The sequence below is a fragment of the Psammomys obesus genome, unplaced genomic scaffold (genome assembly GCF_907164565.1).
Source record: "Psammomys obesus unplaced genomic scaffold, mPsaObe1.curated_primary_1811, whole genome shotgun sequence".
Taxonomy (NCBI): domain Eukaryota; kingdom Metazoa; phylum Chordata; class Mammalia; order Rodentia; family Muridae; genus Psammomys; species Psammomys obesus.
The window spans coordinates 1,354,083-1,425,330 of NW_026593286.1; the positions used below are offsets into that span (position 1 = coordinate 1,354,083).

General features: G+C 46.9%; 1 protein-coding gene across 1 annotated transcript; it reads left to right on the forward strand.

The window, feature by feature from the left end:
* The first annotated feature begins 6,992 nt into the window (after positions 1–6,992).
* Ndufa10 (NADH:ubiquinone oxidoreductase subunit A10) lies at positions 6,993–39,715 on the forward strand. The gene is made up of 10 exons (XM_055616846.1): positions 6,993–7,139; positions 9,520–9,688; positions 10,370–10,585; positions 12,359–12,445; positions 15,297–15,418; positions 17,773–17,852; positions 18,606–18,660; positions 20,442–20,527; positions 27,859–27,967; positions 39,306–39,715. Exons 1-10 carry the CDS (start codon positions 7,065–7,067, stop codon positions 39,372–39,374), a joined length of 1,068 nt encoding a protein of 355 aa, XP_055472821.1. The 5' UTR covers positions 6,993–7,064; the 3' UTR covers positions 39,375–39,715.
* The last annotated feature ends 31,533 nt before the right edge of the window (positions 39,716–71,248 follow it).

Sequence of the window (71,248 nt, forward strand, 5' to 3'; positions counted from 1 at the left end):
TTTCATGTTCTGCTCTAGCTCAGCAGTGTGTCTGGTGTCTCCTGTCTTTGCATGTGGTAATCCATGCATTGTTTCTCAGTAGTATTTACATTACATTGGCATGCGGTTCTGTGTTTTGCTACTGGCTGGCAATATTACAGATACTGTCTGGGATATGTAATGCTGCAACTTGCAATCCAGGCAGTATTTTTATTTTTACTGCTATCTTTGTAGTTTGGTGAGCTACACTACCTATCTATCTAGGCTAGACCTAGGTACGCATAAAGGCTGTATGTGCCTGGTGCTGCTGCAATACAAGGTAAGTGGATGGTCAGGTTTAGCAGAAGCCGCAAAGTCTTTCAAACAGTATGTACCAGTTTTCCTCCCATTGGTAGTGTAGGAGAATCCCCGTGCTGCCATGCCCTGGCCAACATGTAGTGTTGTTTGTATGTTCCAAGTCAGCCTTTCATCTGGGCTACAAACGTGACTTAAACCTTCGTTTTCCAAACACAAATGGTGTCCTGCTGACATCAACAGAACTGTCTCTGTTCTTTTGGATATGACCTCTTTGATGATCTTTCCACAGCTTCTGCCCATTTTCATATGGGGTTTCTTTCTACACAGGCTTTTTCCATCATCTGAGCCCTCTGATGCAAAATTTCTTCCAGTTAGTTACATGCCGTGTCCTTGTGGCTCTTACAATAAGAAAAATTCTTTATTTAATGTCTAGCGTGTACATTTCCTCTTATAGAGGTTTTCCATTTAAGAAATACTTGCCTCTCCTAAGTTCATGGAAATGTTCTCATGTCACATTCTAGATGATTTGTCTTTTTAAATGTTTAAATCTGTAATCCAGCTGAAATTGAAACCATTTTCCAAAAAGACTGGAAATTGGTCTAGCACTCACCACTGTTTGGTAGGTCATGCTCTTCTCTAGGTAGCATCGCCCTTTCATAAACCAAGTCACTGAAATCATATGGACCCTTTTGCTTGGACCATGCCTGCTCTTTTTTTCTATCCGTTATCTGGAGCCAGACAGACCCAACACTCTATCAGAAGCTCAGATGAAGGGCAAAAAGAAGTTGGTTCTGTGTCCTTGTCCAGGAGTGGACTTAGCAAGGCTGGTTTAGGGCTCAAGCCAGTGCCTCAAAGAAATCAAGTCTGTGGTTTCTCGGAAACCAACTCTTCTCCCTGAGCTGAACTTATCCATCCTAAAACAGCTGTGTCTAAAGGCTCCTGTGTTCTCTTGCCAACATGGTCTGATTTAGGTCTCTGTTGACCTTAGCCATGTGCCTCCTGGTATATAAGATGCTGTACTTCTTAATAAACTTGCTTAAGTTATCAGCTAATGTAAGACCTCCCGGTTCAGGTCCAGCCTCCTCTCTCTCTCTCTCTCTCTCTCTCTCTCTCTCTCTCTCTCTCTCTCTCTCCCTTACCCTCCCCTCCCTCTCATTCCCTCCTGTCTCTCTCCTCCTCCCACCTCTCTCCCTCCCTCTTGCCCCTGGCACCTCTCACTCAGGACCCTGTCACTGAAGAAGAACCTAGCCCAGGCCAACCTGTTTCTTCCTGAACCAGTTACAGGGTTTTTTGGAATTTAGCCTTCCATGTACCATGAGGTCCACTAACATATCCTCCATGTGCTTCTAGTCTAGGTGACCTTTGTTTGTCTTAGGGCTTAGTGAAAGGAGGAGTTACACAACTTAGAACCTGCTTGTCAGCATCAACAAAAGATAAGCTTGCAGGTTCTTATTTGTGGGATTGTGTTGATTCTACAGATTAATTTTGAGACAATTTTTATCTTCACAATTTTTAGGGTTTTTTTAATCAGAAAATAATGAGCACCTTGAGAAGGCCTGGCTAAATATTCAATTTCTTGCTAAACAGAACAGGCCTAAGAGTTGCAGGAAAAACCACAGAATAGGGATACCAATCAGAAACAGCCAAAACATCTGGCCTGAGGAAGATAAGGTTTTTAAACTACCTGTTTGAAAAAGCACCTAAGTCCTGACCAGAGTCGCATAGTCTCTAGGGGAACCAGGCAATCTCAATCAAGGTTACATAGCCACAGTAAGAATTCCACTTTCTGGCTTTAAAAGGGGCATGCAAGGTTCCCTTGGGTCTGCCACCATATTGTGAAGGTGGTGGCCCCCGCATGCTGGGCTTTTGCAGAATAAATGCCCTTTGTTGCTTGCATGCTACTCAAGTCTGGGGTTGTTCTTTCGGTGTCTTCTGGACCCTAACAACCTCTCTTCTGGTATAATTTCAATTTCTTAAAGCTACACTGTAGCTTTGGTTGGCAGTCCTTCTTTCCAGGGCTTGAATTTCTAAATATTATAATACAAAAAGTATCTCTTAAGTTTAAATTTTAAAGTTCTGTTACTTTATATATATATATAAAGTACACAATATAATTTCAACTTTCTTTTAGAGATAATGGTAGATTTTCAGAAAGCTGCAAAGAAATATGCCAGGCAGTGCCATGTGTCCCTTGCCTGGTCTTCCTACTAATGCCATCTTGCATGTGTAAGGTGCAGCTCAGTGACAGGACATTGACTTTGGCATATCCTCCAGAACTTGTTCGAGTTCCATCAGTTAGCAGATTTGTGTCACAGAATGTGCACATTTGTGATGACTGTGGACATGAAGTAGTCAAGGGGCAGAGCATCTCCATGACCGGAGGAAGGTATTTGGTGTTGCTGACTTGCAGCCACACCCCACACTGCAGTCTCAAGAAGCCCCGAACATCTTCCCGGGATTTTATTTCAATACATAATACAAATGGAACCATACCAATTGGCCTTTGGAATGTGCCACTCTGCCCAGTCCTGGATTATTTCTAAGGTGAATTTAAGGAAGCTTGTAAGGAAGTTTGGGTTTCTTTGTACACTCAGTTATGTTATGTAATTTTCTTTAGTCTGAGTGTGGGTTTTTAGTTGGGCTTTAGTTTGTCCACAGCTGTTAACTGTGGGGCACGGCCTTTGACAGCCAGTAACGGCCTGCCCATTAAAACATCCTTTGTGGAGGTTTTAGTGGGAACTCCATTAAACCTATAGATTGGCTTGGGAAGATTTTACAATGCATGTTTCTTCCAATCCAATAGAGAGAGAAAAAGAGAGAGAGAATTTATACATATATGTGTGTGTGAGTATGCCTCTCCATTTTCCAGGTCTTTGATTTCTTACATCAGTGTTTTAAACATTGCAGCCTATAGATGTGTTATATTTAAACTCAAGGATTACAGTTTACTCAGACCAAGGATAAACTGAACCCCATCTACTATTCATCTCTGACTTATATGCTGTTAGCCTAAAGAATACTGTGTGATTCTGTGTGGCTTTTTATATTGCACAGCCTGGCTGAACTTATTCATTCTAGGGGCTTTTCGGTCATCTCCTTTGGGCTCTTTGAGTACAAATGATGTCATCTACAAACAGTTTCATTTTTGTTTTTCCTATATGTATTCTGTTTATATCTTTTGCACTTATTACACAGCTAGGGGTGCCATTGTTTTGCTGAGTAAGTGTGGGGAAAGGAGAAAGCCTTTCTATTCAAAAGGCAAATCCCATTCTTTTCTATTCACATGATGTTAGTCTTAGGGTTTTATGGGCACGCTTTGAAGCAGTTGCCCTATAGTTTTTGTTGAAGCACATGTGTTCTTCATTACAAATAAATATTGAGTTTTGTCAAAACGCTTTTCCTGCAGTAGGCAATCTGATCACATATATTTCTTTTGCTTTAACTTGTTTTTACATTGGTAGATTTTAAAACATCAGATGGCTTTGCATCCTTCACATCACATTTGCTTATGGTGTACTACTCCCTTTAGATGTTGTTGGATTCCATTTGCTAATGATTTCTTGAAGACTTCTGTGTATAAGTTCATAAGGGATATTGATCTATCGAGGGCTTAAATTGTTGTACTGTCTTTAGCAATCATGGCAGCGTAACTTGTGGTGGTAGGCATTATCCCTTCTGTTTTCTAGAGGAGGCTGTGCATATTTAGTATTATATATTTATGTAAGTAAAATTCCTCAGTGAAAATGTGCTTCTCTTTTGGTTAAGTGAGTTAAGTTACACATTCAATTTCTTCAACATGGAAGGCTTAGGTATGACTTTTTCATGTTAATGACTCCAAAAGGTGTTGTAGTTTACACAGGCTACTTCATGCATGTATGTAATATACTGTGAACATCCCACACACCTCACTACTCCTTTCTCACCTCTGACATCTCACATCACTCCCTTTGTTCCCCAGTTCCCTTCGATGTTTATATCATTCACGCATGATTTTATCTACCTATGAACTCTAGGACCCACAAATAGCAAAACACAGTAAGACAGTTGCCTTTATGGCTTTTTGTTTACTATGATAATCTCCAGTTGCATTTCCCCCTCCCCCCCAAATAACATAATTTCAAGACTCTATGGATAGGAAAACTTCACTTGCATGCCCAGCACTTTCGCTTCTTTCCTCTGGCTGGACACTTAGGTTGGCTCCATAACTTAGCTATTGTGAGCAGTGTTGCAACAAACAGTGAGCTGCAAGTGTTTTTGTGGCATGTTGACTTGGACGTTTTGGGTGAGCACCTGGGTGTGGTATAGCTTGGTCATATGGTAGCTCTATTTCTGGTTTTTGAAGAACCATCACACTGATTTCCATACAGGCTGGCTTAGTATACATTAATGCCAGCAGTATACTGTATATATAAAGATTCTTTTTTGTTGTTTTTGGTTCACATCTTCACCAGAATTTGTTGTTATTCATTTTCTTTATGACTGCCATTCTGACTGGGGTGAGGTGGAATCTCAATGTGCTTTTCATTGTATTTCTTTGATCACTAATGATGTTTTAAAATTTTTCATGTTTATTGGCCATCGGTGTTTCATCATTTGAGAACTCTCTGCTCATTTCACTGGCCCATTTATTGAATGGACTGTTTGGTGTTTGGTGAGTTCTTTGTGTATTTTAGACATCAATCATATAATAGGTATGTAGCAAACAAAGACTTTTCTCTCATTTTGTAGGCTATCACTTCTCTTGATTGTTTCTCTTGCTGTGCAGAAGGTTTTTAGTTTCATGAAATCGCTGTTTTATGATTGTTTTTCCTTTGCTTTTCTTTCACCTTCCAAAGGGCATCTTTAAAAGAATCCCATTATTATTTGCTTATGTTTGGGGACTATCATTTTTGCAGTATTGTTAGTGGTGAGTCTAGGTGTTACAGTATACAGATAAATGTACAACAACCTGCTGTAGGGCTGATTCACTACAGCTGGACCAAACATTACTTTCATTTAGGTTCTTCTTGACCACCCCCATTTTCCAAATGTGATTATTCTGAGTAATTTCTATATATACATGAGGTATTGCAGTATGATGACACAGTTTTGTTTCAGCCACCAAATATGATTATAAAACCCATTCACTGAGGGATAGATATGAAACTTCCATTCTCCATTCTCTTATTCTGTCTTTCTGAGGGAGTCTCCAGCCTTCTATTGTCATTTGGAAAGCTTCCCTCACCCAACTATTCTAAAAAAAAAGGCCTTGCTGGAGATGAGAACTGTCATCCAAGTAGATCTGTTCTTCCTCTGAATGTCTGTGGATTTCCTCCAACAGCCCCAGGAGAGCCTCAGCCCATATCAAGAAACCCACTGGTTACACGAATCCAGGGAAAATAAGATGGGTGGAAATACTACCCAGGTCATTTTGCTGAAGACTATATTATCTTAGCATTAAGATGAGACAAAAAGAGCTGCTAACTAAAAATCATTGGCCATTATCCTTCCTGAACATGTGAAGGATTCTTAAAAGCTCAAGTACAACTCATTACTATAATGACATATAAAATCAAATGGGGATGTGTAATCCAGGGATTCAAGGCTCATGCAACAATCAGTCTTCAAAAATATCTCACAGTTAACTCGTAACCAAAAGTCTCAGCAAACCTGGGGCAGATGAACCCCCTACAGACTAAGTAGCACCACGAAGACCTGCAAGCTAATAACGTACACCATTTTTCACTGTGCCCCCAGCAGAAGCTGTCAAACACACAGACCTTATCTTAGGACGTGAGGTAAGTGTCTTATGGTCAGGATGCAAAAGGAATGTGGAGAAGATTCTCCCTCCCATCCCCAGTATACCGGAAAGGACGCTGGACTTTCTAAAAATCCAGAAATGCAGGGGAGGCTTTGTGTCACCCACATGGAGGTGGTCCGAGAACAGCCCAGCCCGGGACTCCCCGCTGTTTTGAGGATCCTTTCCCTGTCAGCACTTCCGGGCTTCCTCGGAGTCTTCTTCCTTAGCCTCAGAGAGTCTTGAAGCTGAAGACCTTTCCAGGAGGTGATTGTAAAGTCAGTAACTGTGGAAGTGAGACAGGGGCCTCTGCCCTGGAGATCACTGAGGTGGCTTCAAGCACTTAAAAGAGCTCAGAACGTGGTTGAAAGCGGGTCACACTCACAAAGCCCAGGCTGGGACAGGTGACCCCATAGAAACCCACATAGGAATGGGCTCTCCTCAGCGTCCAGGAGGGCAGGGAGAGGATCCTCCCTACAGAACCCAGACTGGGAGTGAGTGACATCCACAGAACCCAGGAGGTAGGTCCTCTCCTCAGAGCTAGGGCGTGCAGGAGGGAGGTGGGTTCTCACCACAAAATCTGGGGAGCGAGCGGGTCCACTCCACAGAATTCGCAGAATACCCGGAGCGAGGGGGTCGCACTTTCGTCACACATCTCAAGGCATCTGCGAAAACCCCAGGTCAAAGCTGGCCTCTTCTGTGCACTCCGCAAGGCTCAGGAGGGTCTTCTCGCCCTTTGCTGTACACTTAGTTCAACTGTCCAGCAGCCAGCCGCGACGGCCGCCCCAAATGGTCTAACCCTCAAACTCGGGCTACGGCTGTCTAGACCTAAGCCCCGCCCCTCCCTTACGGCCCCGCCCCTGTTCCAACCCGGTGCACCGCGCGGAGAATTATTTTCCACAGGCGCCGCGAACGCCTCCGCCGTGACGTCATTGCAGCGCGTCGTAGACAGGATAGGACCCCGTCGCGGTCGCGTCCCCCTGGTCCTTGAGCCGTCGCGGACGGTGGAGCTATGGCCTTGAGGCTGCTGAGACTTGTCCCGGCGTCGGCGCCCTTGCGCAGCCTCGCGTCCGGAGCCCAGCGCGTGGTGAGCAGCGAGCGGCTAGTCTCGCTGGGGTCCCGGCCTGTCGGCCCTGAGCTCTGACACCCCGCCATTTGTTGGTCAGATCCTGGAGCTACGAGCTCCTGAGGCCTCCACTCAAAACTCCCGGTGCAGCGATGAGGCGGGACTCGCTGTCCTGGCTGCACTTGGGGAACCGGGATGCTAGAGCTCTGGAGCCTGGGCCCGCGCGCTCATCCGTTCAGTAATTGGTGAAGTTGCTTTGTCGAATGCCCTGTAAACTCCGGGGTGACGTGATGTGGAGCAGCAGCAGAGATTGTGGTAGATTGGGGAGGGTTAAGACTTCCTAAGGTGCATGCAGAATAGTGGGTGATACTACGTGCCTAGCGGACCCTGGCTGGGAACAGAACATGTTTTATGACGGCATCACAACTTCTTTGCTTTCTGGTAGCTAGGACTACGTAGATGTTAGATTGTAAAGAGGCTGACCTTCATCCTAAGGATCTTTATTTTGAACAGAGGAGTGGAGAAATGGGGTGTATGTGAATGGGAGCCTGAATCAGTACTATCAGCCTAAACCCCATCAGGACCTCACCAACTAGAGCATACAGCATAGTCACAATGCACTTTTGACTGACCCGTAGAGGCTACACTCATTTCTCTGTCCCTTCATCACCCTTTTGTATGTTGGAAGTTCAGTCACATTCTGTGTTCCATCCTAATTAAGTTTTGCATGCATTGAGTTCATTCCTTGTGCTGTGAAGTTCTGTCGTTTACACAATAGAAAATGTAGCTCAGTGTTTACAATACCACACAGAGTAGTTCTAAAAAAATAAAAATCAGCCCTAAAAACAAAATCCATTGTGCTTAATATTCATTTCTTTTCCACCCTCAACTCATGACAGCCACTACACTTTTGATTTGTCACACATGATATTACCTGTCACATTGCTTTCTTTGTTTACACTTATTTTCACAGTTACAATTCACTTGTGTGGCTGGACAGGTAGCTTAGTGGTTAAGAGTATTTGTTGCTCTTTAACACACACACACACACACACACACAATAAATCTAGATAACAAATCTTAAACCAGATGTCATGGTGCACACCTTTAATTCCAGTATGACACAGGCAGATCTATGAATTCTAGGACAGCCTGGTCTATACAGGGAGTTCCGGGCCAGGCAGGGCTTCACAGTGAAACTCTTAAAACCAAACCCCCAAAACAGCAAGGAGAGAGATTCGCTCATGTCTTTATGGCTTGTTTAGTCCTTTCAATTGGTGGGTGATAATCCATAGTTCGGATATACTGTCATTCATCCATTACCTATTGAAGGTCCTTCTTGGTACTTTCCTCTTCAAGGCAGTTGTGAAAAAAAAAAAAAGCTTCTTTAAGTATGTATGTAAATTTCTTGTGGGAATGTGTTTCCTATAATTGGGTGATGTGTTTGCTGGGTCATTAGTGAGACTAATTTTATAACCATCTGTCTTCCACCGACTGTTCCATCTGTACTCCTTAGCTGGGCAGAGCGCCCTGCTGCTGTATGCTGTCTTTCTGGTACTGGCAGCCTTTTGCACTTATGAGCATCCTGTGAGCACGTGTAGTGCATTTCCTGTTCCTCGTGGGAGCGTCTTGGGCGCTTACTTGTTGTCCGCATTATCTTTATGAGATCAAATTCTAAAATTACTCCTTAATTTTAGAATTTGCTGCCTTTTCAATTGTTCTCCTTTTAATTATGTATCCTCTACTGTCCCCAGTTAATGATCTTTATTTGGGGAGAGTGGACTATTTTAGCTTTAGTTCGGTGAGTAGACTGGAAGACTGCTGATGAGGATGTCCCTTGCCTTGTTGATGTGAGAATGACATGTGCATCGGTGCAGCAAGAGAGGGAGGTGATGCCTCTTCCACAGAGCCTGGGTTTCTGTAGGTGATTATGGTATTGAAGGAAGGCAAAGAGAATGCTTATATTGCTCTATATAGACAGTTCCTGCTGTTCAGGGCATCATACTTGGGTATTAGAGTATGTAAACTCTACTTTGGCTTAAGTCTTCTAGCTTTCTCACCTTACAGTGTTTACTCAGTGGGTAGGTAATTAGGAACAGTCTGAAGACAGAAGCCAAAATCAGAAGGTGCTTTTATTGTGTCAGGTACCCCTCCCTTTAGCCATTTGTCCCTCCATCTTTCTGTCCCTCTCGTCATCCATCCAGTGCTCATTAACATAGCAAGCATCCTTGCTGCTGGCCCTGTTCTGAGACCTAAGAAGGTAAATAGTCATCTCTCAGAGAGCTGGTGCTGAGGAAGAAGGGAGTCAGATCATCATACAAGAGGGACCTCTTAGTATTTTACTTAATAGCCGCTAATGCCTGCAATAACCAGAGTGGTTATGTAATATCGTGTTTTTTAGGGGCAAATTCATACCAGTGCGCATTGCAAGCTGAGGTATGGGCGACTGGCCTTCCTTCTTGGTGACAGGACAACCAAAAATCTGAATGAGTACAGCCGAGTGATAACGGTAGATGGGAACATCTGCGCTGGGAAAAACAGGCTCGCAAAGGAAATCGCAGAGAAACTAGGTATGGACGGCATGCAGAGTGGCCCTGGCCTGCCGGGCATGTGGCTGCTTATCCCACTTAGAATTTGCTTGGCTGGTAACTAGATAAATTTAGGTAGGTCTTTTACATCTTTTAGTTGCTTGTTGAAAATATGCTTATAGTCTTAGTGTTTGAGAAGCTGCAATAAGATCACCATGTAATTGAGGCAAACTTGGACTATGTAATGAGTACTAGGCCAACCATGGCCTCATGGGGAGACCCTGTCTCAAGAAGACCAGTTTGGGGGATGGGTGTTAATCTTTCAAATGTAGCAAATTTTAAAATCCTTGGGAATGCCTGCCTTAGTTCCCCTACCAGCGTTATCACTGCATTTGCTTTCACATGGGCTGAAGGGGAGGTAGGCTGACCTGGGCCTACTTGCCCTTTGGTGATGTTGGACAGCAGCAGTGCGCTGAGGGTTGGAGGGGGCTGTGCTGTGCCGCTTGCTTGCAGGGAGTGGAGAAGCATGCTCTTCTGCTTTTGTCCACGTCACCTGTTGTGATTCTTGAGCACGTGATGAGGTGTGAACACAAAGGTGACTTTCCCTGGGTTCAAATGGCCAGCCCTGGCAATAATGGAGAACTTTTCTTTGTTTCTGTTCAACCACACACTGACTGGGAGTGAGCAGTCTGCCCATGCTTCATGTAGGTCTTCTCTCCTTAGGCATGAAACACTTTCCTGAAGCAGGGATACAGTACTCAAGCAGCACCACAGGTGATGGAAGGCCCCTCGACACGGAATTTAGTGGCAGCTGTAGCTTAGAGAAATTTTATGATGATCCGAAAAGCAACGATGGCAACAGCTATCGCCTGCAGTCCTGGCTGTATGCCAGCCGCCTCCTGCAGTACTCAGACGCCCTGGAACACCTGTTGAGCACAGGTACTACTGTGTCCTTGGTTGGGGGTGGTGGGCATTCTCTTTCTTGATTTGTTTCTGAGTAGAGGATTTCTGAAAAGGTTTTTTAGGCAAGTCTGTGTTTCCAGTAAGATCATAAGTCTTTGAAATCCCTGTTGGCGCAGGCTCAGAATAGCACAGCCTTATCATTGTGGTTGATGGTGGGTTTAGAAACAAGTTCAGCTGCCTCTGGGAAGTTGGCTCAGTGATTCTGAGCTGTGAGAACAAGGATGTATTTTCAGCTATGCCTCAAGATAGTTGATAAAGCTGCTTCACAGACTTGCATTTGGCATCCATTGCCTGGGACTCTGGGTTACTGAGCACACAGCGTATGTCCACAGACCCTGAATCATGCTGAAGTGTCACAGAAGTGTCTGATTTTTATTTTCCAATTTTATTAATGACTATTTGGTGGGTACCTACTGTGTGCTAGGCTTATTCCAAAACCAAGGAATACTGCAGGGAGGAGGCTTATATTTTAATAGGACAATGACTGACTGGAAATATGCATGACAGGAGTGAGTGGGTGGTGAGTACCTTGGGGAAGTTGGTCCTAGGTGAAGTTACATAACAACCAGTTTTCTCTCTGTGGTGAGTGGGGCTGGGGCCCATTCTTTCAGAGTTCTGGCTAGGCCCAGTGGGTGGATTACAGGAACTTTTTTTTTTTGAGCATCTTGAGTGATTGTATTGCAATGGGTGCAGCTGGTGGTGATGGTGATAAAGGTGAGAAGTAGCGAGCCGAGAGTATTGGACTTGGAGGTCTTTACTCTGAAGGAGAGCAGAGGCCATTGGGAGGTCTGAGCAGAACTTCTTCAGGCTCAATTTGGAAGTGTCCTGCTGTGGAGAAGAAAGGATCAGGATATCACTGAGAGATGCTGTCTTCTGTGAGCTTCCTATCACCTCGTTGAGTGTGATGGGAACGCTCAGCTCTGGCTTTTTCAGCACCACCACCTCAAAGACAAGAGTGTCCCGTGTGGCTGCACATCTCTCATCATGCTGAAAGATGTAGAAGACACTGGACCTAGAGAAAGAAGTGATCTGAGATGGTTACATAACTGCTGGTTTAGAAAGTATATTTGATTGAAGAGTTAAGCAGTTTTCTGTCAACAAAAAATAATGCTCTGAACCAGGGTGTTCTTTGGGACGTGGTTGCTCTGGGGCAGTAACCCAAAGCTGCTGCTGGAAGAGAATGAAATAGTAATGATGGAGATGGTCTCAAGAGAAACAAGAATGTTGTTTTAACCCTGTGGACAGCATTGTACCACATGCTCGATTTCCAGGTCGGGTGACAAAATCAGGGCATGAATTTGTCACATTTCCAGATACATGAGATAACGAAGTTGTTATCTTGAGCTTGAAACATTTTTTTTTTTAATTTAATTCTTTATATTCAGAAAAAAACAACAAAAAAGTGTGTTTGAGAGAACTTGAGGATGGTTGTGGTAAGTAGGACATGAAGTATAGGAGGAGTTGACCAGGAATCTGAAAGGTCACAGTGACACTGAAGGAGCTGATTTAGAACTCATGTTCCTTTTCTGTCACAGGTGATGGAGGAGACAGTGTTACTGTAAGCCAAATACGTACTATGGTATTAAAAGTGTTTTCCACTTGTAAATAGCATAGTCTTTGAATATATTTGTTAAGAATTGGAATTGTAAGTGACTAGATTTTTTGTTTTTCCATTTCTAAAATGAAATTTTTAGTTAGCGGTACATTTTATCCATTAAATTCAAATATTTTGTTTACCTGTTTTAACAGGACAAGGTGTGGTCTTGGAGCGCTCCATCTACAGTGACTTTGTCTTCCTGGAGGCAATGTACAACCAGGGCTTCATCCGAAAGCAGTGTGAGTTGTTTCATATGTTCTCTGGTGTCCTTGTGCCTCTGCTGATAGGCAGAGCTCCACAGAGGCTGACAGGAAGGTATTCTGAGTTAAATAAGTGCTGCTGCAAACTGTGTTCTCCAAGGTAAAAGGAGGCTCACTAAGCTCCCATTGTCCTCTTCATCTTAAATAGATATCTTTCCACCTTTTGATGCTCAGGAATACCCAGGCACCCCACAGCTCTCGAAGCCATTCTCAAGAGACTCCTGATCCCTGATCCTCAGTTCAGGCCTACAGTTCACTATTTGGGGGCGGGGGAGGGGGAAGCACCTATGTAGCTAATTGTGCTGAACTCTCTAGTTCTGTTGTATGGTTTTTATGGACTTGGACTGTTTGATTTTGCCTCTATCCCTGCACAGTTGCCGGTGTCATTGCTTCCCCTCCAGCACATTGATGAGCCTATTTTAGGATTATGGCATTGGTTGGGTCACTGGCAGATGACAAAGGAGAAAGCGTAAAAGGCTGTTAGTTAGAGCAGCCTGGCCTAGGCAACCCCAGGAGGTTGGTGTATCTGTTAAGAGACTGGGCAGTGCTGAGCTTGCCCTGGGTCAGTTTGAGTGTCAGGTTCTTACCTGTGTGCTTGATGGCTATACCAGGAAACTGAAATCTGAAGGTCAGTGTGAATGTAGCTGACCAGAGAAACTGAGGCAAGCAAAGGGATGATTGTAATCTGAGGCTCTGCTGTATCCTGGTGACTTGAAGCCACCCACCCTTGTCTGTAGAGCAGAAAGAGTGGGCAGAAACACTTTGCTTCTGCCTGAGGGTCAGCCTGCCATCTACAGGCCAGGCAGCAGTTGGGGTTGGCTAGCAGGTTTTTCTGGGAGCTATTGTGAACACAGTTCTGTTGGATGCTAAAGGCTTTGGTATCCTACAGACAGGGCATTAACTCGGCAGACGTGATGAGTGGCAGAGGCAGCGTCCCTGAGCACCACTCAGCTTGGATCCAGCGCACTGTGGAAGGAGCACGCCTGTGATGGGGCTGATGTGTGAGGGGGTGGGAGCCATTGTCAGGGACAGCTCCTGTGTGAATCACCTTCAGGAATCACCCACTGAGTGCAGAAGGGAGTGAGGATGGGTGCATTGTGTGCACTAGGCTAGGGGTGCTGTTGCAGAACAGAAGGAGGGCTGGAGCCTGGCCAGTAGTGGGTTGGAGTGCCAGGTGGCATGCGCAAGCAAGGACTGGCACTTTATTAAGATGGGATATCTTCTGAAAGTCCTGAGGGACTGCTGAGCATTTTAAGTGTAAGAAGGAACATTCGGTAGTTAGGTTGTCACAGGAATGTCTGGAGAGAACAGATATGGTAAGGGGAGGTGGTCATTTGGGAGGAAGTGGGGAAGAAACAGGTTGGCCTAGGTTGGAGGATACACTGGCAGCAGGGGTTATCTACTGAGGAGGCTAACGCTGACAAGGAGGGGACAGTGGTCACTCAGAAGCACAGCAGGAAAGTGGTGTAAGACCCGTTTCTAGAAGGAGGAGGAGTCAGTAGGCTGTAAAGTGGGCATCTTGGATGTGGGATTCTTTGAGATGGCTCAGGTTACACCTACAGGCAGATTCATGCTGCTAAGGCCTGAGGAATAGATGCCAACAGGTGTAGTTTGGTGTCAGCACTGACATTGGGGCTGTTTTGATGTGGTGATGCCCATGAGTGGTAACAGTGGCGACCAGGTCCTGGGTACAATAACTGAGGAGGCAGAAACCCCAAAGGGTAAAGCTGCATGGCTACATGTGTCCAGGGGTAGCTGGGGGTGGGAAGGGGTTGACCAGGCCACATGTGCTGTTGTAACAGGTGACCATTGGATTCCATCTGTGTAAGGTTGCTGACTATACCAGGATAGGGAAGAGTGCATTAGCTAAAGTCAGTGAGGGAAATGCCTAAGGAATGGGATGCTGACACAAAGAAGTGGGCAGTGAAGATGCAACAAGGTAATACATTATTCGGGCAGAGGGCAAGGCTGCTCTATTGCAGTCTAGCAAGCAGGGCGAGGCTTAGCTTTCTTCTTGGACTTAGCGGTATGTTCGGGGCAGTCTGTGCAGGTGCCCTAGGCCCATGGGCCTGTCTCCTCCATCATACTTTCCATATTGAGCTTGGTCCTTCTTGGTCTTGGACACAGACCAGTCCAAAGATGGCCTTCAACATAATGACCACGAGGGTCACTGGCATGTTGTTCTGAAGTGTCTTTCCATGGGCCTTAGTGTGAACACCCACTTGTCACTTCTGGATGATTTACCATGGAAACAGTGCTTTCTCAACACCGCACAGAGGTGTCCCAGTGTGGGCATTCCACTGTAAACCTCCTGCATTCTCCCTGTTGGGGGCTAGTGGATAGGGTGTGCATGATGATGCTGGGTTGTAGGTGTTTGTGTGTTTTTTAATGACTGGAGTCTCTGGTCATCAGGACTGTGGTCTGTGTGCTGTGTGCTGAGGATGAGATGCCTGCAGCAGGCAGTGCTTCCGGTTTATTTTTGGTGTGAGTCTGATTAGGTAGAGGGTTATGTGTAGTCCATCAAAGTCTCTGACATATTCTCAGCCCAGGTAAGTATAGCGTATGTTCTATTACTTGAGAAATACTTTGAACTCTATAGAGCAGACTCTTAATTGTGTATCATAAAGAAATAGATAGACAGTGGGTTATCATTCATCCCAGCTCAAGAAACACATGAGAACACTGCTGTGCCTCCAACTTCCCCAGGAAGTGAGCTAGACATACACAGGGTCTGTCCTGTGGGTGGTGGTTAGGGTCATAGTTTAAATCCCCATGTGCCAGAAGAAGCCTTTAGCTCTGTAGACTCTGATGGCCACGGGCTCTGTTGTAGGTGTGGACCACTACAATGAAATTAAGCGGCTCACTCTCCCAGAGTACCTGCCACCCCATGCAGCCATCTATATTGATGTGCCTGTGCCGGAGATACAGAGACGGATCCAGAAGAAAGGAGATGTAAGTCATGACCCATGGGAGTCAGGTGTTCTTGTGATCAGCATGTGACAGGGCTAGTTCCCATGTGCAGGAGGTCTCAACCAAGACTGCACATCTGACCCTGAGCCAGTCTTGTGGGGAGGCAGAGAGAGAATCTTGTCTGCCCTGCATGGCCCTTTTCTCTTCTCTGAAGGTCTCATGTCCTGTTGTCCAGGTAATGAAAGTGATTTGGATATCCTTTCAATAGCCATAAATGGAACCTCCCCCTCCTTCCCATGTACTGGTTCTATAGAGAGCCATGTTCTCCCACACATACAGCTGCCCTTTTGGTCAACATTCGGATGGCTCCCAGATTGATTAGTAAATGCTGGTCATGGGGGAGACATGGCCTTTGCCTGATGTGTTGGAGATGTAGGTTGCTGTAGTGAGCCTGAAGTGACCATCCTCGGTGCTGTGTCCTCACAGGTGCTCCAGGAGCATCTTTCCTAATGCAGGCCTCGGGTATCTTTAAGATGTTACTTATTACTATTACTCTATGTAAGCTGGGAAGGGGTGCCTGTATCACAGTACCTGTGGAAGTCAGGACCACGTTGTGACGTTCTCTCCTTCCCATTGTATCTGGTCCCAGACATTGATCTGGGTGTGGAGGCTATATGGCAAGCACCTTAACCCACTGAGCCATCTTGCTTACCCTCCAGATGGACCAGCTCTTCCCTTCCCCTGACAAGGACAAGTAAACCATTTTGTTTGTGCCTGTCTGTGCCTCAGGCTACATAAGAGTTCACCCTAAGTGGGATGAATAAATCAGGACTTACCATCAAATTACAGAGGGAACTGCAAATACTTAATTTTGCCAGTAAAATAATTTTCAGCACAATTGTTTATGACATTAGTCACTGAGAAAACCCAAGTCATATATTCCATGCTCTAGAAAACAGTTTTGTTATGCTAAGTAACAGTACTTCAAATAATTGCGAGTCCAAATTTGAGCTGTCAGCTGTGTTTTTTCTAAGTCAAGTCTTGGTCTCACAATCACTTTATAAAGATGACCTCTTCTATGGGAGAGACTTGTGCTCTTGCTGCTCTGTCAGTGCAGCCTGCTTCCAAGCTATGGCCTCGTTAACAGCCGTGGGCATCTCAGACTCATTCAGCAAAGTTACTGATAACTCCCTGTTTTATCCAGTGTCTGTGGGTGGGGTGTGCAGTGGGTGTTTTGTGTTGGGTGTGTACGTTTCTGGGGATCTTCTAGGATCCCTCTGCATGTGATCTTGCTTCACTTTGGCTATGGCTAGTGGTGGAGTCATTCCCTGTCCCCCAACAGTGCTTTTGTGGCCCCTCAACTGTTCATACTAAGTGCTACATCTGTCACACAGAAGTGCCTGGGGTGCCTGCTTGGCACTTGTGCTGCAACAGATTCTCCAGGGAAGTCAGCCCCTTCACCTTCGTAGACAGAGTGCAATGGATAGTCACATTTTCCTGTCTGCTCTAAGTGCTAGGGCCACAGGCACTTTTCTGAGTAACATTAGTGAGATATGATTTATACTTGATCACATGCACCCAGCTGAAATTTACAACTAATATTTAGCAAACTTAGCAAATTATGGCAGTTTCTACCACAGTCCAGTTTTAGAATATTTTCTTTATTTTGTAAGTTAAAACAGAGGCTTCTCCTCTTCCCTTCCACAAGTATTTCCTGAGCAGCTCTGTACTAGGTTACAGGGGCTAGGACTACACTAACTGGGCAGGGGAGTTACCCACCCTCTTCCCACCCATCCCCTACCCCCACCCCAGCAGCTCACATTCTAGGAGCAGAGCCCTGCAGTGAGCAAGGAAACAAAAACCCGAAGAAGATGAACCAGGGTGAAAGAATGAATATTAGCTTCGGCTAAACTGTCAAGAAGTTTTAAATACTGAAACTTGCTACTCTTATAAATTTTAAAATGTTCTAAAATTGTCTTTAGATGACAAGGGAAGTGAGAGAGTGAAAGAATAAGTGGGGGTGAAAAAGAAGGGAAAAAGCAGAGGTATAGAGGGTCTGCAAAAGCGGAAAGCTGAGTCAGATGGGAAAGGGTGGGCCTCTCAGTCTCTGTGATCCTTCATTGCCTTCACTTCATGTGAGGAACGACTGAAAGACAGGTGTGGTTTACAGAGCAGGCCTTTTTCCTGACCCTGCTCTGTGTAGAGGAAGGTCATGACATGGGTTCCTCTGTAGTCGGAAATAATTCTCACTGCTTGTGAGCCCCCTCCCTGTCTTCTGGAGCCCTTGCAGCTCGAACCTCAGAAAAAAAGTGCTTCCAGTTGTAGTCACGCCTTAACATATGTACAGTAAGAAGCTGAGTCTGAATGCCTCTCGGGCTGTTTTCTCTCCTGTTTAGCCACATGAAATGAAGGTCACATCTGCCTATCTCCAGGATATCGAGGATGCCTACAAGAAAACCTTCCTCCCAAAGATGAGGTAAACCCAGCACAGCACTCTCATGTAAGACTCGACTACCTGGCAAAGACTGGGCTGACAGCCTTGAATGCTTTCTGTCCCATTAACTGCCTCCCTTCGCTGCAGAGCCAACAGGGCCTTTTTACTTTAGGTTTTGTGAATTTGTTTGGGTGAGGTTTTTTAAATGCTTTTCCCCCCGCCTGTTATATCCTTAAATTTCTTGATGCTAAAAATAGACATATGCTCAAGTCCATGTCAAATTTTAGCATTAGAGGTTTGTGTATTCTTGTTCAGATAGCAGCTAGATTTCTAGAAAAATTGCTTGAAACATTCAGCATACCCGTGGAGGAAATCCACGAATACACAGCGCAGAGGTCCTTTTAGTTGGCGTCCTTCAGCAGTGTCAGGGATAGCAGCACCAGGCTGGTCTTCTTGTAGCTATGTTGAAGCATGAGGAGAGTGTGCTTTCTTCACTCCACACGGTTCCCAGGTCCTTGTGTATTGTGTGTGAGGGAAGGCTTAGACTGATACTGAAAATTTTAATTTTTAATTTAGTTGCTTAAATTCTTGAAGTAATTAAAATTGTGACTACAAACAAAGTGAGTGATTTTTGCCTCCTGCAGACGTGCTGTGTCGGCCTGAAAACCAGGATACCCCGGTCACAGACTGTGGGGGCATGCTTGTGTTTGAGCAGGGGTCTCTAGTGGCTACTGGGCATTTGCACAGACCTTCTAACTGGAAGTGCTGACCTGCGCCTCTTGTTCTATCTTGCAGTGAGATCTGTGAGGTTTTGGTATACAGTGACTGGGAAGCTGAAGACTCAACCAAGGTGGGTGATGCTAGCCAGTGTCAGATGCTCTTAAGCTAGATGCACAGGGTTCCCCAGACCACATGACTAACGTGATTTCTGCTAGTTATAGGAGCATTGGGAAGAATCCACTTGAACCACCTTCCTAGTCACCCTCACTGTGCTATGACGTTTTTGACTTAAAAAAAAACAACAACAAAAAAAAATCTTTGTTTGTATGATCTTAAAATCATAGATGGCAAAGATACAGAATGCTGTGGGCATGTATCACAAAACATGACAGAACCTTGCGTTAGTTCAGAGGAAACTTAGTCATTTAGAGAGAACTGTTTTTTGTTGTTGTTATTTTTTGTTTGTTTTTGTTTTTTTTTTTAAGTTTGTATTTTGTGAAATTCCATTTAGTCTTAATGGAGTTTTCAGGGGACTTAATGAGTAACAACCAAGAGAATTCTGAAAAGGAGTAATTCAGGACATCTGTTCTCCCAAGCACATGCATGAAAAGGAAGCACTGTGTCAAGAAGTAGCAGATCACCCAGTTACTGTGAGTGTGTTTTGTTCACCAGACTCCAGAAACAGCACAGACAGTCTTATTTTAGCAAAGAGTTTCTTAAAGATAATAATAATAATGTGAAATCAGAGGGAAAGGTCATTTCTTAAGTGCTATTAAGGTAAATATCCATTTGGTGAAAAAAAGAAAAGAAACAGAAAGAAACAGAAGTTCAAGGCCAGCCTGAGCTATATAGTGAATTCAAGACCAGCCTGGGATGCATAATGAGACCCTGTTAATATCAACAAAAACTAACAGTAGCCCTCCCACAGGAGTTCTGCTTATTCATTGTATCTAAAGTGTCAGTTACCAGCAAACAGGCCTGGCACAGTGAGGCATGTTTGTAATACCAGCACTTGGGAAGCAGAGGTCTACATAGTGAATTCTAGACTAGCGGGGCTACCTAGCAAGATCCTATTTTACAAAGAAATGAAGGTCAGGAAGGGGTTAGTAAACAATAATAACCATAGAAATTCAAGACTTAAGTGTCAGCTCAGGCTCCTCTGACCTGCAGAAGGATCCTGCAGAGCAGGTGGCTGTGAGCAGCCTGCGTGCTTGGTTCCTCTCTGTACAGAGGGGCAAGGGGAGGGGACCTGGTGAGCTCTCCACTAGGAAACAGCATTCTGCTTTCAGAGGAGCCTGTGTTCCAGTGTGGCTCTGCTGCTTTCTGCTTTAAGCATGCTTTTGAGTTCCTGGCTTGTCCTACTTGGACTGAAAGGCCAGTTTCATTATCTTCCTGGACCATTGCCAACTTGTTCACATTCAGTTTCTTTTATATCTTTTGATTGGTGATTAGACTTATATTTAGATGGTATATATCTTAAAATAATAAACCTCGGACCTTTGAGTAAGGTTCGAGCTGGGTGTGTTTTGGAAGAGCATTGAGCGTGAGAAGATTGCCTCTCTGAAGGGCAGGACTGGAGGCCTGGGCTCTCCAGGACTATGTTGGTGTTCAGTTCCTCTGCTTCTCTGTGTGACTGGCTTTCCTTGCAGAAAGAACTCATTTGTGAAGATAAGGGTAGTCTGTCCTTAATGTGGCTTTCTATCTAGTCTTACTTTTCTTCCAGTCTTCAGGGCAGTTCCTGTCGCCTTGGTACTTTGGAGTGTTGATGAGGCTTGATCATGCTGAGCATCACTCAGGCCCCACCATTTTGTTCTTCTTGTCTTTTATGTTACAATTCTGCCAAGAGTTTGCAACTTGCAATGTTCCCTCATTCACAATTCTAAACAGGGGGTTCTGCTTCTATTGTTTTAGGTGGTAGAGGACATTGAATACCTTAACTACGACAAGGGGCCTTGGCTTCAACAGGACGATCGTACCTTTCACTACCTGCGGATGCTGTGAGTCACTGGGGGCCTGTTGGGGCAGAAACAAACTGCTCTGTGGTGTACTCTACGGGGGTCTGCTGCATGCGGTAGAAGTATGCAAATGTTAAATAATTTAGTTGTCAACTGCACCAGCCAGTACTGGGGTATTTACCCTTTTCCTTTCTGAGCAACTCTTGAATTCTCTGAACTCGGTACTTAGTTGTTTGCCTTGATTAATTCCACCATTATTTTGCTTCTTTCCTGTACCGGACTTCGTTCTACTTTGAAAAACTTTAGGATCAAATAAAATTTCTGCTCTCAGCAGAGACACATTTTAATGGGAGATGCACACAAACAAGGGCATGGAACTCTTGAGCTTTCAAGGCCACTCCCAATTCTAACTCCTGGTAAGCTTCAGACAGAGGGCTAAGTCCCACTTCCCTTAGTCTTCATCATGCAAAGGCCTACACACCTTGGTTATTCCGCCCCTGTCGCTCACCTTCCAGGACTTGTGCATCCTTCTCTCCTGTTAAGAACACTGGGAGCCCTTTCCTGCCACATTCACAGCAAAGCACACGCTACTACAGCAATAATAACCTCAGGGAACTTTCCAGCGAACTGCAACACTATAGAGAACCTTAAGTTTCTGAGATACCAGAGGCTCCCTGAGTTAGGCTCTCTGTCATAACAAAGCCCTGGTTCTCTCACTTTCTCTCTAGTCCTGCTTTTCCTGCAGCCTGCACATCAGATAAGGAATATCCTTAATTTTGCTCAGGTAAAATCGTTTCAGAATTTTGTTGAGGTTCCCTTGTCTCACATACAGTTCAGGAGTGTGTTCTTTGGTGTGGTCTCTGGGGTCCCCCCTGCCATCCTACTGCAGTGTGATCTGCAGAATTCTGCCTATCTCCTTCTCTGCTCTCTTCAGGGGTCTTACATGCTCCATTGAGCAGTGTGGGTTCCGTTCTGGGACAGACAGGGAGTGCTGAACCTGTCCTGTGGTAACCTTGGTCGCCTGGTCGTCTGTGTCCTCTGTTGGACTGTCAGTTCTGAAAGAGGGGTAAAGCTCAAGCAGTGACCACTCTCCTGGAACTCCATTGAGTCCTGTTTATTTTTGCCTTGTGTTTTGATTCTTGTTGTTAAGTACATCTTCTAATTAGATAATGCTGTCTGTATGTACCTGATATTTTTCCTTTGTTCTGAAATTTGCTCTGACTGAAGATACTTTTGCTCTCAGTTAGCATAGTCATGATATCTTTTTGTCTATTCTTTTATTTTTAAATTTTCTCAGCTTTAAATCACTTTCTTACACAGCAAATAGTTAGGTTTTGTTTTTTCATGTTGTCTGACAGTTGTGTCTTCTGTGTTTAGATCTTTGAACATTCAAGTCAGCAGTGATACTGGAATTCACTTCTCCATGGTTTGTGTTTTTACTTGTTACATTGTTTTCTCCTCATCCCTGAATTTAACTGATCATTTAGTGAAACTCTACCTTTGGATTAGCATTTCATATTTTAGGAAAAAGCCCACATTTTCTGTTGCTGTCATTCCCAGCTCGTCTGTGTCCACTGCTGTCCTACAGGAGGGCAGGTGGCTGACAGCAGGGTGTGCCCTCTGTCTCTTACTGCATTGCTGGCATCATTCCACTCTCCTGCAAGCTGTAATTGTATATTGTAACTGTCATCTAAGAAATGTGCAGTTACCCTACTTTAGCCACACATCAGCGAAGTTGTTGTTGTTGTTTTTCTTTCTTTCTTTTTTTTTGACTACGGAGTATGTGAAGACTTTCCCTCCTTGTTATTCTTTAAGCATTGTGTGTGACAGCTGTGTCCGTAGTGGGGAGTGCTGAAAGTGTGTGGCAGGAAACATGGAGGTTGTGTGACAGCACTGTGCTTCTCTGTCCTCAGAGTTTGCTTTCCACAGAGTCCCCGGAGATACACCTGTCAGTCACACATCTGGGCATTTCTCCTCCCAAGGAAAATAGACAGCCATGTGCACTGCCCATACTTGTGCTCACTGTGAAGATTTTTCTTCAGTGTCCTTCAGGGTTCTCCAGGAGGTGGTATGTGCTTCGAATCAGCATTCACTATATGGTACTGCTTCTCCTATAGCCAGTCTAAGTACCAGCGGGTGGAAGTAGGAATGGTTCCATTCAGTGTCACTCCTAGTATCCCAGCAGGAACTTGTTTTGCATCCTGACCCTATGGTCTTATGTCCTGCTGTCCTAGAAGCTTGGGTACTATAAGGTGGGCTGTTGCTCTGAGGGACTTGACTGTGTTCTGTTTGCTTTATTTTGAGGAACATGGAAGGTTTTGATGCTGTGGACTAGTAAGGCAACTGAATTTTGTAAGCAGGACTTAACGGACTGTTCAATAGGAATTTGGAAGTCGATAGCACTGAGGCTAATACAGACAATAGATGGCTCGTGGGGTTCAGAGGAAGTAGAGATTTTACCAAGAACCAGACTGTCGCATCTTAGCGAAGAATCTGGCTGCCCTCTGCCTTGTCCTGAACTCGTGCCTGACATTAAGTAATCTCTCTGGCAGAGGAAATTTCAAGACTATATAACATTGACTCTGTGATACGGTTATTATTGATACCCATATATAGTTCTGCCTTGAAAAAGAGTAAGTGGGACAGAAAGAAATAGAACATACATAATTTGGAGAAGAAAACACTATGAAGTTTAATGTTTACAGCAAGGTAGCTCTTCCAAGAGAGGCTTTAATTGTTTAAAGAGATTTGCATAGTTAAAGGAGAGCCCACCTGGTCTTCATTGGAGGAATGAGATGCTCAGAAGACGACCCCCACCCAGCTGAGTTTCCACCGTATGAGGAAGGGTGAGTGCTTTCTCCTCTAGAAAGCTTCAATATATCAGTGTGGCCAAAGGCCAAAAGGGATCATCCCAAGCTGGCACCTGAACTTGGCAGTGTTATCTAAATGGTATTGGCTCTATAGGCGTGAACTATGCAAGAACTGAGGGGTAGGAATTCTTCTTCCATGGCTCCAGGGTACTGTGAGTGCAGGCAGTGTGTGGCGGGAGAGGCCCTGCATGAAGGCTGTCCCTAAGAGCGGGGGAGGCCATCGAAGATTATTGCATGAAGCTGGAAGAGTAAGCTTGCTTTGCAGTGGAGACCCCGAATGCTGGAGATACCAGAGCCATTGAATGTCTGTCAGAAAGAGCTACATGCAAGAAATAGAACCAGCCCAAGAGATATATGTCTATTGGAGGCAGCAAAGCTAGAAGGGCAGAGACATTTAAGCCCTTGAAAACTAAAGTTCTAGACGTCTGACATGGAGTTACAGGATCTGGAGTTTGCTCAGCTAGGTTTCGGCCGAATATTGCTTTGGTCAGTACTTTCTCATATGCCTCCATTCCTCCCTTTTGGAATGGAAATGTGTATTCTGTGCCATTGTGTTTTGTGAGGATGTGATTTGCTTGTTGATTTTACAAGTCACAGTCAAAAAATTGTCCCAAGTATCAGAAGAGACTATAATTTTGAAAAGTGTTCAAGTTAAAACTGAAAGACTACAGGGACTTTCAAAGTAGCTAAATGTATTCTGCATTTGATGTGACTGGGAGCCTGGGGCCAGGGAGTAGAGTGTGATTTGAATGAGAAATATCTCAGTAGATTCTAAGTATTTGAACCCTTAGTGCCCAGTTGGTGGTGCTGTTTGGTGCTGAACCTTCAGGAGATCTGGAGGAAGTACCCCACTAAGATAAGGCTTTTAGGGTTCAGCGCTTCCCAGTTTGCTCTCTGCTACTTGTTTGTGGTTGAAGGTGTGATCTGTCGGCTCCGTGCTCCAGCTGACTTCTGCTATGCCTCCCCACCATCATGGGCTCTCCCTCTGTAACTGTAAGCCCAAATAACCTCTTTTCTTAAGTTGTTTTCAGTCATGCTGTTTTTATTACAGTGTCAGAAAAGTGGCTAAAGCGCCCCCCTTTTTAAAACATTGCTGTCTGTACCGTGTATGTGTGCTGTGCGCTGTGTACGTGTATGTTGTCTGTGCCGTCAGGTGTGCTGCGCACTGTGTACTTGGATGTGAGTGAGTTTACCTTCGTGACATCCACTTTCTGTTTCTAACTTTGCTTGACAAGCTCTCGTCACTGTGTCACCTCTGACCTTCACTCTGAAATCCTGTTTGCTACCGTGTGACAACACCATCAGGAGGGTGTACAGCAAAGTGCTCTCTACTCCATGGAATGCCTGTTTTTCGGGTGAGGAGACCCAGCTCAAAGGCCATGTGGCTGCAGTTCATGTGAGGGCTGTGTGAAGAATCTGGTTTTGGTTTTGTTTGCTTGCTTGTTTTTAACTCTTAGAAGAGGAGCTGCTGCGGTGCTCTGCGCCTGTGGCCACCTTGCCCTGCTCTGTGGTATGCTTGGGGTTGAGTCTGAGGCTATAGTACTAAGCTGGGCCCCTCCTTTTCATGCCAGCCCTCACTTCTCCCTACAATCCACTCTGAATGCTGATGTACGCCATTGTGGTTTCTCTCCTGTCCCTGTTTCTCTCTGCCGTGGTGTGTTGATGCTCTCATTTTGGATCTCTGTTTCTGGTCAGTTACTAATTGCCCTCCCTGTTTTCCACTACACCTCCAGAGGGTAGTTTGCTTTGTTTGTTTTTAGGTTAAGAGTGTTCCTGTCTCCCCTTTATGCAGAGTGCTCCCAAGTACCGACATTTCTGTTCCTGTGGCCTCTGCCCGGGTCCAGCACCTAGTGATTATCTGGATTCCTGCGTGAACTTGGTTTCTTAACAGCCTGCATAGTCACCACTGCCTTATTAGCGTCCCAACACCTCCTCTTGATGCTGTGGGTCTGTCACAAATGCCTTGTCATCCTTGCTTGTTAGGATCAGTTACTCCTGGGCAGAGAATCTGAGCTCACAGGTAGGAAGAGAGGACTCTCTGAAATCCAGAGAGAGTTGCTGAGACTGAGGAGTATGTCTGGCTTTTGACCTCCCACAGATAATACCATGTCATTTTCTAAATGTCATCTGAAACACGTGTTGATCTGACCCATGCTTAAAAATCATAATTTTGATAATTACTTAGTTATATGGTTATCAGAGTATAGAGCTGTGTCCTATAATTTTCCCAGAGCTTGTGAGTTACAACATCGAATTAATTGCTTTTATTTCATTTACTGTGGCTTTGTCCTTTCCCTGTCTTATGTCCTCTCCTCAGTTTCATAACAGTTTTCAGTGGTAATTGTGTTGCTTTTAATTTCTTGAGTGAAAATTATTATCTGTTTTCTGAGACAATTACTGTAAACGTAATTGTCAGTTATGTTCATTTGGACCAGAACCAATTATTGCGTTGGGACGTTTCTACTTAATTTCAGGTGCATTTGTCAGTGCATCCCCCCTCTGCCCACCCTCCCAGCTTCCACAGAGCCCCGCTGCTGCTCATGAGGCTCGCTGCAGCTGCGAGGACCCACTCCCACACAGAGATCTAGTCCTGTGGGACACATGCAAGCTCTCCGCATGGTTTCAGGCAGTGCTCCAGGAGGAAGTAAAAACAGGCTGTAGAGGTGGGGAGAAAGTGTCTTTTCTCCTGTTGGAGAAATCTTCAGTAGTAAAACCTCAAAAGTAAAAACCTTTTGCTGTTCTTCTCTTTCCTGTTGTCTTGCCTCAACCTCTGTAAAAAGCTATCTGTCCATTGTATTTAGACCAGACTGTGATCATCACATCATAGTTGGACACTGGTGTGACAGGTACCTTGTTCTCAGCTGGGGTTTTTCCATCTGTAGAATTGAACCAAGTATTTATTCTGTGAACAGAACTCCTTAGCTACTCTTTGTGTTCTGAGTCATAAAAGCTTCCTTGCGCCTGCACTTTTTAATTAGGTCTGATGAGGGATGTTATCTCTAGCCTGTCTGAGAAGTATTTACTGGAGTTGTGGTGTAGCTGTCCTCCAGGTGTAAGTAAGGTACAGAATAGAGCAATGGATTATTTTTAAAGTTTTCTTGTTCTTTTTTTGGGAGGCGGGGGTGTAAATTGTAATTTTGGCAAATTAAACATAGATGGCGCTGTTGTTCTGTACTTCACATACTGCCGGGACCCGAAGTTCTCTATTTTCCAGCGTTTTCTAAGAATTTTCAGCTATAGAGAACAGCAGACACCTCCCTACTGATATTTGTTAACATTTACCACCTACTTCATTTTTAGTTGAAATATTTGTTACCACAGTAACAAAATTAAACAGTGGCAGGTACTGCACAATTGTGTGTGTTACAGTAGAGAGCTGTGTGCGCACACTGCGGCAGAGTCAGGAAGAGAGTGTGAGGAGGTGTGAGCGGGGGGCTGTGGAGAAAGTGCTAGAAGGTCATGCTCAAGATGGGCATTTTACCTAACAGCTAAACAAAGCAAGCTTACGGAACACAGCTACTTCATGTTCTTTACCATTTGCATGCTTGAATTATTTTTAAATGTTTTCATATCTTTTGCCAGAGAAAACCAACTGGATAGGAAAGCTAAGAAAAGCAATTTTAATCTTTACTGGGTCCAGTATGTCTATCTACCTAAACAAGTGCAAACCCACATGAGAGGACAGGCAGGCACATCTGTTGCTTGGGGTGGGGTTGTGAGAACGATGCCTTTGTGCAATTGTATAAACAGTCTCACATCAGCAGAATGAAATGGTAAAGCAAAGGGAGAAGCCTGCAGTTGCTATTATTAGTACCAGAAATGAAGCTGACCCTTGAGAAGTGTGGCGCCACGTGCTACCTAGTGGGTTCTGTGTGGCACTGTCCCTCTCTCTTTATGCAATTTCGCCTGCCTCCCCCACTGGTATTAATGTTACATATTCTTAGTGAGGCATCGTGTGCATTCCATTGTACCTACCATCTGCTGGCAGCGTTCTCTCTGCTGTTGGGTGTGAAGCACACCTTGGCTCCATTCTCTCATTCCCAAAGTATTCATCCAGAGCCCACTATCTGACGGCACCAGGGCTTCACAAAACTCCCTCAGTTCTGGATCTGATTCAGCAGAGCGGCCACATGGCCCCAGTAATCTTTGAGAGAGGGGGTGCTTTGAAGATACCTGCTTGTGAACAGCATTTACCTTAGGGTTTTGTTTTCTTAAGATTTATTTACGTTTACTTTATGTGTCTTGGTATTTTGCCTGCATATGTCTGTGTGAAGGTGACAGATCCCCTGGAGCTGAAGTTACAGACAGTTGTGAGCTGCGATGCAGGCCCTGGGAATTGAACCTGGGTCCTCTGGAAGAGCCAGTCCTCTTAACTCTTGAGCCCTTTCTCTAGCCCATATCTTAGGGTTTTTTAATATGAATATGTGAAGAGTCAAATGCAGTATTTGCCTAATGGTACCTATTTTGGTGGCTGTTATAATCCATGTTTGTCTTACTTTTCAGGGTTCAGGATAAGATAGAAGTGCTGAATTTCACAGCTGTCCCTATCTACCTCCCAGAAATCACTATTGGAGCTCACCAGGGTACTCGGATCTATGACAGCTTCAGAGAGGTGAGTCCTACCATTGGGTACTTGTGGCCTCTAAGCCACCTCTGTGAAGAATGGATCTTCTAAAGTCCCCCTCATTTCTAGTCATAAAGCAGTGAGGCCTCAAACATGTTCTGGAGCCAGTGTCATTTACAGGTGCATTTTCTTGGTGGACACATGTACTCCATTCTTTAGCTGCGATCTCCAATTCTTCACAGCTGTATCTCATAGACAGCCGTACTCTTCACAGGGCATCTCTAAGGCTTACATTGGTGAGGTCTTACAAATGTGAGGCTTACATTTCAATGGAATGTCCTCCAACCAAGTGGCACAATGCAGCGAGGATGGCAGAGCTCAGGGCAGACGGTGAAGACATCCGTTAGCACCCACGCATGCCTTTCTCTAATTTACACATCTTCATGAGTCATTTGTTCCTCCATTGGGGTGCAGAGTCTAGGGAGCAGGGGCCTAACAAGAGCAGGAGCCTGCACCAAGCAGCAGCATGGAATGGGAAGAGTGGTCTTCTGCCCATGGTCCGCTGTGCCCTGTTGGTTATTGGGAAGTGTGAAATCAGTGCACTGACGTGAACACATGTGGGTCTTCATCCGGGAGCCGTGCCTGTGCTCCTGTCGCTTGAGCGGGAGAGGCTGCAGACCAGAGGCAGTGATTGATGGTTCCTGAGTGTGCTTTGCAGACCTGTAACTTCCTTACACCAAGGCCAAGGTGGCTCCTCGCCATGGTCTATGTCTGGATTGGCATCATCTTAGCTCAGTGGGACGGCTGCTCACCGTTGCCTCCAGGTCCACAGGCTCCTTGCCTCCCTGTGCCATGCAGAAGCACGGTCAGCTTGCCTGCTGTCTGCTGTCACAAGAGGATCCAGTGCGCTGCTGCACCTGTGCCCCTCGGTTCTGTGAGCGCCTGCCTCACTGGAGGCATGGGGTGCTATTAGCTAAGTTAGTGCGCTCCCCGTAAACAAGGTACTTACACACAGGAAGTGCCCTTACTTACAGAGCTGCCTTCAGGTTTGCTCTGGTTAATGTTGCCTACAGCACCTTAGACTTTCTTCAGCGAGTATTTGCATGGGATGGGTACTTTTCTAATTCTTTTCATGCCAGCCTCTCCAGTTACAAGGTATTAAAAAAAAAAAAAAAAACTCTTGGAATATTTATATTGGAAGACTTAAATGGGGATTAGGATTTTTGTTTTTGTTTTTTCCTGGCTTTCATTTATTTCCTTCTATTAAATGACTGTTTATCATTCTGTTACTAGTCAATCACTATAGTGATTAACCTGGTAATTAAAGTGGTCATCTTTGCTGTATTTGAGTCTAATATCAGTAGTTTTCCAGTTGCAGCAGTGTGAAGTCATGGACTGTGTTGAGCCCTGTTTGCCCAACTCCTCCTGTGGGCTGTGATGATGTGTTTTAATTCCGTCAAGACATGGGGACTGTAGAGACAATTGATTCAGGATAGGTCTACACCACCCTGAGACTTACCCTGCTGTGGCCCAGATATTTTTGTGGCTCTGCTCTGGAAATGTTCTTAGATCAAGACAAGAGGGGCTGGAGAGATGGTTCAGCATTTAAGAGCATGTCCTATGTTGTGGAGGACCTAGGTTCAGTTCTTAGCCTCCTCAGGTGGCTCATATCTGTGCCTTCCTCATGTCTTTGCTGGCACCAAGGTACATAAACATACATGCAGGCAAAACACTCACAGACACAAAATAAGAATTAATAAACCTTAAAAATGACAAGAAAAAGCCAGGCATGATTGCGTATAGTCCCAGCATTTGGAGATAGTCACAGGAGGATCAGGAATTCAGGGTAATCTTCAGCTCTACAGTGAGTTCAAGGCCAACCAGAAAAAAAAAAAATAATAGGAAAAAAAATAACCTTTTCTGATCCAGCTGAGATCACTGTAGTGCCCTTTTATTATCATATATCATCAAACTCTTTGAGCACCATTCTTCTTACTTGTGTGGTCTCTGTGCCTTATCTAGGGTGCGTGCTCAGGCATTAAGAATACAACACTAGGCCTGTTGGATGACACCCTAACATGGACTGTGGAATTATCTTCTGTTGAGTCTTCAAGTCCACTGTAATGACCATTAAGATTTGGGACAGTCCACTTGAAGATGGCATTCTTATGGACACGATGCCACAAGACCCCACTGTACCTGGCAATCTGTATAAGAGAGGGTTTACATGCTGCTGCTAACCATATACCAATTGAGGGACGTCAGAGACCCAGCCTGGATGGCAGGTTATATCTGATAGCTTTGTCTCCAGTCCTGGCCTTTACATTTCCTCAGTATTTAAGAACTTGATACTTCAAAACTTTTGGAGACTACAAAGTGCTTACTTGTTGAATATCCCCCAGTCTGCTTTGTTGGATGTAGATTCAAACCATGGTTTTTTGTGGAGGGACTGTCAAAGAACTCATTTCAACTTCCTGAGCAGTATATGACTTTCATTGGCCCTGTCATTGTTTAGATTTACTTTGATCATTTGACTAAATATGATGTGACTCTTTCATTCTTCAAATGTAGACATCACTGGGGGCATTTGAGACTGCTAGCATATGCTCTTCTGTCAGATTTTCACGCCAGAGTTTTGGCATCCATTGATTTAACTACTTAGTTATCACTTTGATGGCTTCCCAGCTGTTCTTTTTCTGTCATCCTTTTCACACCTTCAGTGTCTGCTATATAAGGAAATACTCTCCCTTGTATATGAATCGTTTGTATGTTTATCTATATATGTTGAAAATCATGAGTTCATAGCAGTGTCAGGTTTCTGCTACCTCCACAGGGCTGTGTGGTGACTGTTCAGTCCTTCTTCCAGTCTCCCTGTTGGCACCTACAGGACTGATGTTGTGAGCAGCCTTGTCTGCTCCTCTGTTGACCTACACAGTTACTGTGGTGTGCCTCAAACCCCACCCATGTCTGTCACCATGGGAGTCAGAAGCCTTATTCAGCTTTATAGAAAGCTTTAGGTCAAACTTGGAAGGAAGAGAGACTATCTTCATTCTTGAGAATAATTTGCATAGGCAGAGAATTCTGAATTTCCGGCTTATTTTTCTTTCAGCCAATCCAAATTCAGCATCTTAGGCTTTGGTTTCTTCTGTTTCTTTTCTCTCTGATGGGTTTGGTTTTTATCTGGTTTCTGATGTGGTCTTGAACTTTGCCAAGACTGTGTACCTAGGGCCTAGGCCATGTGCCTTTTTCATCACTTGGCTTAGGGTTCATGAAGCCCTTTGACTCCTTAGCAACTCTCCATAGTCAGTGCCAGAGGCAGTGCTGTTCCACCGGGATCATGCTTGGATTGTCACTGCTCATTTCAAAAGATTTCTATTAGTTGCTTTTCTTTTGTACTGCAACTAAAAAGTTGACAAAAAACAGCATCGGGGAAGAATTACTTATTTTTCTGAGGGTTTCAGGGCAGGCCATCCAGGCACTGAAGATGAGGTAAGGAAACAGGAGCTAATGTCATAGCATTTAAGAAGCTGAGGAAGGAGCAGAACAGATATCACCCCCAAGATTGCTCCCAATGGTCACTTCTTCCAGCTTCCCCAACTCTTCCTTCTTACCACCTACCAAGCATCTTAACCATACTATGTATCTATCCTGGGATCAGTCCACTTACAGATCAGAACCCTTATGCTCTCCATGTCTCTGAAAAGGGGTACACCCAACAATGTAAACTATTGTCTTCTAGGTCATTCCCAATCCAGATTAATTATCGCACTTCCACTCTTTGACCTGACACCCAAATACAACTGTAAGCATATATTAAACTTCAGCCTCCCATCTGCACGCATGCTTATCAGTACTTCTTTCATCACTTAATTCTGCATGACGCCACAGGTCTGGCTATGGAGAGCTGGAGGTTATCTCTGCATACATGGCCTCTGTACACAGAGCAGTTTGTCTCCAGCAAAATCTTTGACGTCTGTTAGCAGCTCCCTTCAGAGGGGCCTTGTCAAGTGAAATGGGTCTCACAAATTTTAAAGGTGGTATCTGTGGGACCATGTAACTATCACCATTGGGTACATACCCAAAGACAGTAACTTCCAGAATCTGTCGGTAGCCAAAAGTTCAGAAGCTGGATGGGGTCCCATGAGTCCCTCCCGTGTCTGTGGTTGACTATTGACAGGCTTTCTCTCATACAGGCAAAGTGTAGACAACCACAGGTGCTGTGAGATGATGTTTTTGGTGGCAGTCAAGCCCTGAAGATAACTTTTTTGCAGCCCCTTTTTCTTTCCTTCTACTTTACATTCTCTGGGTTCCCTCTTCCATGGTGTTGTCTAACTAAGGCTTAGAGGAGAAGTATAAATGCCCTTTTTAGGAATGAGCACTCAACTATCATTTGTGTTTAGTACCTTGAGCAGCCATGACTCTCTGCATTCATTGCTATTCACTGATAGAGAATGAGTCGATAGTGGCGTTTATTTGTGAGTATAAATCTGAAGTATTTAGAAGGCAGTTTGGTCTGATATTAGACAACAGTAGTAAGTTCCCCTCAGACTTAGTCCCCGCCATAGTCTGGGAGCAGAGGTTTGTATGACAGGCATGTATTGCCTCCTGTGAAGCAGGCCTAGATCTAATACAGGAGTTGTTGCTTACCCATGATAGTAGTGTCACCGTTGCACTTGAGGTACGTCTTGTCTCACAGAACGGCTTTCTAGTTTGTCGGGTCCACAGCTGGGTAAGATGACTGATGCCCTTCTCACTCTTTAGCCTGCATAGCACCTTGTAAGCACTGTGAGAGCTTTCTAGCAGGGAAGAAACAACCGGCTTGATTCCTCTGTATCTTGTAACTAAGGTACATGGTGTCTTATCATTTACCAAGAAAGAATGCTGAGAATCTATATTGGGGCCTCTATGACCAATGGCTTATAAGGAGAGATTTTGCATTTGCCATTAGATTTTTTTTTTTTTTTTTTTTTTTTTTTTTAAGAAACAACCTGTGGAAAAGTAGAAAATATCTGGGCTGGAGAGATGGCTCAGTGGTGAAGAGCGCTGGCTGCTCTTCCAAATGTACCTGGGTTCAATTCCCAGCACCCACATGGCAGCCCACAACTGTCTATAACGCCAATTTCAAGGAATCTGACACCTTCATACTAATGCACATAAAATAAAAATTAAATAAATCATTTAAAAAAAAGAAAATACCTGGCAACTGTACATATGATAAAGGGCTAACATTTAGGTCGTGCAAAGAACTGTAAAAGAAGGAAAGAAAAGAAACTTCAAGAAACCATTCGATTTAAAAATGGGCTTTGGAACTGAATAGAGAAGTCTCAGAATAAGAAATATTAATGGCTAATAAATACTTTAGAAAGTATTCAACATAATTTAGCCACCAGGGAAATGCAAACTAACACCACTTTGAAATTCCATCTCACCCTAATCAGAATGACTATTATCCAGAAATCAAATGGCAGCAGATGCTGTTGGGGTTATGGGGAAAGAAGAGCTCTTGCTCGCTGTTGGTGGGAGTGTGGAGTGGTGCCTCACTGTGGAGTCTGTGAAGGTTCCACGGAAAGCAGCATGTGGACCTGCCGTCTGACCCAGCTCGACCACCATGGGCACAGGCCCCAAGGACGTGATTCCTGCTACAGAGACACTGTCCCATCAGTGTTTGTTGCTGCTCTTTTCATAAAGTCAGGAAATGGTATGTTATAAAATGGAATTATACTCAGCTGTGGGAAAAATTATTTTGCAGGTAAATGGATAGAACTAGAAAATAGAGATGACCTTAGGTCAAAAAAAGACAAATGCCACATGTTTTCGCTCATATGTGGATCCAGCTTAGACTCTTTAGATCTGTGAGCTTACTTGGAGCATATATAGAAGCCAAGAATTAGAAAGAGGCCATCAGGGGACCCCTTAAGGAGGGTGCCTGGTAGAACATGGGTGATATGAAAGTAGAGGATAATGCTGGGCATAGATTGTGTTTAGCCAGGATAGGGAAGATAAGGGTGTGGGATGGGAGAGTTAACAAAAACTGTGTGTGTGTGTGTGTGTGTGTGTGTGTGTGTGTGTGTGTGTGTGTGTGCGCGCGCGCGCCTGCACGTGTGTACCAAACCTCCTATTTTGTAAGCCAATTAGAAATAAAAGTTTTTTAAAAGGGAGAGGAGTGATTTCCTGCATGGTGCTTCTAGAAGCCATTGGACCATGAACTAGTATCGTTTAAGGATGTAGTTCTGTTTTCTTCCTGGGCTGTCATGCTGGGTGCACTCCATGACTTTGGACCCAGGTTTTGCCTGACTAACATAACCGTTTTTACATATGGATCCAATGGTGACAAATTTCAATTGCTCTTTTTCTTTTTTAAAAAATTTATTTCAACTCAGTCTGAGAGGTATTTTCAGTTGATGCAGGATTCTAGCTTGACCACTCTTACAGCAGTAGTCTCTGTGCCTTGTGCCTGCATTGTTTCTAATGAGAGGTCCAACCACTCTTGTCTTTGGTCTTGGTGTCCCAAAACCCTTTTATCTCTGCTGCTTTCAGGATTTCTGCAACCTTTTTACTGCTTACTTTCTGGGTTTTGTTGTGATGTGCCTCTGGGTGCTGGTTTCTGTCTGTATCTTGCAGAGGTTCACTGAGTTTCTAGGTGTGGTAGCTGTACCTTTCAAAGCTTTTGGAAAAGGTTCAGCCATTTTCCTTGACAGTTTGGGAGATCTATTTACACATGCACTAGATAGAAGTTTTCATGGGTCACTGGAACTGTTTTGCCCTTTTTCTTTCTGCCTCACTTTGAGTCAATTCTGTTACGTTCTCGTGTTCACTACTCTTTTCTATGCTGTTAAGAAATGTCCTGTCATTCCACTGTGCTCTTCAAAGAAACTGAAGACAAGGAAGTATTGAAGCAATGTATTAGGAGGAAGCAGGAAGGATAGATCCAGGTGATGTGATCCAGGCTAGAGAGGGTACCTCTGGGAGAAGCTTGTAGCCACAAAACATACTGGCACTACTCCTTTGCATCCAGCCATTGACAGGGAAGGGATGGTCTTGCCTGGGCAGGGCAGTGAGTACCAAGGATGGGTCATTCATAGCCTCACAGCAGGAGCCCCACATAGCACATTTGCATGAACCCCCACACCCATCCAATAGAACTGTACTTCAGGAATCTTATTTTTAAACTCGTTATTTCTGCCTGGTCCTTTGTGTTTTCCATTTCTCCCTTATTTCTGTCATCTGTCATTTTGTTCTCAGAACATATCGAGCACTTTCCTAACAGATGCTCTAACATCACTCTTCACTAATGCATCATTTTCGGCATTTCTGAGTCAGCCTGATTTTCCCTCTGGTTGAGGGTCATATTTTCCACTTGCACGTGTCTGGATTTTTATCACTGGCTGCAATACATTGTGAGTTTTATGGTCTGGAATGCTAGATTTTGTTCTATTCTGAGACAAGTGTTAGAAGCTTTCTGGCTGCAGTGCAGTTACATGCACATCAGCATTAGGCATGAATTCCAGCTTTCCAATGCCTCTAGTATAGCCTGTTTGGGGGGCCGTTACGGCCTGAGATCGCTCTCGTGCTCATGTGTGTGGAGGGGCTGATGGGCACCCATCTGACCCACAGCCTTCAGTGAGTAGCTGTGGATTCATTCTGCTTACAGCTCCTGGAGGCTGTTGGTCCAGCCTTGTAGGATGTCACCAGGTGTTCAGCCAAAGACCAGTGGTCCTGTAACAAATTCTGGAGCACTTTCTCTGCCTAGACCCTACATCCCTACCTTACCGCATACTGTGGCCTCTTCAGAATCAGAGAGGACATGGGACTCAGCTTTCCAGTTCTTAGTGCTTCTTCTGGCTGGAGGGGAGAGGCCAGGCGCAGTAGCAAGCCATGTTGGGAAGCTGCTATTAGTTGATAGCAGGTGTCAGGTTGTCAGGCTCTAGTACTGGAGGCTACTGTGTTACACCTTGACCCAAGTCCAGTATATGGTCAGGGACGGACTTTTCCACTGCTAGCCTGCCTTAAGATGGAAGTGTCCACTCAAGCTGGCTGTGACGTGCAGAGAGAGGCACCATTTACAGCTCTCAGAGCCCCATTCCTTTATGTCACATGAATCCAGAACTAGGTTCACTTGGTATACACAAGATGACATATTGCCACTGCCTCTCAAGCTCCCACCTGACCAGGGTGAAGCCAACATAGCCAACTTGCACACAGTGGGTAGGATGGTGCATTGTTTGCAGGACAGTCAGTGAGCTGGGGCTGAAGTGAAGCCAGTTTGCTGATCCTTGTGGAGGCCCTAGGAGACGAAGAATGTAGTTAGATTTTTTGAAGGGAGGCACTGCTGAGTTGGCTCCCATGCCTAAGTCTCAGCAGAGTAATCCAGACCAGCTCTTCCACACTGTCAAGTTAAACCCATGGTGGGGGGGGGGGAGGGGTTGTTGCTGTCTACACCTGCTGTTCAGGCTGATTTGCTTCAGCAAGCAGTTCTGTTTCTAGTTTATCCTAAGCACATATCGAGGGGAAGCATTTTAAGGAGTTGGGGGCTGGAAACAGCAGGGCTTGGCAGTGCACAGCTCTACCCTCAGACTGGATTGGGTAGAATGAGGTATCTAGGGACTTAGACCCAGGACACGCTCCAGAGGTGGGAGACAGGTGCAGATTCTTGCTCTGTGGATAGAATAGCTGTGTGCTCAAGCCATGTGACTAACTCTGTATGAAAAGTACCTGCACATCCTGCAGAGCTTCTGTCTCCTGCTGCCAGGGCCTTCCAGCCCACAGATGAGTACACAATTAGATACTGGGAACTTAGGGGTGCTTTTGTATATGTTCAAGTGCTGTGCCTTCTCCCAGAAATTGAGAGCAGAGCACCCCTAACTGGATTTTATAGGCCAATTAAATGCCCCCAAGAATTCCAGAGAATGGATTTTGTGAATCAGTTAGTAGGCATTGGTGAGGTTCAGCAGGTTGATGGTCTTCAGCCTGCTGAAGGCATTGGTGAGGTTTAGCAGGTTGATGGTCTAAGTAGTTTTTACTTACTCTAGTTTAAAATTTGGAACCATGGTGGTTGAAAATCTCAGGGTATGCCAGCTAACTGGCCACTGATGTAATACAAACCTACTCAGATAATCCTCTAAAGGGTTTATGTGTTCTGCTCGTCAGACATAATTGTGTAGATTGTTCAACATGTGAGAAGAAGCAGTTGGAGCGGCTGTTCTGCTGGGTCTTCTCCCCACACTACCTTCTCTGCAGGAAAGCTTGCTGCTAGCTCTGGGGAAATAGTGGGTAGGAGAGGGGTGCTCCCAGCCTTGGCCTGTCCTCATGTATCCCCTGTGCTGATAGGCTGCTCTTGTGGCTGTGTGGAGCATCCTCCTCTTGTTACCCTAAGCAGGTCCCTGTCATGCCCTTTGCCTGTCTATAGTTCTTTCTGAGCTCTGTGGCTGTTAGTACCTGGGTTCTTGTCTGCGCCATCTAGCTGGGGAAGGGCAGAGCTGCTGGCAGAGGCAGGCTGAGGTCTGGATCCTTTCAGCTCTCAGTGACAGCTCCAGGTCCTCTCCCATGGCTTTCTTACTTCCAGAGTAGCTTCCTGTCAGTGTTCCTTCAGGCCAGGGCATTTCTGTGGCTTCCCAAGGCCTAACCTCGTCCATCTTCACCCCAGCCCTGTGCTGTCTCCCTTACCTGCCCACACTTCCCAGTTAAGTTCACATTCTCCCCTTACATTTTCTTCCAAGCCAAGATCCTGCTGACCATGGTCTCTTTTTTTTCTTTCTTTCTTTCTTTTTTTTTTTTTTTCTTTTTCTAAAAAGGGAAAAATAAAGTTAGTACAAAACAGGATACTACAGTATACATCTCTGAATACATGATTTCTACACCACAAACTACTGAAACTCGCAAGGATGAGCTGAAGTATTTACAGTAATGAGCTCTGAAAAAACTCCAAGATTCAAAGTTCACATCAATATTTCAGAATAAGCCATTGCCTGAAAAACTTCTCAAGGTTTTACTTAAGTTCCTAAAATACTAATACATTAATATTAGCTAAGATAGCAAAAAAAGAGGTTCCTTGAATGTTTTGAGTATCAGTGATCCAGTCGGTGCCATTCTAGCATCAGTTAGTAAGTGTAGGAAATTCGTGAGTAAATCAGCAACTTCTTTTTAAGCTTTTTATTGATTCTTTGTGAGTTTCACATCATGCAGCCCAGTCCCACTCACCTCCCCATCCCCTCATAGGCACACTTCACTACGCTTGAAACCTCCCCCCCAAGAAAATAAACAATGACAAAAAAAGCCTAGAAAATATGTCTTCGTGGAAGCAGTCGGCTGTCACAGTGTGTCCCACAGTATATCCCTCTGTCCACACATCCTTACTTGTTCATCGCAGTGAGTCATTGGTCTTGGGAGACCTGCTGCCACTCATCTGCCATGAGGTGGCATGAGTAAGGAGGTAATGCCTCGCCCCCCTTGCCCCTCATCACCTGTGGCGGTCAGAAGAGCTGGCCCTGGGGCCATGCAAGTGGGAAGCTGGCCCTGCCCTCTCCTGGCTGTAGCACTCTGGAAAGTGGGCAGTATGGTGTAGTGGCCCTGATGGCAAAGGCACTGGTGAGGCAGCCCCGAGGGTGTGAGAGCGGGTGAACTGGCCCAGCCCCACACAGGCTGCAGCGCTTGGAAGAGGAGTCCCCAAACCTCGACTGGGCAGCACAGTAGAGCTGGCTGTGTGCTTGAGCAGGAGAGCTGCCCCTGCCTCCTGCTGATGGCTGCACTGGGTGGCTTAGCCAGAGCAGTGCTGGAGAGCTTGCCCCGGTAGTGTGATAAGGGAGAGTTGATGGCTGACCAGCTCAGCTACCATCCAGGCCCAGATCCAGGGTTCTGAATTGGCCCACCCCAAAATCTATACCATCTGTGATTGTCTAGCATTTGTGAAAGGCCCAGTCCTGCTGTTCCAAAGCTGCAGGATCTCCATGACACAGGGCAGCAGCAGGATAACCAGGAGGAGTCCTGATGAGGATTCAATATTGTCACAGAAGCCAAAGATCTCAGACCGTGGCCTCTTAGTAATGATTTCATCACTGGTTCCCAAAGCTAACATGATGTCTCCATTCACAGCAGTCAAACAGGCAGTCAGGGCTTGAGAAAAAGACATTTCCTAGACCCAGTTCCCTCTGTCAGTTCTTACTGAGTGCTACCAATTTCTTGTCCCTCCTGTCCATCCCTTTAATGACATCACTGACAATGCTAGGGAATCTTTGTCCTGGAAAGGGCTTCTGTGGGCAAGGCTGCTTCATTATGGTGGATCCCTATTCTCAGGTGCTTCCCTGGGGACTACGTGGCAATAACTAATCAACTCCGGGGGTTGGGAAAGTGGTCTTTACTCTAAACAGTGTTTTGTTGTCTTCCCCCACAGCTGCCAGGCCGCAAGTATGCCCCTGGGTTCAATGCCGAGGTGGGTGACAAGTGGATCTGGCTGAAGTGAATGATCCCCTCTGCCCAGGTGTGTCACAACCATGAAGATGTCTGTTCTACCCAACTCTATGAACTCCTGACCTTTACAAGACAACAGGAAAGAAACAGATGATCAAGAAATTGCCAGAAGAAATGGTCTAGCAAAATCAGTCTGCTCTGTGCTTAGAGTTGAAAGAATCAACTTCCATTGAAAAGGTTCTGGAACCTTCTAGTTTTGTTTTGGAATCATCTGGGGGAAACTAAGTGCAGCTGGTGTGCTCTGAAAGGCCAGCTCCCACTGGAGCCCATGTCCCAGTGCTGTTTCCTTGAGCCCTCTTAGCTTCATGAAATAAAGCTGGCTCTCTAGCCCCCCTCCTGTGTCTGCATGGCACACACATGCCTGCTGGCGAGCTCAGCCCTGCAGCCTTCATCCCCTCCCTGCAGTCTGGGTCATTCACACAGTGTTGAGCATTTTCCTGGGGCATTTGTTCTTCATTTAACAGTGCACATTAAAGGGAAAGAAGAATCACCATAGACCCTCAGAACAGTGACTTCTAGAGCAGGCTCACTTCCTGGCCATCCTCGGAGCCTCCTTGCTCCTATCTCTGAAGAGCAAGCTGAGTATAAAATATGGGTACAGATACAAGATCAGATGCTATTACTAAAAATTAGGGTGCCAGTCCCAAGTGGAAAAAAAAAATTGAATTTTTCTGCTCACCTGTATTGGAACCTAGAGGGAAAGAGTCCTGATGAGCTAGTGTTGATCCATCCGCTCGCTCTTCAGGAGCTCCTTTAAGTTGTCCGAAGCTGTGAGTTTGTACTGAGACCCCTGCTGTGGCTGCTTGCAGCACATGTGATTTACATGTGACTTAATTAAAACTTACTGACATTTAGCACTCAGTTCCCTAGTAGCACTGGTACCCATTCAGGTGTGCACAGCACATGAGAGGTAGTGTCAGTGTGAGACAGTACGGAAGGCAGTATTAGTACAGAAGAGAACACTTTGATCTTCCAGAAAAGTCTGTTGAGCCTTACCGCTGTTGCCGCCTGCCTCCCTTGCCCTGCTGCCTTCTTCTGAAATGGGCCAGCCCTGGAGCGTTGTGGTCTGGGTAGCATACGAACCCCAGGGAGGGTTAAAGAGGACAAGCATCTTTGCCTTGGCTGTACCTACTGCCCATGGTTAGACTGAGCTGCTGCCACTGAAACCCTGCAGAGCAGCAGACATGCAGCGTCCTCAGCAGTGGGTGCTGGGCCGTTGTCCACGGACCTCAGCCATGTCGGCAAGCGTGTCAGCCCAGCACGGGCCCAGCCCCTCAGAGCCCACCGGCTCGATTCTTTCCCTGGTGACTCTGCTCCCTGAGTATGTTACCCTGTGACTTAGGTTGCCACAGAAGTCCACCTGCCCATTTCCTGTGTGCCCTGTTGGGAGGCAAAGGAAGATGACCCTTTCCCAGGCTCCTCCAGGTTTCAGGCCTGCAGAGGAGACTGGTAGATGCTCTGATCTGGTTTCAGTGTGCTGCCTCGTTAGTTTCACAAAAATCCTTACCACAATTTAAAACAGATCAGAGCTGAAATAAAACCATGCTCTTTGCATAGCCCACATTGGCAGCCTCAGAGCTCTGAGGATCAGGAGCCAGTATCTCAACACTGGTTCTGTGTGTTTTCTGTTGAAAAGAAAGTTCTCATGGATGTAACAACCTCATGGCTTTCTCCGTCTCCAGTAGAGCAAGGCCCAGCCTGAGGGCAGCTGGCATGCTCCCCAGGCATCAGACTGCTGCCAACTGCAACCCACCACACAGCCATGGAGACAATGGCAAATAGCCGCTCACAGGCAAAGCAGTGCACTGAGGGCAGCATGTGACTAGGCGGCCACTTGCAGGATGAAGGGTACCGGGAGGCCCAAGACCTGGAGTCAGGCCACGCTTTAATATTAAGTGTAGGGTTATGCGGTGCTCCAGGATTGAACACTGCTTTACATGGGCCCCTCCTCTGAAGCCTTTCGGCTCCTAACTGCTTGGAAACATCCTGTGTTCTGTTTACCAGAAAGGACTTCTGGATTGGCTGTCAGCAGTGTGTGCTGACGCCCAGGAGACAGACCTGCCCTGGGGCAGATCTACAAGGTTGGGGCTGCAGTGTGGTGGGCAGGATGGAGCTGCACCTAACCCCTACACCGAGGCCTAGGAAGGAAACAGCTCAGAGCTGGGTGAAGAGAGAAAGCCTGAGTCACCCTGGGCTTTACATCTAATAGGAAGCCAGACCCAGGGGCTGCGCTTCTCCCAGGGCTTCGGCCCTCGGGTCTTTTCATTGTTTGGTTTGGTTTGGTTTGGTTTGGTTTGGTTTGGTTTGGTTTGGTTTGTTGTTTTCTTTGGAAGCAGGCTCATCTGGAAGGCAAACCCAGAATCTGTCCAGAGTTTGAGAGCAAGTGCTCTTTTCAGCTGCATGGCCCTGGACTCTGTTGTGTGTCCTGTTCTCTCTGGGACTCTTACCTGACACCCCAGGTCCAGATATCTCCAGGGTAGGCTTACCCCAAGTGGCAGTGGCAAGGGGTCATCAAGGCAGAGTGCCGCTGGCACGCATGAGCTGCTGGCCTTGACTGAGTTTTTTAATATTTTTCTTACAGGAAGCCAGTCAAACAAGTCTTCCTTTTAAACCTGCGTTTTCCTAGAAGGAGTGGAGCAGCAGCAGTAGGATCTTTCTCTCCTGCTACATGAGTTGAAGGCAGAGAACTCCTGTGTTCCTACCAAACTCAGTAGTCTTGTGGCAGAGTGAATGGACTGAGGGCCCAGGGCCAGGACATAGTCTAGTAGGATGTGAGTGTGGGGACCTCAGCCAGCAGGTCAGTGGCAAGAAATGAAATGATGACACCTGGGAGCCAGGACTGTATGAGCCAATGCAACACTAAGGACAAAGATGTGCTGGCTTCCCTCCTCCGTCCAGTGTGGTCATATCCACCTCCTGTGGAGCCTAGGGCTACTGCAGGGGCACAGCCCAGTAGATGCTAAGATCCAAATGTTGGGATCCTCCATCCTAGACATCCCTAGCTTTCCCCACTCTGCCCACAGCCCGGAGCAGGAAAATGCAAGGTGAGCATCAAATTGGAGCTATCTTTGCCTATAAAAGGCAAAGGGAGTCCACGTGTTTGGCGTTCCCTGCATGCAGGCCCATAGGTCTGTCTGGCTCTGTCCTTCAGGACCAGGCTTATGTTGCTTGAAGCACAGCGGAACAGCAGAGAGGCAAGGGGTGCGGCAGAGATGGAGAAAACTTCATTATGGGTAGGAGCTGGCAAGTGGAATTAAAAGCACCGTCTTGAAGGACCCTCTCATTTGGGAACTGATACAGGGGTGGTTACAACGGAAATGGCTGGTCACAGCTGGTTTGTGCCCCCCAGGTGTGGAGTTACGGCCAGATTTGTGCACCTGCCCTTAATCGCCTGGTGAGGTTACCTCATTTCCACAAGCCCTCTGTCAAAACAGTTATTTTGTCAAGGATCATTGTGTCCTCAACCTTTTGATCTGCTTGCTGATTGAGCTCCCTCACTTTCTCAATAACCAGACTGGAGAGAATGGCTGCCCCAAGGCCCTGTTACTGATGAAACCCAGGTAATGAAAGAAGTACTCTTTCCTTATGAGAAATGAGAGTCGAAAATCCACACTGGGTTGGGCAGATTAAGGGAGAAAAGTCTTACTGATCAACACCACAGCCAACCTTCAGGCCCTGAGCTCACTCTTGTCACAAGACAGGAGTAATTCCTTTGTGCCGCAGCCACAAAGAAGGGAACTCCAGCATTCTTAGATAACCCCAGCTTCTCAGAGGTCCTGTGTGACTTCTGTAGACACCAAATGTGGATATGCTGCCTGTTCTGTGTTCTGTACACTGTGTCTTGGGATGGACAAGGATATCCCTGCCTCCTTGGTGCTCCCACATCTTGTATCTAAGCTCTTAGAATAGCAGTGGGAGGTGAAAAGGCTGGCCCAGTAGTGAGTGCTGTTACACCCTATCACAGTACCCACTACCCGTCAGCTGGCACAGCTGTGGTACTCAGGCACAGGGCTCCCATTCAGGACCATTCTCCAGATTCATTTCTTTTAAAGGCCTCATGAGTCATATTGCCGCCCTGGGTGCGGGGACAGGGGGGCAGTCCTAAGGATGAACAGCCAGTGCCCGAACATTGGTTGCTGCCAGGGGAGAGTCTCTGCAGCATGGGTGTCTGTCGGAGTTCAGTTCCAGGCCATCTCTCCAGGGGATTTTGCTGCTGTCAGAGGAATCTTGTTCTCACACAGCGCTTTCAGAGTCCTGAGACCTGTGGGCTGTGCAGTCTGAGGACAGACCCCAAGGAGATCTGGATGTCCAGGCTGCTCAACCTGGAGATGAGCCCTGGGTGAAGAGGATCTCAAGGTCCACACAACGCATTGGACCTGGATACGCAACATGAGCTACACTTGCTCTGTTTTCCCACAGCCCTAGATTTCATGTGGCAGACACCCCTGCCCTCAGTGTTCCCCACACAGCTACACAACTGCCACTGCCCGTTGTCAAGTCTCTGTGGCCAATACAGTGACCCTGGTCACCCCTGATGTCCGTGCCCAGTGCTTCCTAAGATAGGAGCCACTCCTTTTCACTAGTCTCCTTGGACTAAAGTGAGTTCTGGTGGGGCTGCTAAGGAACCAGCAGCTGTCAAGGAGAAGGGACCATCTGGGAGAAGGGCGAGCTGGCTCAGGGAGCCCTGGACAATAGGAGGAGAAATTACAGGAAATGGGAAGAAATGGCAGCTCTGGGCCCTATTTTCCAAGCTGCCAAGCTTTTTGAATATACATATAACAGGTATAATTACTCCTCTTCCTTCTAAACATTTCCAGATCATCTTTTTCCCTTTTTAAACTGGCCAGCATCCCTCCCCTCTTGTCAGTGGTACTCAGGCCTCCTCTCTGGCCTTCCTTGCAGGCTTCCAGAAGCATCCAGACAGGGCCAGTGGAAGCCAAGAGAACAGAGCCTTTGGTTTGCTGCAACCACAGATACCTCTGGTGTGTGCCAGGTTGGCAGAGCTACTGTCCTTCCCAGCAACCTCCAGGCAAGACCTGACACTTGTCTCTAAGCCACTTGGTAGTTCCCATGGTTATATGCCTACAGGTGTTTCAAATTCAAGGCTTCTGAAAAATCTGGATTTCTAGGTACCTATGTCTTAGAGAGCGCCCGAGTGCTGACCATCTCCTTTGAGTCCAGCTTTGACCTGGGAAGCATTAGGGCCTGGGCAGCATCACCAGGCTGCAATCAGATGACCTGGGCCAGGCAAGAGAACTTCTTGAATCTCATCTGCCTTTGTCCATCCATTCAGACTCCCAGTAACGAAAGAAGTACTAACTTCTAGTCTAACTTAATCTTCATTGATTAAGCATACATATGACCAGACAGAAAGGCCTGTGAATGGAAGGAAACCTTAGCCTCATGACCTGATGACATGAGCTTCTAGACTTAAGGAAGTGTCCTCTGACCCTGGGCCATTAGAGCTCTCTACAGATGTTTCCTACCTATAACAACTGGTCCTGGCACAGCAGCAGCAGCAGCAGCATTTTAACACACAGATCCCAGAGCCCACTTGCCTCCCCAAGCCCCAGGCTGCCCTTCCTAGGCCCTCTTCTTGCTTCCTGTGAGCTGTAGTCTGAGTCTCCATCCACACCCTCATTCCTGGGCCTAAGATCCTCCCTGTCCATCAGTGGAGCTGCCCTCTATAACCTGAGCTCACCCTGAAGCTGGCCAGGTGATGGTGAGAGTTAGCTCTCTCCCCACTGTGGGATGACCTCTTCCCATCACTGCCTGAATGCCTAAATGCCTCCAATTCAGCTCTATGAGGCATCATCAAAGGTCACCAGGATAAGCCATTTGCAACTCTCTGCTGTAAGTACTTTTCCGATGTCCACATCAAATATGGTTGGTTAGCCACAGTCAACTTCACCCTTTGGTTTTTTGAACTTGGGGCCACAGTTGGCTGAATCCAGTCCTATTCTCATATTGAAACTTGTTTCTCAATTGTCTATTCGCTAGGCTTGTTTATTTTTTCTTCCATTTTAAGAAAAATGTAACATAAAACACTTTATTGTTTTTCGAGAGCCGTGGAAGGAATCAACTTATCACCAGACATGTTAGTGGCAGAATTTTTAATAAAAAATAGATTTCTCTTGAATTTGTCTTTAATAGAAACACACAATTATCCATTTATATTCATATAGTTATTCAGTTATATTTTCAAGCAAAAGCCTTAAAGCCTCTCGTATATTCTGGAAACATCCATATTGCTCTGAACGTTGAAAAGAAGGGGCATATAGTTTTCATGCCAAAGTCCTCTTGGTGGATCACAGAACTCAAATGTTTGTTAACTTCACTACAATTTGTTCCAAAAAAAATTCAGTATTGAAAGCAAAATTTCTTATAATTTAAAAGAAAAATAAACAGATAGTACTCACTTGACAATAGCCACAAGACTGAGACACAATTAGGGAATATTCTTTAAACAAATATTTTCTTTTACAGGGATCAGGGAGCCTAGAAAATTCTGTTCATACATACTTTTGCATGTGTAGAAATAAGTTATATAGATTTTATTTTCCTTCTTCCCAACATAAAACTTTTTCTTAATTGTTTAGGCTGTGATGCAGGATTCATGGAAGGGAGAGCAGAGTCTGGCAGGTACGAGCGGACAGTGGTCAGGTCAGAGACCCTTCTCGGGCCAGTCCAAGCAGTGCGAGCTTGTCCTGAGGATAGCAGGCTGCTCAGACAGAGAAGCTTGTCTGTGGGAGAGAGGCAGGTGTCCAGCCTCCCCCGGCTACTTCCTGATCCCCTCTGCAGCTGTACTCTGGCACGTGCTGCCGCCCACGCCATTGCTCATGACAGTCCCTCAAGCCCCTTCCAGACCACAGGAAGGCTGTCCTGCGCTCCCCAGCAGCACAGTGGCACCGGTGGTCAGCTGCAGGTTCTCAAAGGCTCCACACTGACTTGCTTGCCATCCTCTTGTATCTTGGTGCGCTTATCCTGGAATCATCCATATTCTTGAAGGCCAGCAGAGTGGGCACAGGAGCGAAGAGCCACACACTGAGCCTGCCCTCTATCTCTGCCTCCCCTTCTGGTAGCCGTATGGGTGAGGCCCGCTGTGGAACCTGAGTTGTCTCCTGTGTGGTGTGCTGGAGCCCAGACCAACCTCAGGCAAGGTGGAAAGGTGACTGGGTCAGCGAAAGGCTGAGGACCACCAGCACCAAGTGGCATGGGCAGGCTGAGGGTGAGGAGGGGCCCTTGTTGTCCTCAGCCTTGAGTAGGAGAATGGCTGGCTTGGCATGAACACCCCCTGCATGCTTAATGTATCTGTGTGCACAGTTGAGCCAGCATCTGAGCAGCAAAGCAGACAGATGTAAAATGGTGGTAGAGATGTCAAGCGTTTGTCCTGGTATTTGTGATCCCCAGGACATCTGCAGGCCCGAGAGAGAACTCAGACCTTAAGTCTCCAGGGCAGGAGGGAGGTCTGGACCTACCTTTATGAACAGGGTCTGCAGAGGCTGGATGAGCCTGGTCCTGGGAGTGAGCAGGAAACAGGCAGTTGTGGTCTGGGCTCAGGTTACTCAGAATCTCAGCGGTGAGTTCCTGCTGTCACCCGGCACACCTGGGCTGTGTCTCCACCCAAGGTGATGCTTCCATTCTCCCGCTCTGCTACAGGAATGTCTCCTTATGGAAACAGCTCTGGCCAGAGTCACCGTCCAGGACAGCCAGCAGCAGTGCTACTCAGTCATGGCCTGTTTGCCCCCTGTGGTGAAAGTCGGCAGCCGCTGGGATTAGACTGGTGCTCTCTGATACATTTAGGAGGCTTTCAACCATTGCTGCTTCAAACGTTTTTCTGTTGCCCAACCCCCATTATACAAATATGCACAGGCAACATTATCAATGGCCACACTTCATGCTCCCCCAGCTCTTTCACCTTGTTGTGCCTCATCTCCTTTGTCCTTTGGACCCCTTAGTGTTTGTTTATTGGTCTAATTCTTCCATTCTTTCAGGTTACCCTTTCCTCTCGAAACAGTTGAGCTTCCATTCAAGTTTTTATTTTAGTTTGTGTTTTTTTTTTTTTTTTTTTTTTTTTTTACTTCTTATTGCTAGGATTTCTGTGTCTGTGCATGTATGCGCGCGTGCACATGCACGTTTGTGTGTGGCTTGGTGCACATCTACGTGTGTTTGTGGAGGTCACAGAGCAAGCTGGTGGGTGAGCATACATGTTTATCAGGGGTGGAGGAGCACACGTGTGTGTTTGTGGTGGTGAGAGGCAGGCCCCCCAATCTTGGAGACACGGCCTCTCTCTCGCCTGGAGTGTCACCACATCAGCTAGGCCAGCTTGCTGGTGGCTCAGGGATCCACCCGTTCCCGCCTCCTGACTTACTATTGTTGGGATTTCAACTGTGGGCCTCCGTGTCCAGTTTTTTATGTGGGTTCCGAGGATCAAACTCAGTTCCTCACACTTGCGTGCCAAATGCCTTACCAATGGAGTCATCCCCCTCCAGCTTAATTTAAAAAAATCTTTTTATTGGTATCATCTACTTGATAAGACACCATCTTCACACGTGTATTTTCTAATTTCATCGAAGCTTTCTTCTATTATTTGAACGTATTTATCACTTATACTATTTTGCAGTCTCTCTGTGTTAAACCTGACACGGGTTTAACTTCACAGGTAGTTTCTGCTGTTTGCACTTTTTAATTAGGAGAACTGGAGAGGTAGCTCAGCGGTTAAGAACACATGCTGTTCTCGTGGAGGACCTGAGTTTAGTACCCAATACTCACATGGGATGGCTCGCCACTGCCTGTCACTCCTCCAGGGACCTGCACATACATGCCCAATGCTGCACAGTGCTTTTATACAAATGTGCATAAAACAAATACATTCATCTTTACTTCTGATTGTGTGTGCGTGTGTTTGAGTGTGTGCTCATGAATGCATGTGTCCTTGGAGGACAGGGACATCAGATCCCCGGAGCTGGAGGTGTAGGCTGCTCACAGCTGTCTAACATAGGTTAGGGTCCTCTGAAAGAACTGCAAGTGCTCTTAGATGCTGAGCCATCTCTCCTGCCCCTGTGGCTTGCATTTAAAGAATCTGTTTCTTTGTGTTCTCTTTGTCTCTGTCTGTGTGTGTGTGTGTGTTTGACTTTGAGATAATATACTGTGTCAGAGTTCCATGCCCCTCCCCTTCTGACCTAGCTGGAGCCGTGCTGTGAACTTGCCAACATACCTCAGGGACTGCGTGTCGGGACCTTCAGGTGAAGGGCCGTCACAGCTTAAGGCCAGCGAGAAACAGTGTCCTCCATTACACACACATGGAGATGAACAAGGTGAACAGGTAAAGCAGACCTGATGACCTGGACACGGGGTCTTCCTGAGAACAGCCACCAGGAATGGTGGCACACCGCTGTTGGCTTATGAGGGGGGGCAGAGATGGGACTCCTGGTCAGTGGGAGCCTACAGTAACAACACTTAGAACGTCTGGAAATCAGAAAGGGCATGTCAGTGTCCTAACAGACCCACACGTATATGACCCTTCCCCCAGAGCCCCATCCTGCTGCTGGATTCTCCCTGTCTCCACTCTAGATACTATGTGTCACTTGTGTAACAGCAACACAAGTCAAAGAAAAATTCAAATTCTGGCTGTGGATTCTGTAGGTTTTTGGTGAATTTGTTATCGATAACGATAACTGTAGCTACACGGCCTGTCAGGAGGGAAAACCTCAGGTGCCAAACACACCAGCTATTTAAATTAAACACGCTGCTCATAGTGCACTATCCTGAGTTACAGCAAGCTGCTTCTGCTTGAGTTGGGAAAAAGTCGCTTCAGCAAAGGGGACAGCCTCTCGCCACAGACCTGAAGCTCAGAAGGGGGCTCTCTAAGTGCACTTTGCATGGACGTGACTCCCGTCTGGGGTCAGGCTGTGTTGATAACACTAGGTGGGGTCTAACATCACTTCCTCGATGGAGGAGACCTGGGACTGAAGACACCTAAGTGGGCAGGCGTAGGGCATGTCTGCCTTCCTTTCTAGAACAGGGGGACAGACAGGATCTTCTTCCTGGAGTCTGTTCTACAGCCCATGGGACCCTCTGGTGCCTGACGTAGAGATGAGGACAGGACCAGTGTCTCTATGGGAGAGATGGGTTAAGATGAGCTGGGCCATGGATTCCATGCTTATCGGGATGGTAGAGGTTGTGGCCCCAGCTGCAGAACAGTCACTTCATTGCTTCTGGGGAGCAATGGGCACTCTGGGTTCTAGGCTTTAAATTAGAAGGGGCTGTCCATCTATCCTAGACTCCAACCCTTGCTGTTTGAAGGCTGTCTGTCCTGGTGGTTCTCTAACGAAGTCCCATATGCAGCCCGAGGACCACAAAGACTAAATCCTCATCGATGGGCATCTCCACAAGGCCCAGCCCTCTCTTTCTGAAGCTGTGCAGATCTCAAACCAAAGTTCTCCCAGTCTGCTCTCAGGAGCTGTTCTCCTGTCCCAGCCAGGGCTGAAGGGACCTTGGCCCATGTCCTGTAGGTGTTCAGCTCTACACTGGAGGCCTGGAGGCCTCCTGTCCTGTGATCCGAGGGGCCGTCCTTAGTCTCTGCAGGGCACAGGCTCTGCATCAAGGGTTGGCTGGGCGTCCTTTCTTCTTGGCTCTGGCTGGAGGTGAGACGTGACATTTTCCTTTTCTGACTGTAGTGAGGCCTTTGCAGTTTGGGGTTCCTCTTGTGAGCATTAAGGGCCCCACTTTCATTTTCAGCAGCTGATCCCCCACACACACAAACCCAAGTGTGCGTGTAGGTATCTCACTTGACCGCAGCAACTCATTCTCTCAGAACCCTGCACTGGAATTTTCTAATTTGTCCTGTGGAATCAGGAGCTTCCCCACCAGTACCCCAACACCCTGCCTCTCTGGGATTCCAGGCACGGGGGAGCTCCCCTCTCCATCAGCATCTGATGCTCTCTTTGCTTTTCAGAGCATACCCTCAGCTCCCCTCCTTAGTTCCCTTGAGGACAGGAATTTTCCCTCAGAGCCCTGGCAGTGCGCCTGGGGCTGTTCCTTGTCCCTCAGATGAGCCCCGAGGGAGCCTGTGCCAGCTGCTTGATTCGTCCTCTGTGTCTCAGCAGCCTGTATCTTTCAAGAAATATCAGCCATCAGCACAGTTTGTTTTAAATGCTGAGAATTGTCTCCTTTGGCTCCTCTGCAGAAAATGTTCACGTTATGCCCAGAGGCGGCTGTTCCTAGGCCCTTGTTGGCCTCCTGGTTTTGCATTTCTGAAGCTGATTTTCCCAGAAGGCAACTAGTATCATGAAAATTTGTTTCCAATTAAGCTGAGCTTCTAAAAACTGCAGGTACTTCAAGGCCACTTTACCTTGTTGTGAACCAAGCTGGCCTCATCTCAGGGATGCAAAAGCCCACAGCAGGTGTCTACAACCCTGTTTCACATAGTACCCACTCTCAGGCTGCCAGAGATCTCTGCTCCCTGATACCTTACCCCAGGACCAGTCTGACCCACAGCATCACATAGTCTCATTGACTCCACTAAGGTCCTGGAGCTTGTGTAGAGTCTCTGCTGGCCGCCACAGAAATGCTTCACCTGGAGCCAAACCAGGGCCAGGCACCAGGCAGCTCTCTGAGCAGGGAAGTGGCTGGGGTGGAGCAGCAGGGATGAAGCTGAAATCTTGAGCTGTTTGCGAGGTCCTTGGAGTAAAGCATCTCACCGTGAGCTGTGGGCTTGGCAGGTGCAGTTGCCCTGGATGTGCATGAAAACCTTAGCATTCTTTTTTTTTTTTTTCCAACCGGAGACTCTGGCCCCCCTGCTTCTGGGACCCCAGGGTGTTCTGTGTTGAAGTCCAGGGAGAATTTGGAGGAAGCTGCCCTGCCACTTACCTTTTGATTTAACTTGAACCTTCTCACTGGCCTGGACAAGCTCTTTGGCATTCATCTTTGGAAAAGTTGACTGCTGGCCAGTTTTCCACCACTGTGCTGAAAGGAGGAAACATTTGCCTTGGCTCACAGTTTCGGAGGCTTCAGGCTGTGGCAGTTGGGAGGGCATGGCAGAATGAGCTGTTGACCCCATGTGCCCAGGGGGCAGAGAAGGGAAAGGCTTGATGGGACTCCCTTCTCTCTCCTCCTTTAATCCATCCAGACCTCCAGCTGTGGGGTGGTGTCATTCACACTCAGGGCAGGTCTCCTTACCCCCTCTGGAAATCCCAGGGGTGTGCATTTTTATAGTAGCAAACACAGCCAATCTTTGCTGCTGACAGCCAAGACCCAAGTGCTGAAATCCACCTGCTGCATAACCTCTAGAGGGTAGAGGGAACCCACTGCCCTTCTCACCACGATAGCACCGTGTGCTCACCATTCACCTCACGTCAGCTGCTTTCAGAGTCTAAGACAGTCACCTCAAGTATAGCAGGCCTTCCATCCTTGCTTGGGCATAAGGGGATTCATGGTCTGTATAGTTGGATTTTTTTTTTTTTTTTTTTTTTTTGGTAGAGAAATTTTAACCCAGCAATATGGCCATTCTGGCAAGGGATCACAGCCAAAGACCTATGTGATCCAGCTGGAATACAGACAAGCTTTTAGGACACACTTCTGGCTGTAATACAGACAAGTCTTTAGTATACACCTTTAATCCCGAGCAATGACATCTCATTGAGGGGCAAAGTGAAAGATTTGACAGAATGAGTCAGAGATAGGATACACCCAACTCTCATGAGAACGGACAGGAAAGAGAAGCTGCTTAAGAGCAGCGCAGAGTCAGGAGGAGGAGAGCACAGTACAGAAAGAGGTGTAGAGTTGGTGGAGATGGTACAGTCGAGTTCAGGAGTACGGTGCCGTTTGGTGCAGTTCAGTTGAGTGTGGTTGAGTTCTTGCAGTTCAGTTCGTTGAGTTCTGAGGCAGTTTTTCCAAACAGAGCAATTCAGTGAGAAGTGGAGAGAAACCAGTTTGAATCAGTCAGCTTGGAGAGTTTGAGCCAGAACAGCTGCATTGAACCAAAATTCAGAAAAAAACTAGAAAGGGTGAGCTTATTCAGCAGTAAGTCTTAGAGGCTGAAAACATTCTAGGCCTAGGTTACCAGATGGAGGCTGGAAGCTGAAGCCTTGCAGGTCCAGCCTTGCAGAAAATTTGGTTATATGGAGGCTAGAAGCTTCCAGGCCTAGGCATAGGCATAGGGATAGATAGAAATGTTCTGTGCTCAGCCCAAGCCATGTATTTGTAAAGCCTGGGTAAGGTTTTCATCTTATTTCTACATCTGAGGAAATAAAAACAACATTTATAATTTTTATTTTTTATTTCTGTTACATTTTTGTTGAGTTTTTATTTTACATTAATTTCATTCCTGATGCTTCCTGGGGGATGTGTGCTCTTGTTGTGCAGATTTTGGAGTTTGCCTTAGTGATGGACATGTACCATGCCTCAGATCACCTGCTCCATGGTCCAAGCTGTGCTGTGAACACTGGTGACTTGTGCTGTATTTTCATTAGAATAAAAATGGCGAGTTTTCCTCAGCAATTAAAAACAAGGAAATCATGAATTTTTCAGGCAAATGGTGGGATCTAGAAAAAATCATCCTGAGTGAGGTATCCCAAAAGCAGAAAGACACACATGGTATATACTCACTTATAGAGATCTATAAGATAGGATAAACATACTAAAATCTGTACACCTAAAGAAGATAAACAAGAAAGAGGTCCAGGGGTAAGATGATCAATCCTCATCTAGAAAGACAAAGGGGATGGACATTGGAAATAGGAGAAAACAAGTAACAGGACAGTAGCCTACCACAGAAGACAGCTGAAAGACTCTACCTAGAAGTGTATCAAAGCAGATGCTGAGACCCATAACCAAGCCTTTCGCAGAGTGTAGGGAATCATGAAGGAAGGAGGAATTTGTATATCTTAGAGGAGACAGGGAGCCCCACAAGGTCCAAATATATCTGAGCACAGGGGTCTTCTATGAGACTGTTTATCCAACCAAGGCCCATGCATGGATATAACCTACAACCCCTGCAGACATAGCCCACGGTAGCTCAGTATCCAAGTGAGTTCCCTAGTAAGGGGGACAGGAATTGTTTCTGCCAGGAACTCATGAGCTTCCCTTCCCCCCTGAGGGAGGATCAGCCTTGCTAGGCCACAGAAAAGGACATTGCAACCATCCTGAAGATACCTGATAAGCTAGGGCCAGACAGAAAGAGAGGAGGACACGCCCTCTTAGTGGACTCGGAAGGGGGCAGGGAGGAGATGAGGGAGGGAGGGGAGGATTGGGAGGGAAAGAGGGAGAGGGCTACAGCTGGGATACAAGTGAATGTATAAAATTATTTAAAAATAAAAAATATTTTTAAAAAATGGCAAGTTTCCTTGTGACTTTTTCATTTCACCTGACAATTGGCTAAAAGATTTTATTTAGCTTCCGAATATTTGGGGATTGCCAAGTGTTGTGCAGCTAAAAGCTATGTGTCTTGTGCCCCCACAGGAAGAGTTCTGTAAACTTAAAGCAAATGGTGGTTTGTGTGTTTATTCCATATTTTTATCCTTGCTTGCTTAGGGTGTGATATTAATTATAGGAAGAGATGTGTTAGCTCTGAGTGAAATAGGAAATAAGGGTTTATATGCTTTTCCTTTTGGTTTTATCAGTTGTGTTTGTATGTTCTACAGCCCTGTTCTAAGACTGTCTATAAAAAAATGCTCATTTCTCTTGGTTTAGTGCTTACAAAATTAGGACTATGGCATATTCCTCACAAAGAAGAAGAAGGAGGAGAAGAAGAAGGAAGAGAAGGAGGAAGAAGGAGGAAGAAGGAGGTGGAAGAAGAAGGAGAAGAAATGCTTATGGGTATTTTGGTTGCACGGATTATCTATGCACCGTAATTTGCAGTGCTCTTGGAGGCCAGAACATAGTGTGGGATCCCCTGGAACTGGAGTTAACAGAAAATTGTGAGCCACCATGTGAGTGCTAGGAACCAAACACAGGTCCTCTACAAGAGCATCCAGTGCTCTAAACCACTGAGTCATCTCTCCAGGCCCATATTCCTCAATTTCAAGGGCAGTTTCTCTCCCCCCAGATCTTCCCTGTATGATAGTAACATCTCTTCAGCTCAGCTCTTGGAAATATTATTTATTTGATATTTGATGTTACTTTCCTGACCTTTTTTTTTTAAAACCAGAATATATTTGGGCATATTAAGATTCAATTTGATCATCTGTTTTTCATCTTGGAGTTTGGACATTTTATCTTTACTGTGATGAGTTCAAAATCTACTTATTTTGCTATTCTGTCTGTCTGTCTCGTCTTAACTCCCTTTCCTCTCTTCCTCTTCATTAGTATTGGAGATAGAGCCTAGGGTCATATGCTAGGTAAATGTGCTCTACTCTTGAACTATAGCACCATCCCCCAAATATCTAATGAGTTGATCTAATGACATCAAGCTTTCTCTCTCTGTGTGGCTCTAGGTCTCACACATGAATTTTGATAATTTGCTTTTTATTTTCATGCAGTTCAATGTATTTTCTTAAAACTCCATATTTGGCCTGTGGTCTATTTTGGAGTGTATTAGTTTCTGATTGTCTAGAAAAATCCCAATGGCATTGATCTTTGGGTTGATTTCCTCTAGTCAGAGAACACACCTTCTGGTTGATTCTTTAGCTTTGATGAGGTTTTCTTATGGTACAGGATTCAGTCTGTCTTGCTGAACGAGCCCTGGGCTCTTGAATAGAAGAAGGCTGTGCTCTGTGGTCTATGGTGGTGCTATGGCCCATGCTATGTGCTTTCTTACGGTCTTGTTGACTTTTGCTCAGTTTTCTACTGATAACTATCAGGAAAAGAAGATGTTAAGTCACCACTCTGAGGATTTGTGGATTCCCCTTTTCATTTCTGGCAGTTTTCACCTTATGTAGCACAGCCCTATTTGAAGGGATGTATACATTCGTAATTGTCCTGTCTTCTTGATTAGATGACCTCTTATTGTCCTGCCATGTTCCCCTATCTCTGGTCATGTTCTTTGCTCTTAAGTGCACTTTAATATTTGTTCAGCTGCTCCTGACGCCACGTGACTGACATTTGCTTGATGAGGGTTTGTCAGCCTTATCTTCTCTTCATCACCAGGTGATTAGTTACTTTTCAGTTGCTGTGATGAGACACCATGACCCAAGCAACTTACGGAAGGAAGAGTTTATTTGGGACTTAGAGTTTCAGAAGGTTAGAGTCCATGGCCATCATGGTGAGGATCGTGGCGGCAGGCAGACAGGCATGGTGCTGGAGCCAAGAGCTGGCATCCTTATCCACAAGTTGGCAGTAGACGCACTAACTAGAAATGCCACTAGATTTTGAAACCTCACCAAAGTCCATCCCCAGTGACACGCGTCCACCAAGAAGGCCACACCTTCTAATCCTTCCCAAACACTTCCACCAACTGGAGACCAGGCATTCAAATATATAAGCCTGTGGAGGCCATTCCCCTTTAAATCACCACACCATGTGAGGAGCATTTTCTGTGGCTTAAGCTCTGTTCTAGTTGGCTAGTCTTTTCCTGTTTTTAATCCGTATGTTTAGAATATTTTGCTGTGCTATAGACTAGTGTGTGTATGTGGAGATAGCCCTTTATGTTTTCATTTTTGTTGCTTATTTCTGTCTTCTTTCTCCAGTATCTGTGAACCACTTGGGCATTTCTAGCATTCCATCTTGATTGTGTGGAGTATTGCACGTCTTGCTCGGGCAATCTCAGTGTTTGTTTTAGATGTTACACCACACATAGCACTTGTCATCGGCTCTGGTGTCTCTGCTCCGGTGAAGTGTGGTGCCACCCTCCTCTTATGTCCTGTTTCTGTTGCAGCTGGTTATTTGTTGTGCCTTCTGTCAGAATGTTCAATTTCTGTCTGCTGGAAAGTTCTATTTTTGTTTTGAATTTACATCAAACGTGTTTACAATTGCTTGTTGAGGTATTGTCATGATACTTTTCTTGAAACCTTGGTGGGATTCTGACTTCTTTGCCACTTCTTTGTCATGTTCTTATTTTTTTTCACTCAGTTTCAAATCCTCCTGGGTCTTGGAATGACAAGTGACAGTCAATGAAAACCTATGTGTTTCCATTGCATTATTGAACTCTGGCTCTTACTCAGATCCTGTATTGATTAACTTTTTAGATAGGGGACTCGTTGCCTCATTACCCCAGGTGTGGACAGAAATCCCCATTCCCTCCTTATCCTCCATTAATCCTCCATTAATACGTGGGGAGGGTCCTTGTCACTTCTGGGTGTGATAGGACATCTGGCGCCTCACAAGTCTCCACCAACACTGCTTTGCACTTGAAACTTATTAGTATTCTGCAGGGATATGAAGAGGATGGCCTTTGGTGTGAAGGACAGCACTTCAACTTCATTGGGAGTCCAGATACACTGTCAAGAAATCCATGGGAACCAAGAAGATACCTGTCATTTAAAAGTGGCTGTGGACTGACCGTGGGTGATAGTTCCCAGATGTCTATAGCAACCTGAACTCAGCTCATGGTGGGCTACAAAGAGAAACCAGAGCCCTGTCTGGTGGCCTCATTTGGCATCTTGAAAGGCAGTGCTTTCCTCAGAGAGGAAAGTCAGCGAAGAGGCTTCTCTCTTGACCCATCCACAGATACTGTCAGGGATTTGCTGGGTGTGAAGGAGGCATATTTTCTCTAGGATCCAGGAGATTTTTGCCATTGATTTTAAAGACATGCTTGTGCCAGAATACAAGATCCTGGAGTATAAGGGCAGGGCTTGTAGTGAAAATCAGACCACTACTCACATGCCTTTTTGCAGGGTCTCTGCTACCACCATGGCCAATGAAGTAATGATCTGGGAGAGGCGGGGGGTAGTTCAGTTCAACATGATCAAGTACCTGGTGTTGGTTCAAACACTGGGAGTCTGACCCCAGTAGTTATTTTGGGCATGTTTACACATACCACAATTTGGTGAAAACTTTCCTAGTGATAATTAACTCAATTCCATGTGCACAATCAAGATACATATGTATGTATGTATGTGATACATACATCTCCTTGAGGAACAAAGTCATCTACATAAAGACTGGACTTGACTCCATGGAAGCTCTTTATAAAGGTACATGTGACAGTTTCCATAAAGATGGCTTCTACAGACTGAGAAAAAGAAGCTTATGATAGGGGTCTGGGGAAGGTGTGGTGTGGTCCCTGGCCACATGGATAGCACAAAGGTCAGCAGACTTTTAACTTCCGGGTAGGTTCCAGGTTCTGCATTCCTTCCTTTGGAGGAACAATCTCTCTGTATCAACGTTGTGAGCATGCCTTCTGCGGTGTTCAACACTCAACCCCAACTGGCAGGAGAGACGCTGCAACCTTTTCACTTTTGCCGTGTGAGGGAGGGTCAGCTCTTTTCGGGGACACAAACCCCACGAGGCTGCCACGCTCCAGTAAACAGTCCCACACCGTGCACCTGCGAGAAGCACAGACTGGACTCAGTGGGTGTTTAAAACAAGGCATTTGAAGTTGGGGGGTGGAGAGTGGATGGGGGCTAGGTGAGGAACTGAAGAAAAGGGAACAGGGTGGATTTGAACAAGTATGAAATAAGTTCTCAAACAGACAAAGACACTGACATGGGCCTGGGGAGGAGACCGGAACTGTGGGGTCACATGGACTAGACCTAGGAGACAAGTGCCGCAGGAAAGGGGTGTCTTGCTTCGCGTGTGAGGGACGCCCTGTCCCCAAGTCTGATGGCTGTTGGTGGTGGGATGGTGAGTGCACACGACTCCCAAGAGCTGAGGTTCGCAGCCATCCCACCGTTTCCCAGACTCCTGTTCCCACCCAGGTGTGACTATAGGAAAAACTCCACAGGTGCTAATGTAAGGTGCTTTTCATTTTAAGTCCACTGGGCCAGGCTCTATTCCTGCCGTATGAAGGGAGGCAGGAGGCTTTCCGTAACCACCCATCACTTCCTTAGGCTGAAGAAGCTAGGAGTTAAATGAGAGCTGTGTGCCTGCCTGAACAGGCCATAGGAAAGGGCAAGAGATGACCTAAGAAAGGAAAGAGGAAGGTGTCACTGTGGGTGAGGAGTGTTGCTCTGTGGGATTTTGACCCTGCCCGGCATTGACTTCCTTGGGTCCTGTGTTTTGGGACAGCAGAACTCCTGCCCAATTTTATGGCTGGTTCCCCGTGGCTTTGTGCATGCCCCGCATGGCCTCTGGATCTGGTCAGGCTCACAGGCTTCAGAAATCTGAAGGCTGTGATCCTCCCTCCCCATCCTTGCCCAGTTGCTCTGGGAGTGACTGTGAAGTCTGTGTGGGCCTCACCTCACAGCTGGATCGGACCCCGTATTTTCCACATCCCATACAGCTGGGTACAGCTCTGTAACTGAATTCTGGCCACGTGAGGTCATGTGTTAAGCTGTGATGGAAGGTTGCTGAGTGTCCACCTCCCTACTCCGTGGAGTTTTTACTTGCTGAAACTGAGAAGTCTGTTGCCATCACATGGGTCCCCTGGTCACTGCAGACTCACCTACTACCATCTGGTGGGCGTGGCCTGAGAATCTGCCCTCTGTTCAGCTGCTGCCCCATCTCCCCACCCTCAAGCACATGCTCTGGGGCATCAAGGCTGAGGTGTCCTCATGGCTGGGTGACTCCTGCCTGTCGGCTCACAGCCCCGAATTCTGCTGAAGCAGCGTAGGTTCCTCCAGCCAGGGGCTTCTTCCTTCGGTGCTTGCCGTGCGTGCGGCAGCCCGGTGTGTCTTCCTTCATTGTGCGTGCTGCAGGGCTGTGTGGAGATTACATTTTTTAAGCCAGCAAGAGAGCAGGGCAACCAGGCCTGCAGTTTGTGCAGCTTGTGCCCGGGCAGCTTCAGTGGCCTTAGGCTGTGATGGCTCCCGCTCCCCACCTCCTCCGGAGCTCCACACCTTCTCTTGCATGGAGAAGCAGACTTTCTATGTGAAGATGTGGATCTGCAGCCCAAGAAGGTCCACTCCCCCTCCACATTTCGCCCTCCCCACTTCACCTCACAAGACATCTCCCCAACTTTATGGCCAGTGACTTGGAAGACATCTTTTACTTACTGCTGCGTGACCGTGGCTCAGATGGCAACTCTGGGCCGGGAAATTCTGCCTGGAATGAATTGTGCTTGGATTTCTGCAGTCCTGGTGTGTGGTGTCATCTCTGAAGGCTTTCTCTCACCTGTTCTGCTGTCCTGAGGTGAGGAATAGACCCTGACAGGCCTTTCTAGAGAGTAGGCTGAGGACATAGAGCTTGGTGTGGGAGAAGGAAGGCAGACCCCAGCTCAGGTATGTGAGCCTTGCTGGGGTTTTCTGTTCTGAGGAGAGCCAGAGACTGAATGGTCTCACTGTTGATGGCTTGGCCTAGGACATCATCTTGCAGCATAGTCTCCTGTGATGGCAAAGGTGGAGACAGCTAGGAAAGGAGAAGCAGGAGAAAGGGCTCACCCTCTCCCCATGCCTGTCCAGATCCTCAGGCCGCATGTTCACTCACCCCATCAGCCACCCACGTCCCCTGCAACCGGGACACTCTTGTCACAGACTCTCCTCCACCTGGGACCCTTATATCAGAGCCGTTGGCGTGGTCTCCTCCCCCTGTTCTACATTGTCAGAATTCAGACCAAATACTCCCTACCAGGGAGCCTTCCCTGAGAGGCGTGGCTAAGATGGCTCCATCCATGTGTCCAGTTTTACTTTTCTTCTCCGCCTGTGTCATAACTTGACACAGTCAGGTATTGGTTTCTTTTGTTTATTGTCGGCTGCAATAGCGATGTGGCCTTGTCCACTCCTGTATTCTCCTGCCCAGCATACAGTAGTCCTCCGTAAGGAATTGCTGCCTGTACTCTGTCACAGACAACTCCCTCGCCTCCGACCTCTGCCTGCGGCCACACAACCCAAATGCCCACACTCGGTATGCACTGGGGCTGGGTAGCCACCAGAGGCTCACGTGTTAAAGGCCGTGAATGGTGGTCGGGAGGCCTCTGATCTCATCAATGGATCAACCCACTGGTGAGTTTATAGCCAAATGGACCGCTAGGATGTAGGCCCTAGTTGGAGGCAGGAGACCACTGGGAACGTGGCTTTGGAGGGTACAACTCCTCTGGTGGCCTCTCTGTTTCCTGGATATCGTGAGCCAAACAGCTGTTCTTTCACATGTCCCTGCCATGATGCTCTGCTTCATCATGGCCAAGAAACAACAGAGCCAAGTGAACATGGGCTGAAACCTCAGAAACCAAATCAACCTTTCTTCTTTTCAGTTGTTTTTTTTCCTCAAGTATTTTGTCATAGCAGTAGAGAACTGACTACCACAAAGCAGGACAGTCATGGGAGCCAGGCGTGAGCCTGAGACAAGGTCAGGGCCACAAAATCACCCATCTTCCTGCATCCCTACCTCTGCTCTCTTACAAAAACCTTTAATTATAGCTGGATATGGTGGTACAAAGCAGCAATCCCAACGTTTGGAAGGTAGAGGAGAGTCAGAAGTTCAAAGTCACCCTCAGCTATGCAGTGAGTAGAGGCCAGTCTGGGAAACACGAGATTTGAAAACAATAAAAATCAAAACTGAAACAGCAAAACAAAACTACTCACATTACCTTATTGATGCCAAAGTCATTTACAATAAGGCAGAGTTCTGTCTGAAGCAGATCTAAGGTGCTACTGTCCCACTGGAGCCTCAGGCTGCTCCCACAGTATCCAAAGCAGCCTTATTCCTAGGTTGTCGGGATGCTGTCAGCACCAGCCATGGGCCTGTCACCAATGGACATTTTGCTGGTTCTAGACTGTACATCTTGAAACTGCCTCGGTTCCTAGCCTCTGACTTTCAAAGTCCTCATCTTATGTGTGGTGACATCTCCTTCCTCCTCTGACTTTCAAAGTCCTCATCCTATATGTGGTGACATCTCCTTCCTTCTACTGCTGAGGGGCATCAACTGCAGTGTGATGGATGGCTTTATGTCAATTTGACACAAGCTAGAGGCATCTGAGGAGGAAGCTCCTCCATGAGATCAGGGTTTCAATGCAGCAGTGATCAGCACTGGGGCCTTGTAAGTGACCACACCATGAGGTTTTACCTTCCTCAATGAGCTAATCTGTTGACAGCATTATTAATCTGATGGTGTTACTAAAGGAAGTAGACATGTAAAGAGGCGGAGCCCAGCTGAGGGAAGCAGGTTCCCAGGGTTGTAGTTTTGAAGAATGTATCTTGCCCGTGCCACTTCCTGTCTGGTCGCTTCCTGCATGGCCCTTTTCTGTCTGGCCTCTTTCTGTCTGTTCTTTTCCTGTCTGGCCCCTCTGCTTCCTGGCCCCATGATGTGAGTCACTCTCTTCCACCATGATGCTCTGCCTCAACAGAGCCGGCTGTGTGGGAGCCACGCCTCTGAAACAATGTGACTAAACAAACCATTCCTCTTTGGGTGTTTCTCTCGGATACTTTGTCACATCCATGAGAAGCTAACACACCCACCTGTGTACCACACAGCTCACCACCTGCCACTGTCTGTGGCTGTCCAAGGCAGCAGAATGAGGTGAGGTGAGTGGACTGGGCAGGCCGTGGTCCATATTCAACATTCACCATCTGCTTTTGTGGAAAATGTGTGCATGTCCCGAGGTGGATAACAGGAAGGGAGAAGAATTTTAGGATCTATATGTTACTGCCTAGCGGCTGAGGAAGTGGTCTACATGCTCCAAGCTCTTTGCTGTGGTTTCCTTCATTTGCTTTTGAAAGGAAACGTTATGGGCAGCCTGGGCAGGAGGCACTCAGACTAGTGTGGTCTTGACCTCCTGACTTAGCCGAGGTTCACAGGACCCCAGGTAGTACTCAGTCCCCTGGGCGTGACAGGGCCTCTGTGGTCTTGATATTAGAGCAGTGATGGTTACCCACATGATCAGAGGGTGTCACCAGAGACCACCAGAGATTCCAGCTGCCCACTCACTCCTGGCCCCAACCCAGGCTGAACGTAATTCTGCCCTGGTAATACTTGGCTCTGCGGTACTAGCAAATAAGACACGGAAGGTTGACTAGGGTGGGGACTCTAATGAGGAGGCCCTCGTGAATCATCACCCATGTCGGGTGGGCTTTTCCTGATGCAGCTGCCTCTGGAACCCGACTAACTCATTGGCTCAACAAGCTGGACCTGGATGGAGTTTTTCTTTGGTCTATCCATGCCCTCTCTAACAGGGGTAAATAGAAGCGGACTCCTTGGGGAAAGTCCTGCCACCAGGCTAGGGTTCCATTCAAAGCCAGGGATCCTTCTGTGTCACTCTGTCAAGGAGGAAGGCCTGCTGCCACTGCCACGCAGATGCCCTTGCGCCAGCCTTGGCTTGTACCATAAGCCACACTTCACAGTCAGGCTGAGCCCGTTGGGATGTTGTGAGGAGCTGTGCCCGAACCCTAGTGCATTTGCCTCTGTGTGGAGACTCCTGCCACACCCAGCCCTGCAGCTGTATTTCAAATCAGTTTATTTTTAAAAAATATATTATAACTGAAAGTGGAAAATAATACACCTTTGGAATGGCATTAGGAAAACCTTCCTGTAATGAATCTGAACGGGGGAAGGTTTGTTTCTGTGCTGTTTGGTTGTCATGGTGACAGCCAGCATTAGCTAATAAGTTTGTTTTGAGAATTTTTTTAAACACCAGTTTGCCAATTTTTTTTTTTTCTTTCTGCTGTGACCATGGCTTACGGTAGTGTGCCCTTGTGCCCTGTCCTCAGGCTCCTGAGCTGGCCAGGCCAAAGCTTCTCTTCAGTGACTACTACCTGAGGGAGGCGCTCATTACACATGGAGCTGAGCTGAGAGTTCCAGGCTTGGGGGGATTGAGCAGCAGGGGCCTTGCTGCTCTTCACAGGAAGGACAGGATGGCTCCAAGAAGCAGAGTTAGGGATCAGAAAACCTAATTGGACCCTGTTGGCGTATTTTTTTAAACTCTATTTTATCTACTTTCTTAATGCCTCTTCCTCAATCCCTTCCAACACCCCAGTGGTAGGAGAGAAAGAGGTTAGTGGGGAGATGGGGCAGAGTTCTCTTAGCTACTTCCTGCTGGTCAGGGTCCTTGAGTTCCCTGGGGCAAGTCCAGTCTTTGTTTCAGGATGTCTCCAACTTCTTCTTGTCAAACTGCAACAACCGCAATCAGGAGCAGCAGTGGGGAAGCACCAGCAGCCTTCTTCTTTCTCAGAGCTCCCTTCTCTCCCTCTCCAGAGTCCTCAGAGTTAAACTATCTGCAGCTGGCAAAGGGCCCTCTCAGAGCCTGCACAAGGCAAATAGTTTCCCGCTGTGGACAGTCTGAATCAGTCCTGTAGCCTACACCTGGGATCAAAACAAAAAACATGTTTACATCCACAACAGGGCTCCCTTTGTCCTGTCAGCCACCCAGAGAGAGAGCCGCGCAGGTGGAGGCAGCAGAAATGTCACCTCGGGTGGTAGGGCAACCAGGAAGACACCTGTGAGGCCTGACAAAAGTCTGCACTTCCCATTTAGCTTCGGAACCTCCAACAGGGACCCTGCCAGTTCAGCAGGCAGGGTGCCATGGAGAGGGAACAAGAGGCCTGCTGAGCCCGCCACCCCCCCTATGCTCTGGATCTTCATTACCCCTGCATGAGGTGTCAGGGAGCACAGCCTGCCCATGGACAGGAGCACAGGCGCCAAACACTGGTGCCGGGCTGCACAGGAACTGTCGTGAAGGCCGTAGAAAGGGGTCTTCCCAGGAGGGAAGGCCTGGGAGGAGGGCCTTCTGGGTGAGGTTGTGGAAGCAGCTGTAGATGGCTAAAAGCTGAGCATCCCCAGGAAGTACCTGGACAGCACACAGGAGCTCTGTGGCCCTCCTTCCGCAGCTGAGGGGGCAGTCACTCTGAGCAGTGCAGATGATGAACCTTCAGTGGATGTTAGGCAGTCCCACCTTCTCTGGAGAAGGTCCATGCAGGGGGAGGGAGGCAAGCCCCTTGGATGAGTGGTGCAATGGCCAGGTGCTGACCATCCTGAGTTCAGAACAAAGCTTCTCAAAGGCGGATCTGCTGAGAGCATTAATTTCACCTGCAGAGGCTGCTGAACCCTGACTATCTCAGTCCTGACATGCCTCAGTTTCCCTGACTATGAAGTGGGGTTTAGAGAGGATGTTGGGGACCTCAAAGTTTGACAAGCAAAGGAGGAAGCCAGGTGGGGCTGGATCTGGGCAGTCTGTGAGGAGACTTCTGAGTGAGTTGACCTCAAAGTTTGACAAGCAAAGGAAGAAGCCAGGTGGGGCTGGATCTGGGAAGTCTGTGAGGAGACTTCTGAGTGAGTTGACTTCTAACTGGTGCAAACCCTACTATGCTCATGGCTTGCGTTATTTTGAACAGGTGTGTGTATGGAAAAGGTAATAAATCACAGCAGTGAGCTCCGATGGGCCCTTGCAGTGTATGTTTATAAGAGATTGCTTAGGCATGTCAGTAGTAAGGTGTGTCCATGTGTTTGGACTGGCATCTGGCCTGGCTTTCAGTGGATTCCCTGAATGTGCCCACTGTAAGCCAGAGCCCGGAGCACTAGTCACTCTGACACATACTTTTCTATTAACATACTGGAAACCAACGGAGGGAAGACAAAGGTTGGCCCATGCATGGAGTCCTCCAGATGCTCCCTCAGCCCACACACATCTCCTGTCTGTCTCTTCCTAAAGCACAACTGTTAGGAACAGCAGCCCCAAGCAGGGGGAAAGGTGCCCAACACTGTGTGACATTCAGAGTCGCTCCTATGGTAACAGAACAGGAGCACACAGCAGATGTGGGTCCTCGGAGGAGGACCAGAGGGTGCGCTGCAGGGGCTGCACAGGCTCGCAGCAAGCCTGTGCTTGGAAAGGCTGTATCCACCCGCAAAGGTGCTACTCGACACAGGTGTGGCAGAGCGGGAGGACAGGGTGCCACAGAAAGAGCTATGCCCACCAAGGGGATGGCCTCAGAGCCCATCCAGTTCTGATCATCAGCCTCTTACACAAACACGGTTCTTGTCACAAATAGCTGGCTCTGCACAGCCCCGACTCACAGCCATGCTGGTCCCTAGCATTTACCCAGTGGGGAAAAGAGGTTTGCAGGGAATGTGAGAGCTGCTACAGGGTTCGGAGAGAGGGACCAGTAGCTTCTATAACCATACCCAGTCTCATTTCTGTGAGGGGTAGAGGCAGAAGTCAAAGCTAGTCCATTTAGATGGAAATTATGGAATCCGTGACAGATCAGTGATTGGCCATGCATGGAACTTCTTGCTTCAGGAGACAGTCGGCTTTTGGTCAGAGCAGCTATTGCTGTCAGCCGACATCACTTACCTCATGTCAGAAATCCCTTGGATCCACTTAAAAATGCCTGGATATCCCAGTTCCACTGAGTGCTAACCTCTCCCCACCCCTGGGCCAGATTTTCTTGACATATGTGCTCAGTCCTGCTATCATTTCCCCCATGTGGCGTCTGTGTCCACGCCGAGTTGCTGAGTGGAGTACAGGGAATCGCTGAGGAGCCCTTCAATCAGGGACCTTTCACAGACCCTGTCAGAGAGAGGGGTGGGTCTCAGGAAACAGAAAGAGGCATGGTGTCATGGCTGCCTGCCTCAGAAATGACCCATACTTGCAGAGGATCAACCCACAGGGACCTGGGGAAGGAGCGGTGTGGGCTCTCCTGAGATGCTTCTGTTCTCATTGCCAGAAAGAAAGCTAGGGAAACAAACCACCTTTTGTCTTGGTCCTGCATAACATTGAGCTAAGGGGTCTTGGCTGGGGTAGAGATGAGATTTGTCATATGAAAAAAACATCCACCAGTGGCAAACTTCAAAATTGCTGTCACCTTTGGGCCCTTACATGGAGCTCTCGGGATTTTTTTTGGGGGGGGAGGAGTAATAGTGACCCTGTTAGCATTAGCAGTTCTAAACTTTATCTGTCTTTATTCATTAGAGGAGAAAGAGGGGCCAGGCTTGGAGGAAGGGGCAAGAAGGACTCAACTGTAACGGGCGCAAATGAAACATCAGGGAAGAGCACTGGTGTCTGCATGGACAGCAGTAGCTAAGGGCCAAGACCCATGCCCCTGTTTGCTCCCATGTGGTCCATGAGCAGGTGGGATCACAGATGTCAGAAGGGAGACCTTTAGGCCCACCTCAGGGCCTCCGGCTAAGAATTCCTGTTTAACAAGGTCCCCAAGCACGTGCAAATCCAGCGAGCCCTGTTGTAAAGAGCACAGAAGATCCAGAGGTGAATTTAAGGAGACTTCCTCAGCCACACCTCAGCACTTTCATGGGCAGTCATGGCCCACATCTCACAAGTTAGGGCTCTGTTAAAATCTCACCGGTGTGACCACGACTTGGGCGCGGAGGGCTTGCTTTCTCTGCTTATGTTATATGGCCAGAGTTGGTACTGGTGCAGGCTAATGGTCTGGGATGCAATCTGTTTGCTGACCTACAGGAAGTAGCTGGCACCTTGTCTGACCCTCCCACCCATGCCCAAATTGGATTGCTTCTATGGAAGGTCAAGAAATGTGGACTGAGTCCAGCCCATAGCACTGGCTTCAACTTGGCATTGACTCACTGTGAGTTCCCCCCACACACACACACACACAATGGATAGCTTTTGCGTAGACCCACAGGTTAGGGATGAGGCCTGGCTTCCAGAGGCTGAACAGGTGGAGGGAGGCCTCTAATGTGCTACCCAGAGTAGGGCCTCGCTGAGCTAGATTGACAGCAGTGACTGAGAGAAACAAATCATAACTCTGTGTGATGTAGTCACTGCAGAGGAAAGTGCCTGTTCATTGGTACTGTCTTACCCAAACACAAAACAACGTTTTAACTGGGTTTAGCCACAGTGAACCAACATTATTTATACTTGTAATATCAGAAAGCTCACACTCAGAAGCTGTCATCCTCCTAGATATCCATGATTCTGTCCACTCACCTTCCATCTCTTTTCATCCATGTGTTCATCACCTACCTATTCACTCACCTATCCATCTACCCACCTACCTGCCAGCCACCCGTTTATCCATCCACCAGACTTTTCATTCATCCATCCATCCATCCATCCATCCATCCATCCATCCACCCATTCATCCATCCATCCATCCATCCATCCATCCATCCATCCACCCACCCATCCATCCATCCATCCATCCATCCATCCATCCATCCATCCACCCATTCATCCATCCATCCACCCATCCACCTAAGCATCTACCCACCCACCCATCCACCCACCCATCAACCCACTCAGGCATCTGTCCATCCATCGTACATACATACATACATACATACATACATCCACCCACCCACGCAGGCATCCCAGCAGAGGCCTCAGTGTGAGGGAAAGCAGCCATGGCCCCGTCAGCTTTTCTACCTGTTGTCCACTTCCTCACAGTTGAGCACAGTCCACAGACCATGACAAATGACAGGTAACAGGTTTTAAAGGCACAAGGACTGATCCCAGGCCATTGACAAACCTTCCTCAGGACTCCAGATTAGAAGTGCAGTGGATAGAAAAGAAAGGGCTAGAGCCCAGATGCTCTAAGTCACTCCCACAGCTTTCTACTCACCAGCCAGTCACAAGGGCCAGCAGAAGCAGCACACACAAACAGCGAAGGCAGGAGAGAGGTGGCTTCTGGTTTGGAGAACACAGCCTAGGCTTGGGCAGGGACAACAGACTTAGAAGGGCCACAAGGGAGGAGCTGCTGAATGAGGCATGGTGAGAAGATCAGGGCTTGAGCTGCCAGCATCCTGGCATTGTAGAAAGAGCCCCAGAGGATGGCTTCTGAGTTGGTTGCAAAGAGAGGGCTATAAGGCTTGCATCCTGAGCTGGGCATTTCTGCTTTTACTCACTTTTCTATAGACAAGAGGACGTGATGCCATTACACAGGTCAGACTCCTCTCCCACAACAGAGAAATGAAACCCACAAATCTCAGAAGGGAAGTTCTACAGATGAGCGTGTCTCACATAAGGAATCAACTTGTCATTGAAGAGCTTGCCTCTGAGACATGTGGCAACATACAAGAAGGACAGACAGACACAGACAGACAGACAGACAGACAACCTGGCTCTTCAGATCTAGTAGAGAGGCTGACCTTATTTGGGTCACTGTGATGTGAAAGACCATGCCTTTAAGTCTCATCATTACCAGGAAATAAGTTCACACTGATCAAATTGGAAAGACCAAAATTAAAAACTTTCTAGGATAATAAGTAAAGTGTGAAAACATGGAAAGAGGCTCTTTAAAAAAAAAAAAAAAAGAAAGAAAGAAAAAGCAATGGCCACAGCTCTAGAACTCTCAATGAAAAGAAAAAAGAAAAAGAAAACCCTGAGGAGTGTGACTATATGTAAATGTGCCTCTTCAGCTCAAGAACATGACCTGCCAAGGTGAAGCACAGACGTCAGCTGGCAAGGCTGTTCCCGAGTGCGTCAGAGGAGCCCTCTCCAGATAAAAAGCAGCTCACACATGTATGAACTAGATGAAAATATGAATTGAAAAACTATTTTTAGAATCCCACATATTACAAAGGTTGACAAGCTCTCACGGACGGTGGTCAGTAAAGAGTCTCATACTAAACCTGCAGGTGAGACAGGCATGGTAGCACATGTGTGACCGCTCAGTGTAAGGTGGGGGGCCATGAGGCAGGAGGATCGGGGCTCAAGGCCAGTCTGGGCTGTAGACCTAAACTCTGTCTCAGAAACAAAGCGAAAAGGGAGGATGAACAAAAGGTGATGTTATTTGTAAAACTAAAGAAATAGAGGGAAACAACCCAGTGAAATCTACATGCTCATTGAACACTGGCTCTGTAAGCTGTGAGGTAAGTTTAAAAAAAAAATCACACAGTAACTAAAACAACCACATACATGCCTCTTGGTACAAAACCGTTTTTATAGTGTATTATTGGCCAAACGGATAACCTCAGAACACTGTGTATGGGTGAGCTCCTGGGGTCCATCTATCAGGACAGTTATGGGTTCTGGAGCCTTGAACGTCATCTCCCTGTGTGTGTTTTGGAAGGAGGTGGCCACATGTCTTTTGCCTCCTGCCCTCATTGCCCTTGGCTTGATGGGAGGCCCTGGCCTCAGCCAGTTCCGCTCCGGTGGCTGTGGTGCTGTCTAGGCAGGGAGTATGGTAGTCTTCTGTGTCCCTGTCAGTCATCTGGGCTATGAGATTTGCCTTCTACTTTGGGGCCCATATCACTTCCCTCAAAAGAAAGAAGAATTTGCCAGATAAGCCCAGAGTTGTGTGGGGAAGGCCTGCTATTCCACACTCGCTGTTTTTGAATAAGTCCAGAGCAATTCTGAAACCAGGGCAGGATTTGGAAACAGTGCCTGTGCTTCCATCATTGTTCCTAGGGTACCTAACCTTTTCTGGCTCGTGTGCATGGACTGGCAAATTCAAAGATCACTGCATGATCTTCAGAGGCGCCTCAGGGCAGGAAGAATGTCCTCCTGGTTTTTTTCAGAAAGATGAGCTGTTTCTCCAGGAGGTCTGAGCTCTGACCTGGGGGTGGAACTGGAGACAGCCTGGCCTGGAGGCACACAGGGCCTGTCCTCTTCCTACCTCCCGTCTCTGGACTCCAGCCACTGTAAGGCTGAGGAATCTGCCTTGTTTCATTAAGCCTTCCTCTTTTTCCTTCCTCCTCTGGGCTCAGTCATACAGGGATGAGACGGGCTGATCTGATGTGAAAACAGCTGCCCTGAAGCATAAACCCTCCCTAGGATCAGAACACGAGCGAAGCCCAGAGCTCAGAAACAAGTCTGCATCCTTCTGGAACATGGCTGCAGGCTTTTCCCAGGTAAGTGATGGCCTATGACTGTCCTGTGCTGTCTCAGTTGCTTTGATGTCACACACACACACACACACACACACACACACACACACACACACACAAAGACAAGTCAGACGTGCAGCGTGGCTTCTTGGAAGTCATATGTTGGGCTCCTGGTGTCCTTAAAACCTCTGTTAGAATTTCCTCCTTTTATCCTCCTCTGTGGAAAGGGAGGCCTGGCCATCTCTCCCCTTCCTGTGGACAGTTTGGGATCAGGAGAGCCCTGGAAACTACTAGAGACAGCAGCTGAGAACTCCCAGAAGTCACTGAGAGACAGAAGAGAGAGGAATCTTGTCCTACCCTGCAGCCACTATCTGGGGGAAACAGCAGGGGCTTAGGGATGGGTCCCCTGGGCCATGGCCCCAAGGGAGCTGAGCATCTGTGTGTTTCTTATTAGCAAGCTGCAGTGCCCTCATTAAGCAAAAGAACAGGGTGGTAATAAAACAAAGGGCTGCAGAGCCGGCGCTCTGGACACTGTGCTGGGGAAGAGGCTTAATAGGCAAAAAGACTTCAACAAAGCACGTCGACAAGTCAACAGGAGGCCCCGCAGGCGAGTGTCGCTGCAGCCTGTGAGGCCTGAATAATAATTCAGCATCGCAAGCAAACTCGGGGCTTTCAGCCGACAACACAGCGTCTGCTCGCCTGTCAGGCTGCTGGAAGTCACCTGTGCCAAGAGCAGCTTACTCTTCTCGTTTCTTCTGGGAGGGGTTCTCCACAGGGTGTGTTCACAGCAGAGGATCCAACGGAGGCTCCCGAGCATCCTTGCTGGAGGCCTTCCTCTGGCTGGACAGGCTTGCATGCATGAGCAGAGTGTCCTGTGCATCCTCTGTCTTCCTGGTGTCTAAGCCTGCCAGCACCTATCCCCAAGGTGGGGGCAGGTGTTGGTTTTTCATTTTAAGTCAGCAGTAAAAGAAACATGCATCTTGCCCAGAACAGAGAAAGAAACTGAGGCTAATGGGGGAGGGGCAGGTTGGCAAGCCTAGACCTAGAGATCCAGGCGGTGATTGTGCTAGATAAAACCATGTCTAGCCTAAGGACCTCAGATCTACATGGGTATGTGAGGAGCCCAGCCCTTTACTCAAAGGGGTACCGAAGTTTCCTGAAAGGAG

Coding starts and splice junctions, on each gene's coding strand:
- Ndufa10 (XM_055616846.1), top strand. CDS start 7,065: ATGGCCTTGAGGCTGCTGAGACTTGTCCCGGCGTCGGCGCCCTTGCGC. Junction 15,419..17,772: donor GGATCCAGAAGAAAGGAGAT/GTAAGTCATGAC, acceptor TCTCCTGTTTAG/CCACATGAAATGAAGGTCAC. Junction 27,968..39,305: donor TCTATGACAGCTTCAGAGAG/GTGAGTCCTACC, acceptor CTTCCCCCACAG/CTGCCAGGCCGCAAGTATGC.